General features: G+C 45.1%; 3 protein-coding genes across 4 annotated transcripts in view; 2 read left to right on the forward strand and 1 right to left on the reverse strand.

Annotated features, from left to right (window-relative positions):
* The window catches only part of LOC137534444 (gastrula zinc finger protein XlCGF48.2-like), a 14,802-nt gene extending 7,557 nt beyond the window's left edge, over positions 1-7,245 (reverse strand). The window contains exons 1-7 of one of the 2 annotated variants that reach the window (XM_068255934.1): positions 7,168-7,245; positions 5,775-5,894; positions 5,535-5,642; positions 5,296-5,407; positions 1,662-1,759; positions 1,440-1,554; positions 955-1,070 (exon numbers count right to left, since the gene is read on the reverse strand). In XM_068255934.1, the coding sequence (XP_068112035.1) occupies positions 955-1,070; positions 1,440-1,554; positions 1,662-1,759; positions 5,296-5,407; positions 5,535-5,642; positions 5,775-5,894; positions 7,168-7,215 (717 nt within the window). In that variant the 5' untranslated portion in view covers positions 7,216-7,245. The remainder of the gene's footprint in view (positions 1-954; positions 1,071-1,439; positions 1,555-1,661; positions 1,760-5,295; positions 5,408-5,534; positions 5,643-5,774; positions 5,895-7,167) is intronic. The other variant, XM_068255935.1, reaches the window with a different exon arrangement.
* An 8,232-nt stretch (positions 7,246-15,477) lies between these two features.
* On the forward strand, positions 15,478-50,354 carry LOC137534454 (oocyte zinc finger protein XlCOF8.4-like). The gene is made up of 9 exons (XM_068255952.1): positions 15,478-15,513; positions 18,149-18,249; positions 22,995-23,159; positions 23,244-23,367; positions 24,747-24,844; positions 24,962-25,073; positions 32,032-32,129; positions 39,944-40,052; positions 42,938-50,354. The coding sequence occupies exons 2-9, from the start codon at positions 18,166-18,168 to the stop codon at positions 43,471-43,473; spliced, it is 1,326 nt and encodes a 441-aa protein (XP_068112053.1). The 5' UTR covers positions 15,478-15,513; positions 18,149-18,165; the 3' UTR covers positions 43,474-50,354.
* Positions 50,355-57,196: 6,842 nt separating this feature from the next.
* LOC137534451 (uncharacterized) overlaps positions 57,197-72,089 on the forward strand; it is a 21,363-nt gene continuing 6,470 nt past the window's right edge. Inside the window, exons 1-10 of the mRNA XM_068255945.1 lie at positions 57,197-57,219; positions 58,564-58,681; positions 58,888-59,049; positions 59,164-59,266; positions 65,458-65,555; positions 65,660-65,765; positions 65,875-65,972; positions 66,060-66,174; positions 67,688-67,785; positions 67,875-67,986. Of these exons, the coding sequence (XP_068112046.1) occupies positions 58,586-58,681; positions 58,888-59,049; positions 59,164-59,266; positions 65,458-65,555; positions 65,660-65,765; positions 65,875-65,972; positions 66,060-66,174; positions 67,688-67,785; positions 67,875-67,986 (988 nt within the window). The 5' untranslated portion in view covers positions 57,197-57,219; positions 58,564-58,585. The remainder of the gene's footprint in view (positions 57,220-58,563; positions 58,682-58,887; positions 59,050-59,163; positions 59,267-65,457; positions 65,556-65,659; positions 65,766-65,874; positions 65,973-66,059; positions 66,175-67,687; positions 67,786-67,874; positions 67,987-72,089) is intronic.

Consider the following 72,089-nt stretch of genomic DNA (forward strand, 5'->3'; position numbering starts at 1 on the left):
AAACGTTATTCAGATCAATGAACCCGGAACGAACGTCATTGTTAATGGCCAGTAGGAAAGAGGAAGTTGCGTACAGATCTATCTATCTATCTATCTATCTATCTATCTATCTATCTACATACATACATACACACACACACACACACACACACACACACACACACACACACACACACACATCTATGTACATCTATAGATACATATATATATATATATATATATATACACACATCTCTCTGTCTCTCTCTCTCTGTCTGCGCATGTACGGTACTTAAAGTGAACCTTAACCGGCGGGGGAAAAAAAATTCACTTACCTGGGGGCTTTCCCAAGCCTCCTGCAGCCGTCCGGTGCCCGCGCCGGTCCTTCGGTGCCCTCCGGTCTCCCTCCGCCGCTAAGTTTCGTTTTCGGACGACTGCCAGTCGTCCTCGGGCCTCTTCCGCATACCTCGTCGTAAACTGCAGTAAAGCGCGTCCGCATGACGCCAAACGTGTCATGTGCATGACGCCAAACGCGTCATGCGGACGCGCTTTACTGCAGTTTACGACTAGGAATGCGGAAGTGGCCCGAGGACGACTGCCAGTCGTCCGAAAACGAAACTTAGCGGCGGAGGGAGACCGGAGGGCACCGAAGGACCGGCGCGGGCACCGGACGGCTGCAGGAGGCTTGGGAAAGCCCCCAGGTAAGTGAATTTTTTTTTCCCCGCCGGTTAAGGTTCACTTTAACGAACGATCGTTTTTGTAACGATCAGCATACACACGTACTTTTGCTAACGATCGTCGTTACAAAAAATCCGCCAGGACGGATTTCTAGTTTGCAACGACTTCAGTCGCTGATCGTTACCCTTAACGATCGTTAGCGGTTATTTTGTAACGATCGTTGTTATAAACGATCGTTAGTCGTTCGTTACCAACGACTTTAGTCGCATGTCTGTATGCCCCTTTAGTTCCACGTACCTGATAATGGTGGGGGATGGTGTGATCTTCCTGTGGACAATTCTGGGAATAAAGAGGACCTGTCCATCTGTCTGGTGGGTTTCTGTTACAGGATCCATCTGTAGGAAACACACTGACTGTGAGGGAGGGGGAGGAGATTGTTTTAGAAACTGAGGCTAGGAACACACTAGGCTGTGCATGAAAGGTTGCGTTTTTTACTGCATATGCATTTGTGGTTTTAAGTGCATTTTGCATACGTTTTCAATGCATTTGCATTTGGCATGCAAAACGTGTACAAAACTTGAATAATATGCAGCACAACCAGTGTTTTTAAAACTGCACATTGCAAAATACAAATATATGCATTTTTTTCATGCGGCCCATTGACTTGCATTATGTGTGTTTTCGCTGCGGTTTCCGCAACAGTAGCGTTTCTGCCTTGTGTGTTTTCAGCCTCAATGAGGAGAATTTGTTAACTTTTTCTGTATTTAGTGTTTATTACTGACCTGTGCTGATCTGTGCAGGAATTTCCTCCCCCTCCTCACATGACTCATCATCCACTACATATGTGTCTTCTGGCTCTTCTTTAATTTCTGTTTTAATTATAATCACATCTTCATCCTAAATAAGACCACAATTGCAAGAAAATGTGTTCACAAGTTCCACACAGCTTCCCTGCAAATGACACCACACAGAGACGCTTCAGAGCTGTAGAGTCTCTCACCTACCTGATAATGGTGGGGGGTGGGGGGATCCTCCTGTGGACAATCCTGGGAATAAAGAGGACCTGTACATCTCTCTGGTGGGTTTCTGCTACTGGATCCATCTGCAGGGAACACAAACTGACTATGAATGGCGAACATCACAGTGTGAACATGCCAGTTGATCATTCATTTCCAAATCGTACGCGTCCCAAGCAGCGTTCTGGTGCAGCCCCCAATAATTCTGTTGGAGCAATGGAAATTGGCTTATATGCAACTAATTTACTTGATCTACCAGGATGGATAGTATTCTCAGAATCGATTTTTGCTTTCACAGCTTGGAGGCACAACACTGACCATAGACTACTAGACAGAGGACAGATGCATGGAGCAAGGTTACAGCATACTGCTGACTAGAGATGGCCCAGCCTTGGAGAACTCATGGAGAAGCACATGAACAGTTTGATCAGCTGATAGATTTGTAAGGCTCTGATTTGCTGGTCATAATCATGTGTTAAACCAGGAAGTCATCACAGTAAATCAGAGGCTTACAAATCTATCAGCTGATCAAACTGATCATGTGCTTCTCCATGAGTTCTCCAAGGCTGGGCCATCTCTACTGCTGACTGCATGCCCTGGGGGTGATACACAATAGTCATTATTTATAAATGGTGCTGTATGTATTTTTCATTATATTTATGATTACTATTTTATTTATGAATTAGACGTTGGCACACTGATGCTGTGGTGAAGTGTTTGGAGGAGTTTTTCTTTTATTAATAGTAGTGAACAGGGGCATAACCACACATCTCCCCCCCCCCCCCCCCCCAATGTGCACACCCCTTCCCTTGCCTCCCCCTGGTGACCCTCACAGCCTGGGGGCCCATCTTCAAAGGATCATAAAATGAGTGTGGACATCATAATCTTCACATACATAACGAGTGCAACCACAAAACACCTGATCTGAAGGATGGACCCCTGTATCTGAGGGAGGGAAGATGTAGATGGGACTCTCTTACAGCTCTGGGCCCCTCTGCAGTTTCAGGGGCTGTAGTTATGTCCCTGGTGGAGAGTGGCTGGATAGTGTACTGGTGAGGGGCTCAGCCTTGGAATTGGAAACAAGAGTTTGAATCCTGGTTAGGGTCAGTACCTATTCAGTAAGAAGTCCTTGTTCAAGACGTCCTAAGGCTCTGTTCACATCTAAAAACCAAATCGCTGATGGCAGTGATTTCCGATTTTTGGCACGTTCTTTTCTCTCCTCCTGACACTCCACTGCGCGCTACGATTTTTGTACAGCGCTTTTCTAAGTGTTTTGCAGAGCAATTCCGTTTTTTTCACTTCCTGACGTTAGTCAGGAAGTGAACTCTTTGTCCCGGAAAAGAATAAATACAATGTATTTATTCTTAAAATCGTAAGTGCAATCACTGCACAAAGCGATTTTGTGAGCATTTAGCGCTCTTCCTATTCCTTCCATTAGGACGAAAATCGCCCCAAAAATAGTACAGGCAGCGCTTCGCAGAGCGCAAATTGGACAAAACGCGCTGATATGAACCTTCTTGTAGAGATTCATTACACAAGCGTTTTGTGGGCAATTTTGAAAATCGCCTGCGCTTGAAAAAAGGCCGAAAACGCCCTAGATGTGAATGAGCCCTAACACTGCAGGGTGACCCCTTGAGCATACCCTTAGTGGCTGCAGATATATATATATATATATATATATATATATATATATATATATATATATATATATATATATACTGTGTGCAATGGTGTTGCTTGTTGTTTTTGTTCTTATGCCGTGGCTGCAGTGGTGTGTATGTCTGAGAGCCTTCTGTCTCTACATTTTCTATGTACAGTAGTTTACTAAAGGTACGATACAATTGTGCAGAGTTCAAACTCCACATATTTCGTTCATTATGTGTGTGGGCATGGCTACATTGGCTTCAATTCACTAAGACGAGTTTGGTAAAAAAATAAAGGGTCAGTAAAATACAACGTTCGGAGATCTTGATTTTTTTTCCGAATTCACTTAGATTTTCACACATTCGGTTATAGTTTGGTAGTTTACCAAAAAACTCCATGACAATTCACTAACATTTTTACCTCATGCAGCATTTTATCCAGTATTTTAAAGAATCATTTGCAATAATTCATCAGATAGAGAATAAAATACCGCAGTATGGAAATGGATGAAAGATGTGATACAGACGGCTTTTTTTTATTATATTTACAAGTAAACTAATAGGCCAAAGTGCATAAAATTATCAAATCTCAAATCCATTAGTATCCTATTAACCATTTTTAATTACTATGTAATTATATTGTGAAATTAAGGTAATATGTTTTTATTATTAAAGAGAACCCGAGGTGGGCAGATGGAGTGCGGATGGGACACAGAGGCATGTTCTCATGCCTCTGCTGTGTCCCAACGCCATAGTCCTACCCCCCCTCCCCCCATCGCTATCTGAGGTAAACACCAGGAGAGGGATTCCCTGTTCGAAATGCCCACCAGAGTCATTCCTACAGGGTCTCCAGAGCTGCCACTGGGCAGCGCTCTCTCCCTAGCCACACCTTCTGCTGCTCCCCCGCCTCCCTGCACTCTGGATGAGAGACGCACAGTCTCTCCGTGCAACATCGTGACCCAGAGGTCACAAAATTGAAAGTGGGCCGTTGCGGCCCACGGGAGCGGCAATTTTGGAGCTACCTGATCCACTCAGCCCCACGGCTCAGGTAGCCTACTTTTTTTTTTTTTGAGCCCACCTTGGGCTTTCTTTAACTTTCTTATTTTCCTGAATAGTTTAATTAGTTGTCCCCTTTTTTCTGCTCTGTTTCTTCCCTTCTATTACAAGGAAGGCACAAGGAATAGCTGTAGGGGAGCAGACAAGTGGAGACTGTTGCTCATTAGTGATATTTGGGGTTGGGGGGATGTGGAACCCAGGGGGCAGATTGTGGGGCGATTGATGTGATGTCCTGAGTTGCCAAGTCATAGATGATCAGTACAGTCGCAGACACTTTGTGCACATGCATTTACTCTGTGTCTGCAGCTTTCTCATTTAGGGACTGCTTTAAGAAATGCTATTACTATTATTAATTTCTAAAGCGCTAACAAACTCCGTGGCGCTGTACAAAGTAAGAAACAAACATGGGGTAATTAATGATACAGACAATGATATACACCAAATATAGACAATGGTAAAAAAAATACTGAATTGGTAGACATAGGAATGACAGCAACAAAAGTAACATGATGAATAAAATGTATAACAATTTGCAAGACACAAAATGAACATAAAATTCCGAGACACAAAAGGGTGAGGGAGCCCTGACCTTGCAAGCTTACAATATAAAGAAATGCGGTGGGGGGGGGGGCGCACACAAAGGGTGGGGTAGTATACTATACTCATACCTAGAGGCAGTGTATTTTAAGCTTATCTTATGAGGAGTATAACTTGGCCAGAGGTCGAGGGGGGAATGGCTTAAGTTAGTGCGTATGCTTGCCGGAAAATGTGAGTTTAGAGGGTGTAAAGGTTGGAGAGTGGCGGATGTGTTGTAAGGGGATTCCAAAGGAGTTGTGAGGCACATGAGAAATCTTGTATACATGAATGTTGTGATATGTCAGATATGCAGAGCTTGCATAATGTCATCAACATATATTAAATACCTGTGCTGATCTTTAAAGGACTTTTCTTCTCCTTACACGGCTCTTCACCGCTTACATACGTCTCCTCTGGTTCCTGTTTAGCAACTGCTCTAACAGTAATCACATCTTCACCCTAAAATAAGACCATAAAATATAATAATGTAATATTATAAGATTCACAATGCTTCCATTCTTGTCATACAACAAGGATTTACTCTGACATGTGGTGAGTCCCTCAGGCCCACTGACCTGATACTTACCTGATTACATCTCTCTGGTGGATTTCTATTACTGGGTCCATCTGTAGGATAAAAAAGGCTTCTGGACGTCAGCAGCTCCCCAGTTATCTTCTTCACTACCTCACAGTCCTACGTAATAAAGCAGAGTAACAGGAATCACCACGTACCTTCCCAGAATCCTCCTCACCTCTCCAGTCAGGTCTGTGGTTTATTACTACAGAGGAAAATGTTATCATGTAACCCTTCCAGAATCCTCCTCACCTCTCCAGTCAGCAGGTAGATGATCTCTAGTGTGAGGCCTAATATCCTCTCAGTCATGTGATTCTGGACCTCCTTCATCCTCATTGGCATGGTCATGTGATCTATACAGGAAACTCCTTTCTGTAAAAGGAAAATAAATTAAGAATTATTAGGGCTGTAGGATCCTCTGACTTATAGTGTTTATGCTTCCCCCCGTGTGTGGTCTCCTCCAGCTTAAAGTGGACCCAAATTAAAAATACAAGATTTCAGAAATAAAATCTATTTTCTATATTATAATAATAAATAGCAGCCTTTTTTCAGCTGCATGATGACAAATATAAAATATTTTACATTTATTGGAGGAACCTCTCCCTTCCGTTCAAATTGCCGGGACAAAATCCGGCAAACTGGTGAAGTAGGTGGTGTTTCCGGCAATGGAAAAATTGCTAATGGCTGCCCCCAGTATAACCCTTGTTATGAAAAGCATGCACTGAAATGCTCATATGCTTGAAGGAGTGTTTATTTATCTTTGTATGTATCAGAGTGGTGCAACTAAATATTTTCAATTAAAAAAAATTTATGGTTTGGGTCCGCTTTAACGTGCATTTCCCCCCCCCCCCCCATGTTTTGTGTGGTCTCCTCTAATTTATAGTGTGCATCCCCCTTGTTTGTGTGGTCTGCTTCAGCTTAAATTGTGTATGTTACCCCCATGTTTGTGTGGCCTCCTCCAGATTATAGTGTATATGTTTGCTTTGTGTTTGGGGTTTTATTTTACAGCTTATAGTGTGTATGCCCCCCCCCACCCACCCCCCACCCCCCATGTTTGTGTGGGATCCTATTAGGATCCCCTGTTAGGGGGGGTCTTCGCAAGCTTATAGTGCAAACATTACCCTAGTGTTTGAGTGGTCTCCTCTAACTTACTGTGTATATGTTCCCCTGAGTTTGAGTGGGAGGGAGACTGGTCTTGTTTAGGGGACCCAGCAGGAGACCTCACAGGGTACAGTTCTCCAATCACAGCACCCTCTACAGCACAAGCGTTGTGATTGGCCGAATAGTGTAGACATTGTTTACTACAATCTGAAGCCTAGCTAGACCCAATCACGTTAGCATAGTTTCCCAATGAAGTTTCCTGCTGTGCCCCCTAAAGTAGATTAGCGCCTTTGTAGCTGTATATATGTTTCCTCCACTCTCCTCCCAAATTATACAGGTAGCTGAATAATCTTCTGGCCACATTGTCCCCAGTCTGCAAGTGAAGGAAGGGCAGCATCAGAGCATAAGATCCTCTACTGCAGAGATCTATGGGAATGGTGTAGATATCTTATCAGCACTGCACAATATTCTTTACTATACACATAAGATAACTACATACATTTACAAGTTATTAATAGTATATTTATTAAATTACAATATTTACCTTTTCTTCTTCCAGTCCCAACAACGTCTCTGCTCTGTTTCCTCTCATCCACGACTTCCTGTCTGTGTCCCACCTTCCTCTCCGAGTCATATGGTGTTCGTAAAATCGCCATCTAGTGGAAGATATAAGAACTGCAGTCATCAGTCCAAGAACTGTCACTTCTTGGATGATGGACAAAAATTACGTTGCATGCATATTTCCATTAGAGAAAGATGCAGAGACTAACCAAAAACCCCAAACTTCCGGTTATCCACTCAGCCAAATGCCTGTCAGCAGGGCCGGATTTGTACTTTCCAGCGCCCTAGGCCGGCTGTCACCAACCCCCCTCCCCCCCCCCCCCCCATTCTGTCCAACTCTGACTAGTTTGAACGGGCCCCCCTCTGTTTTGCTGCTTTGCCCCGTTCAACAAAGAAGCAGTGCATGCTCTGTCCACTCCATGTAATTTTGCACTCCTGTCTGCATGCACAGCAGGCGATAGTGTTCTGGGCTTGCATACTTCAGAAATGATGCTCCTGTATGAGCACTCAGCAGCACTTGTCAAGTACACATAACCATAACACTCCCTCGGCTCCTGTGCACCTGCATACAGGAGTACAAAATCACAAGGAGCCCCAGTGGACAGCGCTGCTTCTTTATCCTCTGTGCTACTTGCTGCCGTCAGAGGCACAAATAGGGGACAGTGCAGCACGATGAAGAGAAGCCCATCCAAAACAGAGAACAGGTAAGTAGAAGGATCCGACACTACACACACTGGCATAGATGTAGTGTAATGCTAGGTACACATGATGCAATTTCCTGACAGATTTACTGTCAGGTCGATTATTTCCATCATGTCTGATCTAATTTCAATTTTTCGATCAATTTGCTTTTTTACTTCTATGAAAAATCATTCAGAAAATTGATTGGAAAGCAGATCGGACATGTTGGAAATAGTAAATCTGACAGTAAAGCTGTCAGAAAATTGCATTGTGTGTACCCAGCATAAGCTCAGGTGTACTTTACACAGTGACAATTTAGCACTTAAGACAGATTTTAAAATCAGTCAGCAGGAAGTTTTGTAACAGAATAACACTTTTTTATTGGCTAACCAAAAGAATAACAGTGAGCCTTTGGCTAATGAGCCGTCTTCAGACTGTGTTACTGAATACAAGGTGTTAGGGCACACGGCTATATATACAGTCAGCAGGAGATGCATTGATTGTTTTGTAAATATAAATAAATGTAACACAGTTGTCATTCTGTTTCAAAACATCCTGCTTTCACTGATGGTCAACACAGTACTTTGCTGGCAAAAAAGCCAGGAAAGAGTTAACCTGTAGAAAGAATGTTGTTGGCATTCTCTAGGAGGAAAAAAAAGCCATAAATTCAACAGATCTCAGGTCTTTAACAGCACTGACCTACTAGTAATAAACTATCATCAGTCAGGGAGGGGGAGAGCTGCTAATTCCTGCCCGTGAATGCATGCTGCATGAGAAAAACTAATCGGAACTCAAGAGTTCTGCTACTTGAGGCCATATATTTTTCTTCTCACAGCAGATTGTTTGTCCCCTCTCATCATACAGGTGACAGCAGATGCTGACTGCCATAACACACACTTTGCACAAGTAAGAGAGATGCAGGGATCTCTGGAATTCATGCAGACCAGAGCAAAGCAGGAGTGGTGATTTACTTTGACATGTGACCTCTTATCTCTCCAAGTCTTGTGCCCTGCTAATTTTATCGCCCTAGGCCATGGCCTCTGTGACCTTGCCAGAAATCCGGGCCTGCCTGTCAGGATCATCTCTACCAGGACATCCAGGCACACAAACTCTTCCTTTCCCCAAGCTGTCCTTGTCCTCAACTACTGTATCCTATATAATAAAATCCCATGTGTCCCTGCGTTATCCTCGTCGTGTCCCTGTGTCCATGTGTTTTGGCTACTGCGCATGTGCAGCCATTGAGACAGGAGAAGGATGGGCCGGGGGGCGAGCATGCGGCTTACGAGCCCGTTTTTAAATGGGCCTTAGGCCCAGAGCAGTTTCTAGGCTAAATTGCACCTAGGGCGAGGCTGTAAAAATTGCGTCCCTTTCCACCACCCCTGTGGACTCTCGATCCCTTACTCTTTAGGGACAATAATACAGCCACAGGTCACAAGTAGATCTGCCTACTTATTAGTGACCAGCTGCTCATCCAGGAGGAAGCAGGGACCAGGAAAAAACACAGGCGAAGCGAGCCCGGAAAGCCGACTCCTCCATGGGTGCCACACACTGACAGCCTGCAGTACCGCTACAGACCATCAGGTGTCATCACGCGGTGGTGACGTGATGATGATTTGACGTCAGATGCAGGCAGCCCAGAAGGAGTCAAGGAAGGTGGAAGGCGCGCTGGTAATCTTCTTTATTCTTTTATTTGGCTGCACCGACCTGTCACCAGCTTCCTATCAGTTATGTCCTTCTGCATGCGCCCCCCTTCTTCTACTTGCCAGTCTGCACCCAGGGCGGTCGCCTTGCCCGCACTGCCCAAGAAACAGCCCTGCTTAGGCCTAGTATGTAATATAATATGTAATGTAAAGTGTGTAAATGTATGTAAGGCAATGTAAAGTAACTAGCAACCCACATTATGTAACGTTAAAGAGGAACTCTAGTGAGAATAATGTAACAAAAAAAGTGCTTCATTTTTACTATAATTACAGGATCTTCTCAAAAAATTTGCATATTGTGATAAAGTTCATTATTTTCTGTAATGTACTGATAAACATTAGATTTTCATATATTTTAGATTAAAATACACACAACTGAATTCATCTCCATAACTCTTTTCAGCAGATGGAAGCATGAAGTGCTCCAAAATCTCCTGATAGCTAGCTGCATTGGCCCTGCCCTTGATAAAACACAGCGGACCAACACCAGCAGCTGACATGGCTTCCCAGACCATCACTGACTGTGGGTACTTGACACTGGACTTCGGGCATTTTGGCATTTCCTCCAGACTCTGGCACCTTGATTTCCCAATGACATGTAAAAGTTGCTTTCATCCGAAAAAAGTACTTTGGACCACTGAGCAACAGTCCAGTGCTGCTTCTCTATAGCCCAGGTCAGGCGCTTCTGCTGCTGTTTCTGGTTCAAACGCGGGTTCATGCTTCCATCTGCTGAAAAGCTTTATGGAGATGAAGATTTCATTTTTCAGCAGAACCTGGCACCTGCTCACAGTGCCAAAACCATTGGTAAATGGTTTACTGACCATGGTATTACTGTGCTCAATTGGCCTGCCAACTCTCCTGACCTGAACCCCATAGAGAATCTGTGGGATATTGTGAAGAGAAAGTTGAGAGAAGCAAGACCCAACACTCTGGATGAGCTTAAGGCCGCTATCGAAGCATCCTGGGCCTCCATAACACCTGAGCAGTGCCATAGGCTGATTGCCTCCATACCACGCCGCATTGAAGCAGTCATTTCTGCAAAAGGATTCCCGACCAAGTATTGAGTGCATAACTGAACATAATTAGATAGGAAATTTGGGTTTTCATGAGCTGTATGCCAAAATCATCAATATTAAAACAATACAAGGCTTGAACTACTTCAGTTGTGTGTATTTTAATCTAAAATATATGAAAGTCTAATGTTTATCAGTACCTTGCCATCTTGTCACTCCAGGCGAGAAAACCTGTGGTGCCCCCCACCCTCCCCGTGGCGCCCCGACACGCTGCCCCATCCTCCCCCCTGTGGTGCCTCTTCATGAAAATAATCGGGATGCGGCTGCATTTCACCAGAAAATAATTGTACTACGGCTGCCTGCCCTCCCTGCCACAGACTCCGTGGGCTGCGGCCGATAAACTTGTGCTGCGTCTATCACACAGTCCCTCCTTTCTCCCTTGCACAATGCCTGTTGGATCAGGCACAAAATCTGCATGGAGTTACTATCTTCCCCCGGAATTCATTTAGGCACTTCACATTCCCCAACATCTCTAAAACATACTAATAAGTCAACTGGTTTCCCCCAAAACAATCCTATATTGAAAATACTAGACTTTAACTATGGTAGGGATTAGATTGTGAGCTCCTCTGAGAACACTCAGTGACATAACTGTGATCCGAAAAGTGCTGCAGAAGATGTTGCTACTATATAAATATATAATAATAATAATAATATGGCAGGACATTAGACCATGATAGGATTAGACTGAAAGTTCCTCTGAGGTCAGTCAATGAAATGACTATGAACTCTGTAATATGCTGCAGAAAATGTCAATGCTATATAAACACATAATAATAATAATAGTAATAATTATAATATGATAGGACATTAGACTATGACTATGGTAGGATTAGATTGTGAGATCCCCCGAGAAAAGTCAGTGACATGACTATGCACCCTATAAAGGGCTGCAGAAGATGTCAGTGCTATATAAATACATAATAATAATATGGTAGGACATTAGACTATGACTATGGTAGTATTAGATTGTGAGCTCCTCTGAGGACAGCCAGTGACATGACTATGTACTCTGTAAAGTGCTGCATGAGATGTCAGTGCTAGAGAAATACTTAATAATTATCACTTGTACATGAACAATTATCCATCATTGTACCTTTGTAAGAACCTTATAAACCAATGGGATATCTACACAAAATTACCAGCATTTCTTTGTGAAGATGAACTATAATCCCATACATGACACATACATAATCACAGTAGGACATGCTGGTACCTGTAGTTCCCCAGTGTGCAGTCTATGATTTGGTCAAGGGATAATTGACAGTTGAAGAACAATCTGTAGGCAGCCTGAGCAACACCTTACACAGCAAGTCACTCTACTCACATCCTGATGACCTGGTCAGTGGTCAGTCACCCCATGTGCTCCCCCTCCCTGAGCTGCAGCCAGAATTTAACCTTTTGTGTGTGTACTGAATCAGTGACTTCTGCTTTTAATTTAGCCAGTCCTCCTGCTATTCACACAGCACCGTATCAGAGGAGTCTGGAAGCCATCACATTCAGGAGATGATCGGGGTCTGGTGAGGAAATACAAATGTCCCTATTGCTGCAAAGGACAAACAGCATGGCAGGGGAGACGACCAGTGCTAAGTAACATGTAACTGTCTGGGGATTTATTTTCTCTAGTGTAGAGCTCTGCACTCCTGGCATGTCTTACCTCCTCCAACAGACATCCTCTTCTGCTGTGTTTTCTTTTCCTCTCTGGCACAGGGAGGGGCAGGACAGTAGAAGTGCACAGAGCAGGAGATCTCCAGATAACAATGAATAGGGACCTGGTGCAAATCTTTTCTACAAAACTCCTTATCAGTGGCTCAGTCAGCAGTTGCAGTCATCAGAACCCTTGTGCACAGAATAGAAAGTTTCTCTCCAGACCCTTTGTTTTCAGTAAAATAAACTTTTTTTTACCTGCACTGCAACCTCCCAGACTGCTCATCGCCCTAGGCAATTTGCTGTACTGTCTGGACTTAGAAGCGCCCCTGGTCAACGCCGTAATTGTTGGTGGGACTTTTGGCATGGATCCCCCTCCAGGTGTCCGACCCCTTGAAACAACTTTTTCATCAATTTTGTGGCCAGAAACAGTCTTTGTAGGTTTTAAAATTTGCCTGCCCATAGAAGTCTATGGCGGTTCACCAGATTTACCTGTTTGCGAACATTTGCGGACGTTTGCTGTTCGCAAACGGAAAATTCTGTTTGTGACATCTCTATTTATAAGTGCCATATCTGCATATTAGCCATCCTGTTTCCTTAATATGAGTAAGATGAAAATTGTGATCTTCCCAACCTCAACAACTAATACCCCCAGTCTAGAGATGATATTTGACTCTGAATTCTTATTTAAGTTACATATTACCTCATTATCTACTTCCTGCTACTACTCATATCTCAAGAAGATATCCAGGATTCTCCACTTCCTTACACAAGAGACTACTAATAATGCTTGTGCATTCCCCAAGCGTATTGACTACTGCAGCAACATCCTGCTCTGTACCCTATGAAAGAAAAGACTGGCACTCCTGCAAACCCTGCTGAGCTATGTCACTCATCTCAAACCCGTTCCTCCTTGCTCATCCTCCAGGGGTTCAGGGATTCCCGTTTCTCATTATGGTGGGTGGCTCCCCTGTCTATGGAGTAAAATAAGGTGTATGGGGTTAGGACTCTGGTGGCTGCACCTGTTATTGGGTGAAAGAAGGGGTGTATGGGCTTAGGGGTTTGGTGGCTGCACCTGTTATGGGGTGGGCGGAGGGTGTCATCATGATGTCTGTTCTTGCTGTGGCTGCTCTTGTATAACTTAGGGAACACCACAGGAGTGGGTGGTGGTACTGAAACATATGGAGGTGGCCCCATCAAATTTTCACTGGTACTCTCATGATTTGTAGGTACACTCCTGGTTTAAGGTTTCCAATTCACTTTCTGCAACCTTCAAACTCGTCATTTTTTCTTTAATCAAAGAAACAATTTTCTTCTTACCTGGACTTGGAAGAAGTTATTTCCAGTGGTATATTTCATGACACGGGAATCAGGTCTTGTGCAGGACTTTCAATACGTTCATTGTGAACACAGGAAGATACTACTGGTGGTCCCCTCCCCTAATGTTTACTTGTACCCCATGATGTTTGGCGCCCACAGCCATTTGGGTAAGCTTGGGTAAGACTGGTCTCAGTGTTTTTATCCATTAGATATGCATCCAAATGTGGATACGATCATTTTATATAAAGTAGGTAATTGTGTGCGTGTACCATTAGTATAGTCTCCCCCTAAACAAGACAGGCCTTGTTGTATCTCAGGGGCATGCTCACAAGTCTGTAGCTACGTGAGAGACCAAGAAGATCATTTTTTAGGAGTTGTTTGTGTTTCCACTGACTCCATGCGAGTCTGAACCAAGATCCTCTTAAATTTGAATCCTGAAAGAGGGACAAATGAGGAAGAAAGTGGGACAAAGCGATTTAGTTCCCAAAGAGGGACCGCCCCTCTGAAAAAGGGACTGTTGGGATGGGAGCTATGATAAAGCCATAAAACATTTCCTTGGTAACAGTTCAAGTTCCAAATCAGCCCAGATAAGCCTTACTCATGATAAAATTTGTAGACAGTTTCAAAAAATGTCTAATGGTGTTTATTATGTTGTTTAACTTATGTTGTTCCTATACGTCAATCACAGCCTGAATGATAGTATGTGTATGCAATACTTTGCCACAATTATGGTATGTGCAATTGTTGGCATGCTTAAATTTTAAGTAAACATTTATCTCATGAGTACAGCAATATAATATTTAGCATTTGTATAGTGCTGACATCTTCCAAAGCGCTGTACAGACTATATAGTTTTGTCACTTTAATGACCCTCAGAGGTGCTCACAGTCTAATCCCTATCATAGTCTAGGGATAAGAACAGTGAAGCATACAGTGAATGAAAAGTGTGCTTCACTGTCGCTGTCTAAAAGTATTAAAGGCAGAGGATCAACAAGATCTATACCCCTCTCACTTCAGATTAACTTTAAAGAGATACTTAAAGTGTACCAGAGATAATCAAAATGAAAAGATTTATCCATACCTGGGGCTTCCTCCAGCCTCCTCCGACGCGGTACAGAAGATAGAGAAGACTGAGGACGGCGGGGTGGGAGTGATCCGTGCAGATGGGGCTGGAGGAAGCCACAGGTATGTATAAATCTTTACATTTTGATTATCTCTGGTTTAAGTCTCCTGCAAAAAAAAGAGTTGCACTTACATGGAGCTTCTACCTGCCCCCTGCAGCAGCCCTGTGCACGTGACGGTCCTCAACTATCCTCCTTTCCCCTGCCGCAGCTAGTTTCATTTTCACTGAGGATATGCATTGCCAGGGGCTGTGCAGCCACTGTGGCCTGCCGATTCCAAGTCAGCGAAAACTAAACTAGCTGGCAGCGAGGGAATGGAAAATTGCTGAGGACTGGTGCAGGACAGGATGGCTGCAGGGGGGTGGTAGAAGCCCCAGGTATGTTAGGTGCAGCTCTTTTTTTTTTTTCAGGAGACTTATGTATACTTTACATTGTGCTGTTTTTATAAAACAAAAAAAACTAATTTAAAAAAAAAAACGGTTTATAGATATATATATTACATGCTTTCTGTTACTCATGTAATTTATGGTTTGGGTTTCACATTGTCTTGTACTCTGCAGATTTTCTCAAAATGCAATAAAAACATTGTTGAGATTGTACAAAAATGTTTATAAAGCAGGCATGAATAACATAACAGGCAGCTATAAGCACAAGGCTGTTATTTTTAAGACTGAAGTTCTGCTAGTCTCCACAAGATGGCGATATCGCTCACGCCAGATGGGAAGTTGTAGTTTGGGAAGAAGGATAGAGAAGAAGCATAGAGAAGACATTGCTGGAGGCAGTGAAGGTAATACGCTGTTTTGTTTATAATATAATCATTATACACACATAAATCCCCGTATCATTATACACACATAAATCCCCGTATCATTATACACACATAAATCCCCGTGTGTTATTTGCCCCGCCACCAGCAGCTGCATGTAATACACAAACACACACATACATACCAGCAAACACACATACACATACATACAAACACACATACACATACATACAAACACACATACACATACATACAAACACACATACACACTATATACTGTATTTATATACGGTAGGACTAGACTAGAATCGAATACTCGAATCTTTCCCAAGTCTACACAGTACAAGGAAGTCTGATCCATTTACATATGTTTCTGCAGCACAGGAACTTACACTCTTCACCACCATATTGACAAACGTGATTGAAACCAAGGAGTAATGTTCAGTGATTTTCATCCACACACTTACAATACATTTTTATGGCCTTACTGTACACTGGTCTCACCCATGTAAAATAATAAAGAGTTTGATGATTCTAAGGACTATTTGGGGGGGTCTGGCTGCCTGCCTGCCTGCGTCGAGTGCAAGCAAGCTTTCAACCAGTGCGTGGGAGTAGCTGACAGGCTGCTTGTGGAAAAGAGGCCTTTGGAGTTATCCACTCTGCTGCCTGTGCTGGGCAGTGAGTTACATGCTATTCAGACAGTCTGTCCACCCGATTCAGCAGCTAATCACTAAACACGGGTTGAGGAAAGGAACCATAGACACTGACTGATGTGTCTGTACAGAACTTGGCCCTGAACTGCTGCCTGAGGGATCCAATCCCAATGCTTGTGGGCACCAGTCCTCATACATGTGTATAATGCATGTACTCAGCATAGAAGAGGGAAACCTCTGGGTAATCCCAAGGCTTCCCACATCCTCAAGCACGCTGTTTCAGCTCTTGGACCCCATAGAATGTCTTCAACAAATGAATGTCGAAAGGTTCGGGCAGCTGCACTTTTGTCTGTGTATGAGCGCATGCGCAGGTGCAAGGCCGCCCGCACCTTCGCAGTAGCATAGGGCTGCTTGTGCATGGCTGTTTGCTCTTCGATGCTGCAGGCCATCAGTGTGCCTGCCCGGTCTGGAGGAGGACAACACCTGAAGCCTCCTATACCAAGGTAGGTATTTAATCTCTCCCCGCACCCCTTTCTAAAGTCACAGGTTTGCTTTACTTTGTTTAGTTGTAGATTTACACAGAGTGCTAGGTTCATTAGGTATGGTCTTTTAATGATTAGCACTACATTGTTTAGTTTTGAGGTTGTTCATGCCTCTGTGCCACATAACATATATATCTCTCCTAACAAAAATCGACCCACACATTTCTTAGCTTAGGTCCAGTGCACAGCAAAAATTTCTAGCAGATCTTCAAAACGCTAGAGGTTTTTTGAAGCAGATTTCAGAACGATTCTAGGCATGTTTAGAGACGTTTTCTAAACATGCCTAGCGTTTTTGGGAGCGTTTTTGTGTAGCACATTACAAATATTGTTACAATTAGGCTAGTTACACACCGGGACGTTGCGTTATAGTGGACGTTATGGTCGCATAACGTCCCCTAACGCAACGCCTGCCGGTGTTGGTAGAGGACGTTGAGTGAGCCGCGTTAAGCGGCTCTTTCCGCATTAGGGCAGTGAGAGTGGCGCTGATTGGCTGGCGGGACCACGTGATGCGGAGTGAAACACTCCGCATCACGTGGTACCGCCAGCCAATCAGCGGCCACCAGTGCAGTGCATATTGAGTAGCCATGTGCGCGGCTACGTTGCGGCCTCTCCCCGCCTCCTCTCCATCCCAACACTGAGCATGTGCAAACAGTCTAACGCGGCTTAAGCCGCTGGAACGCTATAGTATGCTGCACGTTCTGAAGAACGTGCAGCGTTACATGTAACGCAACGGGCCTGATTCACAAAGCGGTGCTAACTGTTAGCACGCCTGCGAAAACCCCCTTAGCACGTCTAAACAAGCTTTTCGCACATAAAACTTTACGCGCGCAAAACTTTATGCGCGTAAAACTTTATGCGCGTACTGCACAGAGCGCAGGGCGCTCCGCGCGAAGTGCCCATTAAAGTCTATGGGACTTAGCAAAGTTAGCGCGCGATCTGATTGAGAAATCTGGTGCTAACCTACTTAGCACTCTGGTTAGCGCGTCTAAAGACTTTAGACGTGCTAAGTAGGTTAGCACCGCTTTGTGAATCAAGCCCAACGTGGGCAGTGTGAACAGCCCCATTGACTTTGTATTGCTGTGAGTTGGGGAGCGTTACAACGTGCACCTGTAACGTTACTAACGTGCACCTGTAACGTCCCTGTGTGGAAGCAGCCTAAAGCTGTTACTAAACAGCTTCTGTAACAAAAAACGCCTCAAACCGCTCTGATCTAGCATTTTCCAGAGTGGTTTGAGCTTTTCCCATACTTTACATTGAGCAGAAACGCTTCTGCAAACCGCAAAAGTGCTGCAGGACCCACGTTTGCGGTTTGCTAAAAACCTCATACCGCTGGTGTGCACCATCCCATTGAAATACATTAGCCAAGCGTTTTCACAGGCGGAAGCGGTTTGGAAAATGCTACAAAAAAACGCTCGGTGTGCACCAGGCCTTATTGACATTTTACAAAATCTACCTGTATAGATCACTGGACCACACCTATGAGGATGGAGGAGGATCAAAGTCACATGACGGAAAGGATACTAAACCTCACCCTGGAGATCATCTACCTGCTGACTGGAGAGGTGAGGAGGATTCTGCGCGTGTCATATTTCTACTTACAAATTTTATGCTAATTGTGTAGGTTGGGTTAAGGCAAAACATGATCATTGGGATACGGGTCACGGAAAGCAGGGAAGTCTGCCCATTTCTGTAATGGTGCAGCTGAGTTCTGCGGTGCCAAAATTTCCCATCAGCCCATGGAGACAGGAAGAGCTAAAACTGTGCAAATGTATGTGATTGGGATGTATCAATTCCTAACACTGCAGTTATGTATGCGTACGTTAAAAAGGGGAGCTGGGAAAAAAGGGCGCGGGGTTTTAAACGATAAACATGGATAACGTTTAAAAATATGTTGTACTATATTTCGTTTAAAAATAATGTTTTATAATGTTATAAATCATTAAATAATGTGCATGAAATCGGCAATTGTGAAAACGTTAATCTTCCGTTTAAAAAGTTAAATGTATAATAACGTTTAAAAAAAAATAGTAAGTAACCCTCCCTGTACCTACCCCTAACCCCTAGACCCCCGTATTGGTGCCTAAACCTAAGACCCCCCTGGTGGTGCCTAAACCTAAGACCCCCCTGGTGGTGCCTAAACCTAAGACCCCCTGGTGGTGCCTAAACCTAAGACCCCCCCCCTGGTGGTGCCTAAACCTAAGACCCCCCCTGGTGGTGCCTAAACCTAAGACCTCCCCTGATGGTGCCTAAACCTAAGACCCCCCTGGTGGTGCCTAAACCTAAGACCCCCCTGGTGGTGCCTAAACCTAAGACCCCCCTGGTGGTGCCTAAACCTAAGACCCCCCTGGTGGTGCCTAAACCTAAGACCCCCCTGGTGGTGCCTAAACCTAAGACCCCCCTGGTGGTGCCTAAACCTAAGACCCCCCTGGTGGTGCCTAAACCTAAGACCCCCCCTTGGTGGTGCCTAAACCTAAGACCCCCCTTGGTGGTGCCTAAACCTAAGACCCCCCTTGGTGGTGCCTAAACCTAAGACTCCCCTTGGTGGTGCCTAAACCTAAGACCCCCCTTGGTGGTGCCTAAACCTAAGACCCCCCTTGGTGGTGCCTAAACCTAAGACCCCCCTTGGTGGTGCCTAAACCTAAGACCCCCCTTGGTGGTGCCTAAACCTAAGACCCCCCTTGGTGGTGCCTAAACCTAAGACCCCCCTTGGTGGTGCCTAAACCTAAGACCCCCCTTGGTGGTGCCTAAACCTAAGACCCCCCTTGGTGGTGCCTAAACCTAAGACCCCCCTTGGTGGTGCCTAAACCTAAGACCCCCCTTGGTGGTGCCTAAACCTAAGACCCCCCTTGGTGGTGCCTAAACCTAAGACCCCCCTTGGTGGTGCCTAAACCTAAGACCCCCCTTGGTGGTGCCTAAACCTAAGACCCCCCAGGTGGTGCCTAAACCTAAGACCCCCCTGATGGTGCCTAAACCTAAGACCCCCCCTGGTGGTGCCTAAACCTAAGACCCTCCTTAGTGATCACTGTATTGTGTGTAGAATAATGTTTTAGAAACAGTAAGGGATAAAATATATTACAATTTACGTTACGTACTGGCCGCTTTATTTTGTGAAAAATAATGTTTTACAAACAGTAAGGGATAACATTTAAAATAATGTTTTATTGAAATAGGAAACGTAAATCATCACAAGCAGTTATAAAACATTAAAAATCTTCGGGCGCCGTTGGAAAACGTTATTATTCTCGGGCGCCCTTTTTTCCTGTCCGGCGCCCAGTAAACGATATTTATAATGGGAGTGAATGGCGGCGCCCGATTTGTCCACTAGCCTCCTGCGCCCTTTTTTACTGTTTCCATTATGTATATCACATTCCCTGTGATGGAAGAATATTATTTTAGGCCCGGTTCACATTAGCGTTTTTTTGCAGAGCTGGACATATGGATCCGGCCATCAGGATCAGGTAAAAACTGTCAGTTTTTAAAGCCAGTATCCTGTAAACTGTCAGTTTTCGATTTTTGTTTCTATGCAGCTGCAAAACCTTAGGTCCTGCAGCATTTTTGTCCGTTGAACGGACAACGGATCCGTACATGCAGATGGATGTGAACGGTTCCATTGGTTAACATTGGATCTGTTAGCATACCGGACCGTTTGTACAGTATACGTTCCGCTTCCATTCCGCTCAATGCTAATGTGAACCAGGCCTATTTCTAAATCCTGTGTACACCTGCCTCTGGGGTTGCATTGCAGATTACAGCCCCAGAGCATGATCACAGACCAGTCCATGCGGTCTCTAATCATGTGACCTATGTGATTAGCCAATCAAAAGGAATGTTTGTTTTCAGAAGCGGACCTGAACTCAGAACTTCCTCTCTGCTGCAACAGCATAATAACCTTTCAAGAAAAAATGTTTCTTTGTTACAGCTGATACATATTCTGCATTAAATCTGCAGTGTTTCTACTTCTTGCTGTCGTGGAAGCAGTCATAGGATTACATAGTTATTTGGGTTGAAAAAAGACATACGTCCATCGAGTTCAACCAGAGAACAAAGTACAACACCAGCCTGCTCCCTCACATATCCCTGTTGATCCACAGGAAGTCGAAGAACCCTCACAAGGCCATGGTCCAATTAGCCCCCAAAGGGAAAAACTTCCTTCCCGACTCCAGATGGCAATCAGATAAAATCCCTGGATCAACATCATTGGGCATTACCTAGTAATTGTAGCCATGGATGTCTTTCAATGCAAGGAAAGCATCTAAGCCCCCTTTAAATGCAGGTATAGAGTTTGCCATAACTACTTCCTGTGGCAATGCATTCCACAGCTTAATCACTCTTACTGTAAAGAACCCTTTCCTAAATAAATGGCTAAAATGTTTTTCCTCCATGCGCAGATCATGTCCTCTAGTCCTTTGAGAAGGCCTAGGGACAAAAACCTCATCCGCCAAGCTTTTATATTGCCCACTGATGTATTTATACATGTTAAAGCCAATGGGTACCGGTAAAAAAAAAAGAAAAAGTCAGATACTCACCTAAGGAGAGGGAAGGCTCGGTCCTAATGAGCCTTCCCTCTCCTCTCCCGGTGCCCTCGGTGCTGCGCTGGCTCCCCCGTTCGCGTCCGCCGCCGCAGGGACTTCGGAGGTCTTCGGGAGCACTCGGGCTTCCGAAGACTGGCCGCTCCATACTACGTACGCGCGAGCGCGTCATAGAGGGTGCTCGCGCATGCGTAGTATGGAGCGGCCGCATCATCGGGAGCCCGAGTGCTCCCAAAGGCTTCCGAAAGCTCCCTTCTGCATGCGGAAGTGGCAGTATTTGACCGAACTGGTCGAATACTGCCACGAGGGATCCTGCGCGGGACCGGGCACCGGGAAAGGCGAGGGAAGGCTCATTAGGACCGAGCCTTCCCTCTCCTTAGGTGAGTATCTGACTTTTTTTTACCGGTAAACATTCACTTTAATTAGATCCCCTCTAAGGTGTCTTTTCTCTAGACTAAATAAACCCAGTTTATCTAACCTTTCTTGGTAAGTGAGACCTTCTATCCCACGTATCAATTTTGTTGCTCGTCTCTGCTCCTGCTCTAAAACTGCAATATCTTTCCTGTAATGTGGTGCCCAGAACTGAATTCCATATTTCAGATGTGGCCTTACCAGAGAGTTAAACAGGGCCGATATTATGCCAGCATCTCGAGTTTTTATTTCCCTTTTAATGCATCCCAAAATTTTGTTAGGTTTAGCTGCAGTGGCTTGGCATTGAGTATGATTGTTTAACTTGTTGTCGATGAGTACTCCTAAGTCCTTCTCTAAGTTTGATGTCCCCAACTGTATCCCATTTATTTTGTATTGTGCTAGACCATTGGTATGACCAAAATGCATGACTTTACATTTTTCAACATTGAATTTCATCTGCCATTTATGTGCCCATATAGCCATCCTATCCGGGGGTCTTGTTGCAATATGTCCCTATCTTCCTGAGAGTTGATGATTCTGCACAATTTTGTATCACCTGCAAAAATAGCAACATTGCTCACTACTGAATTTACTAGGTCATTAATAAATAAATTGAAAAACACTGGACCCAGTACAGACCCCTGTGGGACCCCACTAACAGTCTCCCATTTTGAGTATGATCCATTGACCACAACTTTTTGTTTTCTGTCCATTAGCCAGTTCCCTATCCATGCACACAGACTCTTCCCCAGTCCTTGCATCCTCAACGTTTGCACCAGACGTTAAAGCACCCTTGAAGATGAATTAAGCCCATGGTGTTCTATGTGGCCTGATTCTTACACTCCTGATGCTGCTTGTTGTTTTTAGAGTGCGTCCTGTGCCCGATCCTCTTCTCTTCCCAGTCTTCCAGAAGTTCCCCCTAGTGGTGAAGAGCAATTCTGAACTGCACGTGTGTAAGTCCTTAACAGGACGTGTACAGTGATAAAAAGCACTCGTGGTTATGTGCTTCCTTTTTGTAACTGGGGGACTCCTGGGAGGGTTGGGAGAGAAGGGTACCCGGACTAGGGAACAGGAAGTACCCCAAAGACAATGAGCAGCATCAGGAGGCTAAAGATTAGGTAATCCCGCCCATTAAGGATTTCATTCAATTGTTTTTCCCTGCTTCAGGAATGCTTTAGTACAACACATACCTGACTGGGGGTATGCTAAACAAAAGAAAGACATGGCACTCAGGAGCTGTGTGCAGCACCAAACTGTAATGAAGCAAGCGGCTACACTACATGTTTCGGGTGGAGTCCTTACTCAGGTGATGAGGAGGATGCTGGGAATGTATATGGTGATTGCTGTTATTGTACATTATTACACAGGATTATGAAGTGATGAAGAAGACCACTGGTGAGTTACTGAGACCCAGCAACCATCTCCTTGGCCCAAACTCCATCACAGTACCCCCACCTCACTCCATCACACCCGAGAAAAATGAGAAGATTCTAGGAGTCCTCAACAAGATAACTGAGCTGCTGACAGGAGAGGTGAGCAAGACTGTGAATTCTGGGACATTATCTAGTTCTACAAGGCTTGCATCTGAATGGTGACCGCATCATTATGTGTGTCAGGTTCCTGTAAGGTGGCAGGATGTCACAGTCTATTTCTCCATGGAGGAGTGGGATTATATAGAAGGACACAAGGACCTCTACAAGGATATCATGATGACTAAACAGCCACCTATCACATCACCAGGTAAGATGCAACAAAAGGGGGATCGACCTGCACCAAAAACCAAATAGTGTGCAAATAAACTTCAGTGGCGATCTGAATCTTCCTCTTCCTTGCCGCACCTGAGACCAACCTTTGGCTTTTCAGGACCGCATTGTGCAAAATTTTGCCTATAGATAAGTATCCTCCATATTGTTACTAGTGCCTTTCAGCATGCTTCCATGGGTTTTAATCCATTGTATGCTGTTCCTATCTCTATTTCCACATTCTTAGTGTGTATGAGCACAGATACTTTAACTGCACAGAGTTCTGTTTATTTTGTCTTTTTTCAATATTTTTACACATGCTTTTTGGTTTTGTTGGGCCATAGCACTCCTGCACTTTGATCTGCCTGTATACAGGCATCTCGACCACTTTTATTAGTGTGGTTAAAGGTAAACAAAGGGAAATTAGTTCCCCTTTCGGCGGAAACCGGCCTGCTAGCCACGATCGCGGCTAGCAGGCTGGTCACGGAGCTTCGCTCCGTGAACCGGCATGGAGCGATCGCGCATGCGTTCCCTGCTAAACTGCAGCTCCAGGACGTGACGCTAATCGGAGTTAGGCGGTCCTGGGGCTGCCACAGCGGTCATGCCCATCGGCGTGACACGGTTGTTGGGTAGCTAAATCCTTATCAGAAACCCGGGTTCCTATTCGTGAGTGGAATCTGAATTGAAACCACAAGAATAATATTATATTAAGGTCTCAGGTCATTATCATGGTTTAGTAAAGGTGTCATTATTATATAGAAGCTGGGGAAGTAAATTACCGTATTTTTCTGACTATAAGCCATTCCTGGCCATTAGATTCACCTTGGTTTAGAGGACAAAAACCATTGAAAAAAATACATACTAAACCTGGTGCATCCATGGTGAAGAAGGGGCATCTTGTGGATTATGCCCCCTTTGTACCTCATGCCCCCTTGTACCTCTTGTGCCTCCCTGTGTCTTCCTCTGTCCCTCATGTGTCCACCTCTGTCCTCCTTGTGTCCTCCTTTATGCCCTTTTGTGTCCCCCTGGGTCCTCCTCTGCATGGGCACAGTACAGGGAGTGCCTGGCATTGCGGCAGGTTGGAGGTTGGTATTGGCAGGCATTCACAAGTCAGGAACTCTCTGAATTTGGACTATAAGATGCAGTGACTTTTCCCCCACTTTTGGGGGAGAAATAGTGAGTCTTATAGTCCAAAAAATACGGGAAACATTTTTAAGTGTTTTTATATGTGATGTCAATTATGTACAAAAAACTCATCGGGTAACATGACGCTTTCAAGGAAATAGCAGTATGGAAAGTCCACCTAGATCCTCTATTATCTGATAAATGCTTTGAAACCATGTATTCAGTAAGTGTGTGTGGGGGTGTTTCCTACAGGTGGATCCAGTAACAGTGACTCACCAGAGAGATGTACAGATTTTCTTTCTTCCCAGGATTGCCTACAGGAAGATCCCCCCACCCCCCACCATTATCAGGTAATTGGAGATGAGGGTTCCCATAATTGCACAAAAAACCCTCCATATTTTATGATCTGTAGGGGAGCTCTTTGGAGTTACAAACTCCTATTTGTCTATGTTGCATCCTTATCTTAGGAAGAAGATGTGATTACTCTTACAGCTGAAAATAAAGAGGAAGAACAGGAGATCTATATGATTGACGCTGAGTTGTGTAAGGTGGAGGAACTTCCTATAAAGATCAGCGCAGGTGAGGAAAAGCCACCAAATACAGGAAATAGTCACAGGTTCTCCTTCAGTCTCAACTAGGTAGACAGGCAGGAGAGAACACCAGGAAGCCATTAGCTTAACTAGCTTATGAGACTCCATCACCATACTCTCCTAGCCAAACCTCTCTGTAGTGATGCACCACATAAGCCTTAAAGGAGTTATCAGGCAAAATAATAATAAAAAAAAAAGCTTTACTCACCTGGGGCTTTCTCCAGCCCCTTGCAGACGACTGTCCCACGCCGACTGCTCCGCTCTCCGCCGCCATCCCAGGCTCCCCGCACGGTGCAGAGGCCGACCCCGAGATTTACCTGAAGACTCCTTTAAAGAAATCCTGTAATAAAAAAATACCCCTCTGAGGAGTACTTACCTCGGGAGGGAGAAGCCTCTGGATCCTAACAGGGCTTTCCCCATCCTCCTCCGTTGCTCCATTAGCCTGCCCGGGTCCCCCGAAGTGTGGCAATGTAAATATTTACCTCTCCGCAATTCGGGGCAGGCGTACCAGCGGCTTTTCGTTCGGGTTAGGCAGAAATAGCCAAACCCGATCGATCCGCTGTACTGCGCAGGCGGTAATACAATACAATACAATAACATTTCTATATCGCTTTTCTCCCATAGGACTCAAAGCGCTTAGGCTCTCTCAGATTCAGTAATTGGTAGTAGGATGAAGTTTTCACACAACAAAAGTTATAATTCTGCAAATGCCAAACTGAACAGGTGGGTTTTCAGTCTGGATTTAAACACGTCCAGGGATGGAGCTGTCCTGATCTGTTGAGGTAAGGAGTTCCAAAACGTAGGGGCAGCATGACAGAAGGCTCTGGGACCAACAGTTTCCAAGTGGACTCTGGGTATGACTAGATTATTAGAGCCTGTGGATCTGAGAACGCGGGGATTGCTACGCAGCTGCAACATATCTTTCATGTATCCAGGGCCCAGATTATTCAGGGATTTAAATGTCAGTAGGCCGATCTTGAATAGGACCCTCCATTCTATAGGTAGCCAGTGAAGGGAGTGCAGGACTGGCGTTATGTGGCAGTGACGGGGTTGGTTGGTTAGCAGTCTGGCAGCAGTATTCTGTATCAGCTGTAGTCGGTACAAGACCTTTTTTGGAAGGCCAGTGTAGAGAGCATTGCAGTAGTCCAGTCGGGATGTGATGAAGGCATGGACTAAGGTTGGCAGATCTTCTGGGGGGGATGAGGTGCTTGATTTTTGCAATGTTCTTCAGATGAAAATAGGATGATTTCACCACAGCAGAGATTTGAGTTTAAATCCCCATCAATTAGAACTCCCAGGCTACGCACATGATCAGAGCTGCGTAGATCCGTGCCTCCTATTCCCAGTGGTGAAGACTGCAAGTTAAGTTGTTTTGTTATCATGCTCTGCCCTCCTATCAGAAGGACTTCAGTTTTGTCTGCATTTAGTTTCAGCCAGTTGTCATTCATCCATTGCTGTAGTTCACGTAAGCAGGCGTTTATAGTTAGAGTTGGGTCTGTCACACCAGGCTTGAAGGAAAGATATAGTTGGGTGTCGTCTGCATAGCAGTGGTATGTCAGGCCATGTTTTTGGATTAGTTTTCCCAGCGGTAACATGTAAATCGTGAAAAGCAGGGGAGAGAGGATTGAGCCCTGGGGCACCCCATACTTAAGTGATACAGGGGTGGACAGGAAGGGCCCCATAGACACTTTGTGGGTTCTGCCACTCAAGAAGGATTGGAACCACTGAAGAACTATGCCATCAATGCCGCAGTATTCCTGTAGCCTGTTTATCAAGATGTCATGGTCAACTGTATCAAAGGCTGCAGAAAGGTCTAGCAGTATGAGGATGGAGCACTCTCCTCTGTCTCTTGCCATGAGCAGGTGGTTGCATATTTGGATGAGGGCAGTTTCAGTGCTGTGGTGTTTCCTGAAGCCAGACTGGAATGAGTCATAACTGTTGTTTTGTAGGATTTTGGCTTCTAGCTGGAGGTAAACAGCTTTTTCAATTAGCTTGCCCAGAAAGGGGAGGTTAGAGACAGGTCTGTAGCTGGTCATTGCATCTGGATCCAGGGAGGGTTTTTTGAGGAGAGGCCTGATGATTGCTTCCTTCAGTAAAGCAGGAAATATCCCTGATTTTAAGGAACAGTTAACAATTTTTAGGAATACCGGTACGAACAGGTCGGGGCAGTTCAACATGAACTGTGTTGGGCCAGGATCTAGGTCACAGGTAGTTAGGCGGACGTGAAGGAGGATGCTTGATGTGACTTCTTCATCAATTTCTTTGAAGTTTGACCAAGGTGTTACATTGTCTCTGCTAATGGTCTTCGGCGCTATATTAGGCTCAGATGCTGTAAGTTGGATGGCGGACCTTATAGCGGAGACTTTGTCTGTGAAGAAATGGGCAAATTGGTCACAGAGGTCCTTTGAAGACTCGATGTTAAGTTTTTGACATGCCGGGTTGCAGAGTTTTTCCACTGTGCGGAACAGTTGGGCTGGTTTGTTAACTGCATTTGCAATCTCTTGTGATAGAAAGGATAATTTTTTTCCCGTGATTACCTTTTGGTAGCTCTTCAAGTGGAGGATTAAGGCATGTTTGTCTTCTGGGGACTGAGATTTGCGCCACAGTCTCTCAAGTTTTCGGCCTTGTCTTTTCAGCTCTTTTATAGCGTTATCAAACCACTGTGCATGATGGTGTGGAGTAAGATATTTGGTGCGCAGAGGAGCAATGGTCTCAAAGGTGGAGGACACACATTTGTTGTATTTAAACACCAGAGTCCTTTTTACGCCTGTGCAGTAGAGCGGATACGGCTATGTCTGCCTAGCCCGAAGGAAGAGCTGCTACTGCGCTTGTGCTGGATCGTGGAGAGGTAAATAAATCATCCCTTGTTAGGGGAGGATTGTGGGAGGCTTCAGGGGAGCCAGCGCTGGATTGCCTGCAGCTACAGGGAAGGGGGAAGCCTCATTGGGACCCTGAGGCTTCCCCCTTCAGAGGTAAGTAGTCGCCAGGGGAGTTTTTTTATGATACAGAGTCTCTTTTATAGTCTGAGCCTGATGCCAGGACCGCACTGCAATTTTACTGTTACTAGTGTAAGGGGAGCACCATCTGTTAAACTATTAGCGGCATGTGCGTGACCGCACTAATGCGCACACTAACCGCGGTAATGCACGTTCCACTAATGGGCCAACAGCTGGTGGTCCCCCTGTGCTAGTAACAGTAAAATTGCTGTGCGCTCCCTGCCCATGGCAACTTTACCATACTTTAGTGCATCAGGCCCAATGTCAGGAACGTTCTCCATTCCTTGTAATCACCCCATCTACAGCAAGCAAAGGTCCATTACCCAAAAGTTATTTCCTATTATTAATGAAATTCAACACGGATGCCCTCTCCCATCAAAGTGGTCTGAAACTCTGTCATAACATTCAATAAAAATGTGTTTTCCTACTTTTTATTACTCATACAGTTATCATATTTGCTTTTGTGCACACGTAATATTGTCTGCTTACAAATTACAAGTTTCCAAAGTGTAGTTTATCTTGCCCTAAAAGCTGTCATTGCATTTTATTCAAACTGCTTTTTATTATATATTAACATCTTCTAATGAGCTATTCTGAACTGTGTGTGTGTCTGAAGCACAGAGTTCCATTTAACTTGTTGCACTGTGTTTACACACATTGTTACAACATTGGAATGTAAACAAAAAATAAAATCTTCTATAAACTCACCATACTTCTAACGGAATACCTTGGGGTGGCTTCTTTCTAAAATGGGGTCACTTGTGGGGTTCCAATACTGCCCTAGCATTTTAGGGGCCCTAAAGCGTGCGGAGTAGTCTAGAAACCAAATGCTTCAAAATGACCTGTGAAATCCTAAAGGTACTCATTGGACTTTGGGCCCCTTAGCGCACCTAGGCTGCAAAAAAGTGTCACACGTGGTATCGCCATATTCAGGAGAAGTAGTATAATGTGTTTTGGGGTGTATTTTTACACATACCCATGCTGGGTGGGAGAAATATCTCTGTAAATGGACAATTATGTGTAAAAAAAAAAACAACAAAAAATTGTAATTTACAGAGATATTTCTCCCACCCAGCATAGGTATATGTAAAAATACACCACAAAACACATTATTCTACTTCTCCTGAGTATGGCGATACCACATGTGTGACACTTTTTTGCAGCCTAGATGCGCTAAGGGGCCCAAAGTCCAATGAGTACCTTTAGGATTTCACAGGTCATTTTGAAGCATTTGGTTTCTAGACTACTCCTCACGCTTTAGGGCCCCTAAAATGCCAGGACAGTATAGGAACCCCACAAATGACCCCATTTTAGAAAGAAGACACCCCAAGGTATTCAGTTAGGAGTATGGTGAGCTCATAGAAGATTTTATTTTTTGTCACAAGTTAGCGGAAAATTACACTTTGTGAAAAAAAAAAACAGTAAAAATCTATTTCCGCTAACTTGTGACAAAAAATAAAATCTTCTATGAACTCACCATACTCCTAACAGAATACCTTGGGGTGTCTTCTTTCTAAAATGGGGTCATTTGTGAGGTTCCTATACTGCCCTGGCATTTTAGGGGCCCTAAAGCGTGAGGAGTAGTCTAGAAACCAAATGCCTCAAAATGACCTGTGAAATCCTAAAGGTACTCATAGGACGTTGGGCCCCTTAGCGCACCTAGGCTACAAAAAAGTGTTACACATGTGGTATCGCCGTACTCAGGAGTAGTAGTATAATGTGTTTTGGGGTGTATTTTAACACATGCCCATGCTGGGTGGGAGAAATCTCTCTGTAAATGGACAATTGTGTGTAAAAAAAAAAATCTAAAAAATCTCATTTACAGAAATATTTCTCCCACCCAGCATGGGTACGTGTAAAAATACACCACAAAACACATTATACTACTTCTCCTGAGTACGGCAATACCACATGTGTGACCCCTTTTTACAGCCTAGGTGCACTAAGGGGCCCAACGTCCTATGAGCACCTTAAGGCTTTACAGGGGTGCTTACAATTTAGCACCCCCCAAAATGCCAGGACAGTAAACACACCCCACAAATGACCCCATTTTGGAAAGTAGACACTTCAAGGTAATCAGAGAGGGGCATGGTGAGTCCGTGGCAGATTTCTTTTTTTTTTTTGGCACAAGTTAGCAGAAATGGAAACTTTTTTTTTGTTTGTTTTATTTTTGTTTTAAAGTGTCATTTTCCGCTAACTTGTGACAAAAAATAAAATCTTCTATGAAATCACCATGCCTCTCAGTAAGTACTTTGGGATGTCTTCTTTCCAAGATGGGGTCATTTGGGGGGTATTCATACTATCCTGGAATTCTAGCAACTCATGAAACATGACAGGTGCTCAGAAAAGTCGGAGATGCTTCAAAATGTGAAAATTCAGTTTTTGCACCATAGTTTGTAAACGCTATAACGTTTACCCAAACCAATAAATATACACTGAATGGTTTTTTTTTTTAATCAGACATGTAGCACAATAAATTTGGACAAAAATGTATACAGAAATTTTACTTTATTTGACAAATTTTATCACAGAAAGTTAAAAAAAAATCATTTTTTTGACAAAATTCATGTTTTTTTTGATGAATATAATAAAAACTAAAAATTGCAGCAACAATCAAATAGCACCAAAAGAAAGCTGTATTTGTGACAAGAAAAGGAGGGAAAATTCATTTAGGTGGTAGGTTGTATGACCGAGCAATAAACCGTGAAAGCTGCAGTGGTCTGAATGGGAAAAAAATGCTCTGGTCCTTAAGGGGTAGAAAGACTGTGGTCCTCAAGTGGTTAACCATTTCAGTGATGTTCTGCTAAAAAAAAAAAAAACAACCAACAACAACAACTGGGATAGTAGCTTTCAAGCTGTGAGGAATCTTTTAGAGCAAAGTAGAAATGCTGGCTTTCAGACCACTTTAAGTATGAAACCCATGGTGAGATATATCCAACTTTACCCAGACATCACTCAGGTCAACAGAGAACACAAGATATCCTTATTTGTGGATTACATCCTGTTACATCCTGGTGTCATTGTCAGACCCCAATTTACCCCTCCCCCAGACATCCTGCCACCCTCCTCACTGCACCCTTCCTGTGGCCCCCCACAGTCTTCTCTGTTATTCCAGTGTCCCCGTGTCTGATCACTCACTTTGTCCTGGGAACAGCAGCATGTGCAGAAAGAGCTGAGCAAGCCTTCAGCACTCACTGAGTCTCAGCAAGTGCAGTGATTTGCCTCAATGACGAAGCCATGGTCCCTCCCTCGAGATCATCGGCTCCAGTAACAGTTGTTTGGGTTTTTAACACACAGTGCAGATAAGATAGTCACCTAATGGATGGGTAGCCCTAGAAAATCACAAGAAGGTTGTCATTTATTTAGTCCTAGCATTTTGAAGAAGACATCTGATAAACTATAGCCTGAACAGCCACCTAAACTAGCCATCCCACATTGTGTCTATCCCAAAGCTGCTGAAGCGAGAAGTAAGCAGTGTTAGGAGTTATCCACTCTTCTGCCTGTGCTGTGCAGTGAGTTATACACTCTCCAGCTACAGGATGTCCTCTAGATTCTGTAGCAGCTAATCACCAAACAAGGGTTGGGGGAATTAACCAACATCACTGACTGGTGCCTCCCAGCTTACAGTCTCTTCTATTCAGTAGTCTTTCCAATGCTGAGTGAGCAACAAACGGAACAATATGTATAAAACAGTAGAAATGCTTATTAAGATGTTAATTGTTTACAGCGTGGAAAATGCACTTCCTCGCTATTTTGGTTGATTCATTTGCAAGCTGCATACGATTTACCTGAATCCCAGAATTAATAACATATCATTGACCATCTCTAATTAAAAGCTAAGCATGTAAATAAGTGAGTGGTTTGTGTCTTCCGGAAAGTCCACAGAGATCCCCATTGTCTGATAACCACATACAAAACAATGTATTTACTCAGTATGTGTGTTTCCTACAGTTCGATCCATTGACAGAAACTCACCAGGGATATGGGCAGGTCATCTTTACCCGCAGGACTGTACACAGGAAGATCACAGCATCTCTCACCATTATCAGGTAAGTGGAGCTAAGGATACCCACCAAAGAAATGCTATATTTTATCAGAATCTGTTTCAATCACCAAATCACGGAATCAATGGAATTATTTGTGGTACACACAGCATTGACAGTAGTGCAATTTAATAGATGGGGATTAAACAAACATATATTGACAGACATAGAAGCAATGAGGCACGGGTTTGGTAATACAAAATATATTAGCAGAACAGATGTGAGAGGCTAGGGACTGGAGAGGGGACTTGAATTCAGAACAGAACAGGTTTGGGCGGTTAGGGACTGGAGATGGGACTCGAGTTCAGAACAGAACAGGTGTGGGAGACTAGGGACTAGAGAGTAGTGATGTGAGTAGTGATGTCGCGAACCTCCGATTTTCGGTTCACGAACCCTGTTCGCGAACTGCCGCGGAAGGTTTGGTTCGCACGAACTTCCGCGAACCGCAATAGACTTCAATAGGGAGGCGAACTTTGAAAACTAGAAACATTTATGCTGGCCAGAAAAGTGATGGAAAATATGTTTCAAGGGGCTCGATTCACAAAGCGGTGCAAAGTGTTAGCACCATGGTGAAAAGGCCCTTATCACGCCTAAAGTCACTTTAGGCATGATAAGAAGAAACTCGCGCGAAGTTGCCGCGCGTACGCGCAACACCCGACGCTTCGCGCGAAGCTCCCATTAAGCCCTATGGGACTTTGCGCGCGCTCTTACGCGCGTACGCGCGGTAACTTCGCGCGAAGAGCAGGAAAAATCGGTGATAACTCAGTGGTGAAAAGGTCATCACGCCTAAAGTCTTTTAGGCGTGATAACTGGGTTATCACCGCTTTGTGAATCGAGGCCAAGGTGTCTAACACCTGAGATCTTTCAGTGACTACAAGAGGGGATTTTTTTTTTTTCAAAAATACCTTACAGTTTTTGAGAAAATTAATTTTAAAGTAACTCCTTCTGACCGTGGAAATATTAAACGCCCACCGACTTTAGCAGTTAATAGCAAAGCCGATTTAAAAGCTAGAAACGCCAAACTTGCAGAAAATGTTAAGAAGAACAGTGGGAATAAGAGGAAATCTTTTTTTTTCAAAAAGACCTTATAGTTTTTGAGAAAATCTATTTTAAATTTTCAATGTAAATTCTCCTTCTGACCGTGGGAAAATATACCCCCGCCGACTTTAACGGTTAATAGCAAAGCCCCTTTAAAAGCTAGCAACACCAAAATTACTGGGAATGTTAAGAAGAACAGTGGGAACAAGAGGAAAACATTTTTTTCCAAAAAGACCTGATAGTTTTTGAGAAAATCTATTTTAAAGTAAAAAAAAAAAAAAAAAAAAGTTGATTCATAAAAAAAGAACAGATTCATTTAAAAGATCCGGCACATTCATGAGCCGTTAGTATAGCAGAGAATGCCTCCTCGGAAGGACGTGAAGCTGTTGGCTCCCGCTGCTGTCTCTCCCCACCTGCCTTCACCTGTCAACCCCCACCTAAGGCTGGCACCCAGTGCACCCTGCACTGGGTGCCAGCCTAGGTGGGGGTTGACAGGTGCAGGCAGGCAGGTGGGGAGAGACAGCGGGAGATAGCAGCTATGCGTCCGAAAGGACGCATTCTCTGCTATGTGGGTGGGGGGCTTCGGAGATCTTCAATCAACTTAATAGAAGATCGCAACATAAGAGGATACAGTTCGTTGGATCATTTACCGAGGATATTGGCGTGGGAATTTTTTTTAAAGGTGCAGGTAAGTATTTCTGGTTAATTAAGAAAATTAAAGGACTTTTTTCGTGGTTGTGTTTTTATTTCATTTAACCCTTTGTAGAAATGGGTAAGGGGTACTTTGTACCCCTATACTCATTTCTCCTGGGAGGGGGTGGGCATCTGGGGTTCCCTTCTTAAAGGGGACTCCCAGATGCCACCATGAACCCCCCCCCCAGGGAGTCGTCGCCCCCACCTCCGCCTGGGGCACCGGAGGTGGGGAAGAGCCCCTTGTCCATGGATTGGACAAGGGCTCGGGGGGGGGAGGGGGGGAAGGCTTGGCTACCCCTCACCCCCCCCCCGGAGCCTCCCATACCATGGACCATGCGGGCTGGTATAGCTCAGGGTGTGAAGCACCAGGAGGAGGCCCTAGAGCTGCGCAACTGCAATCGCGTCTATGCGGACTGCGCAGCCGCGGCAATCTGTGGCGGCCATATTGAGTGGGGAATGAGAACCCGACTCATTCGGAGGGGTCAGGAGTCGGGACCCGACCGGGGCCGGTATTACCGCGGGAGCCATGGGGGAATGAACGGGAGGGCGCGGATGGCGTCCTCCATGGATCTGGATTATAAAACGGTATTTCACTTTTTTCACATTTGTGGCCTCGGAAGTCCTTTAAATATTGTTTCCTGCTATCTTTTTAACATATCCTGCAAATTTGGTGTTGCTAGGATGTAAGGGGCCTTTGCTATTAACTGCTAAAGTCGGCGGGTGATGATAACCAACTAGAATTATAAGGGTGCAAAAGTGCTGAATTCTGCCATAGGCTTCCATTAGGCTCCCTATTTCACTTTCAAAAATCTCAAATCTTTTCAAAGGGCGATGGCTCAGCAGTTGCAAATTTTCTAGCATTGTAGGGACTCTTAGGGGGATCATAACTGGTGAGTTTCGGGCCCCTAGGCCAAAGAGGTCATAGCCTAGGGTCACAAAAACCTGTTTATTTGGGCAATGTCAATGGTGGGAATTTTGACGAACATAAATCGCAACCATGGCCGTTAGCAACGTCTGAATCTCATGACATGTCTCATGCAGGTAGAAGACATATTGTTATACTTGGACTCCAAAGATGGGTTCCCTACATCTCTGCAAACCAGAGTTACAGGGGTACAAAAGTAGTAAAATCCCCCATAGGCTTTGATTGGCTCCCTATTTCACTTTCCAAAATCTCACATCTTTTCAAAGGGCAATGGCTCAGCAGTAGCAAATTTTCTAGCATTGTAGGGACTCTTAGGGGGATCATGACTGGTGAGTTTCGGGCCCCTAGGCCAAAGAGGTCATAGCCTAGGGTCACAAAAACCTGTTTATTTGGGCAATGTCAATGGTGGCGATTCTGACGTACATGAATCGCAGCCATGGCCGTTAGGAACGTCTGAATCTCATGACATCTCATGCAGGTAGAAGACATATTGTTATACTTGGACTCCAAAGATGGGTTCCCTACATCTCTGCAAACCAGAGTTACAGGGGTGCAAAAGTGGTAAAATCCCCCATAGGCTTTGATTGGCTCCCTATTTCACTTTCCAAAATCTCACAATTTTTCAAAGGGCGATGGCTCAGCAGTTGCACATTTTCTACCATTGTAGAGACCCTTAGGGGGATCATGACTGGTGAGTTTTGCCACTGCTGAGCCATTGCCCTTTGAAATGGTGTGAGATTTTGGAACGTGAAATAGGAGACCCAATGAAAGCCTATGGGGGATTTTACCACTTTTGCACTCCTGTTGGCCGCTAGCCAATCGGAAGAGGCAGAGAGGAGAGGGGCAGCGCAGCGGGAATGGAGGACGCCGCAACGTCATAGCTGGGGGCGGTGCTGGGCACAATGCGTCAGCGCACGCTGCCCGCCGCCTCCTTCGCTCGCCGGAGTCTTCATCTATGCCGCGCATCTGCACTGACCCAGCGCGGCCGAAGGAGGGGAGACCAAGAGGAGCCCCAGACACCGCCGCTGGAACTGGAGGGAGGTGAGTGGCACCTACACCTAACTACTCTATACCTGGCTAACTATACTGAAGGCAACCACACCTAACTACACTATACCTGGCTAACTATACTGAAGGCTCCTACACCTAACTTCACTATACCTGGCTAACTATACTGAAGGCTCCTACACCTAACTACACTATACCTGGCTAACTATACTGAAGGCTCCTACACCTAACTACACTATACCTGGCTAACTATACTGAAGGCCCCTACACCTAACTACACTATACCTGGCTAACTATACTGAAGGCACCCACACCTAACTACACTATACTTGGCTAACTATACTGAAGGCCCCTACACCTAAGACCTAACTACACTATACCTGGCTAACTATACTGAAGGCACCCACACCTAACTACACTATACCTGGCTAACTATACTGAAGGCTCCTACACCTAAATACACTATACCTGGCTACCTATACTGAAGGCACCCACACCTAACTACACTATACCTGACTAACTATACTGAAGGCACCCACACCTAACTACACTATACCTGGCTACCTATACTGAAGGCTCCTACACCTAACTACACTATACCTGGCTAACTATACTGAAGGCACCCACACCTAACTACACTATACCTGGCTAACTATACTGAAGGCTCCTACACCTAACTGCACTATACCTGGCTAACTATATACTGAAGGCACCCACACCTAACTACACTATACCTGGCTAACTATACTGAAGGCCCCTACACCTAACTACACTATACCTGGCTAACTATACTGTAGGCCCCTATACCTATCTACACTATACCTGGCTAACTATACTGAAGGCTCCTACACCTAACTTCACTATACCTGGCTAACTATACTGAAGGCCCCTATACCTATCTACCTATACTGAAGGCACGTATACCTAGCTACCTGAATGTTTGTAGATCTCCTGGGCTTGGCAAATTTTAAAGTAACTCGCAAGCCAAAAAGCGTGGGCACCCCTGCCCTAGACTATGACCTCTTCGGCCTAGGGGCCCGAAACTCACCAGTCATGATCCCCCCCTAAGAGTCCCTACAATGCTAGAAAATTTGCCACTGCTGAGCCATCGCCCTTTGAAAAGATTTGAGATTTTTGAAAGTGAAATAGGGAGCCTAATGGAAGCCTATGGCAGAATTCAGCACTTTTGCACCCCTATAATTCTGGTTGGTTATCATCGTCACCCGACGACTTTATCAGTTAATAGCAAAGGCCCCTTACATCCTAGCAACACCAAATTTACAGGATATGTTAAAAAGATAGCGGGAAACAATATTTAACGGACTTCCTAGGCCACAAATGTGAAAAAAGTTAAATACCTTTTCATAATCCAGATCCATGGAGGACGCCATCCGCGCCCTCCCGTTCATTCCCCCATGGCTCCCGCAGTAATACCGGCCCCGGTCGGGCCCCAACCCCTCCAAAAGGGTCGGGTTCTCATTCCCTCCTCAATATGGCCGCCACAGATTGCCGCTGCTGTGCAGTCTGCATAGGCGCGATTGCGGCTGCGCTGCTCTAGGCCTTCCTCCCACTGCGTCATCATTATGCGTGCATACATCGGACGCATCGAGAGGAAGTGCTAGAGCTGCGCAGCCACAATCGCGTCTATGCGGACTGCGCAGCCGTGACAATCTGTGGCGGCCATATTGAGGGGGGGATGAGTTGAGAACCCGACCCGTTCAGAGGGGTCGGGACTCGACCAGGGCCGTTATTAGTGCTGGAGCCATGGCGGAATGAACGGGAGGATGCAGATGGCGTCCTCAATGGATATGGATTATGAAAAGGTATTTAACTTTTTTCACATTTGTGGCCTCGGAAGTCCTTTAAAAAATGTTTTTATTTTTTTTTATTTGCTGTGTGTGGGAAATCTGAAAAAAAAAATGGCGTGGGGTTCCCCCTCCCGAGCCTCTGTAACCCCTTGTCCCCCATGCAGGCTGAGATAGCCAGAATGCGGAGCCCCGGCCGACTGGGGCTTTGCACCTTGAGCTATACCAGCCCGCATGGTCCATGGTATGGGGGGGGGGAGGGGTGGCCAAGCCTTCCCCCTTTAAGAAGGGGACTCCCAGATGCCCACCCCCCTCCCAGGAGAAATGAGTATAGGGGTACAAAGTACCCCTTACCCATTTCCACAAAGGGTTAAATGAAATAAAAACACAACCACGAGAAAAGTATTTTATTATTCTAAATTAACCATAAATACTTACATGTACCTTTAAAAAAGTTTTCCCACGCCAATATCCACGGTAAATGATCCAACGAACTGTATCCTCTTATGTTGCGATCTTCAATTAAGTTGATTGAAGATCTCCGATGCCTCCCACATAGCAGAGAATGCGTCCTTTCGGACGCATAGCTGCCGGCTCCTGCTGTCTCTCCCCACCTCCTCACCTGTCACCCTCACCTAGCTTGGCACCCATGGGTGCACCGGGTGCCAGGCTAGGTGAGGGTGGCAGGTGCAGGCAGGTGGGGAGAGACAGCAGCGGAGCCGGCAGCTTCACGTCCTGCTCAGGACGCATTCTCTGCTATACTAACGGTTTTTGAATCATCCGGTTCTTTTTAATGAATCTGTTCTTTTTTTTTTATGAATCGGCTCATTTTACTTTGAAACTTTAAAATTGATTTTCTCAAAAACTATAAGGTCTTTTTAAAAAAAAAAAATTCTCTTGTTTCCACTATTCCACTTAACATTCCCAACAATTTTGGCGTTTCTACTATGTAAGGGGACTTTGCTATTAACCGTTAGTCAGCGGCCATTAAAGTCTATGGGCGAACGGAACTTTGAAAAAAAGTTCCCGGTTCTCTGCGAACGCGAACCACCAAAGTTCGCCTGGAACCATTTGCTACATCTCTACTAGAGAGGAGTTGAGTTCAGAACAAAACAGGTGTGGGAGGCTAAGGACTGGAGAAGGGAGTTGAGTTCAGTACAGAACAGGTTTGGGGGGTTAGGGACTGGAGATGGAACTTGAATTCAGAACAGAACAGGTGTGGGCGGTTAGGGACTGGAGAGGGGACTCGAGTTCAGACCAGGTGTGGGAGGCTAGGGACTGGAGAGGGGAGTTGAGTTCAGAACAGAACAGGTGTGGGAGGCTAAGGACTGGAGAAGGGAGTTGAGTTCAGAACAGGACAGGTTTGGGGGTTAGGGACTGGAGATGGGACTTGAATTCAGAACAGGTGTGGGAGGCTAGGGACTGGAGAGGGGTGTTGAATTCAGAACAGAACAGGTGTGGTAGGCTGGGGACTGAAGAGGGGAGTTGAATTCAGAACAGAACAGGTGTGGGGGGTTAGGGACTGGAGATGGGACTTGAATTCAGAACAGATGTGGGAGGCTAGGGACTGGAGAGGGGAGTTGAATTCAGAACAGAACAGGTGTGGGAGGCTAGGGACTGGAGAGGGGAGTTGAGTTTAGAAGATGGACTTCTTGGAAGAAGGTGTTCCTGTGCCTGGAGGTTCTGGTGGCAGAGCAGGTTTTATCCACCAGGCAACCTAGTCAGGTGCTTGGGGCCTAGTGGGTGTCAAGGGGCCCACCTGCCACCTTCTTTGACCACTCTCCACTTCATCTTTCCAAAAGGACCACAAGTGGGTACCGTAATCTACTACCCCTAGGGCCCCATTACATCTTAATCCATCTCTGTCTGGTGGGGATGGTTTTGTAGCGTCGCCCGATGGGGCGGATCGTTTGTTATCCTGTTGGCCCTGGTCCTCAGTCTAGAGGTGTGTAGGAGGTCCAGTAGCGGCAGGGATGACTGATGAACCTCTCCACAGCATTGATGACTCTTTGAAGTTTGTATTCAACTGTCAGCAGCTGCCTTGGAAGTTTGAACCTGTCCTTTGCGGTTGTGCCTGGGTAGCAGACGATCGGGGAGGAGCAGAGGATAGATTCAACTGTAAGAAGCTAGTTACCAGCTCATGTAGCATTCCACATTTTTTTTTCTGTTGTCGCAGGAAGAACAGCCTTTGCTGAGCCTTCTTCTGGGTTTTGGTGGTGTTCTACCCCTGAACGCTGGAACCTAGAGTGCCTTTAATAGAAACCGTGTTGAATGTAGGTGGGAGGCACTGAAGGAAAGCTCTGTTGGGTTACAAACTCTTTCTTGTCTATTTCTTTTTGACCTTATTTTAGGGTGAAGATTTGATTACTGTTAGAGCTGAAGAACAGGAAGTACAGGAGATGTATGTGATTGATGATGAGCCGTGTACACAGGAGGAAGTTCCTCCAGAGATCAGCACAGGTGAGGAATAAACACCAAATACAGAAAATATTCACACGTTCTCCTTCAGTCTTTCTCTTCAGGCTTAAAATATGACAACAACCAAGTAGGCCTCACCCAAGGTAGACAGTCCGAAAACAAGACCAGCATGCCCTCCAACCGTCCCGGATTGGTCGGGATTCTCCCGATTTGGGGGGGCTCTCCCGCTATCCCGGGAAGCCCCCCCTTAAGTCCCGGCCGGCTGGGGAGAGAAGAGATGACAGAAATGATCGAGGCGCCAGCCGCGCCAATAAGGGATGCGGGAGCCTGCTTTATTCCTTCCTCCCTTCCTCTGAATGTTCCCACCTGCTGTGAATGTGCCCCCCCCCCCCCCCCCCGTATGCAGTGTTTGCGGAGCGGTAGGTCCTCTTACCGCAATCCATGTGCACCGGCAACTAGTCTCTTGCTTCCTGTTTACCATGACGTCAAAGGAAGTAGAGACTAGTTGCCGGTGCGCATGGATTGCGGTAAGAGGACCTACCGCTCCGCATACACTGCATACGGGGGGGGGGGGGGGAGACACATTCACAGCAGGTGGGGGCATTCAGAGGAAGGGAGGGAGAAATAAAGCAGGCTCCCGCATTCCTTATTGGCGCGGCTGGCGCCTCGATCATTTCTGTCATCTCTTCTCTGCCCAGGGCAATTTCCTCCCCACACAGGGGCACTTTCCTCCTCACCCACGGGCATTCTCCCCCCCTCCACTGACAACCCCCCTAACCACTAGCACCCTCCTCCCCACCGGCACCCTCTTTGCTGACTGGCACCCTCCTCCTAACCACTGACACCCTCGTCCCCACCCACTAGCACCCTCCTCCCCACCCACTGGCACCCTCCACCCCACCCACTGGCACCCTCTTCGCTGACTGACACCCTCCTCCTACCCACTGACACCCTCCTCCCCACCCACTAGCACCCTCCTCTTTGCTGAGTGGCACCCTCCTCTTACCCACTGACACCTTCCTCCTACCCACTGGCACCTTTCTCCCCCACCCAGTGGCACACTCCTTTCCACCCACAGGTACCCTCCTCCCCACCCAGTGTCACCCTCCTCCTACCCACTGGCACCTTTCTCCCCCACCCAGTGGCACCCTCCTTTCCACCCACAGGTGCCCTCCTCCCCACCCACTGACACCCTCCTCCTACCCACTGACACCCTCCTCCCCACCCACTGGCACCCTCCTCCCCACCAACTGGCACCCTCTTCTTTGCTCACTGGCACTCTCCTCTCCACCCAGTATCACCCTCCTCCTACCCACTGGCACCCTCCTCCCCACCCAGGTTCACCCTCCTCCCTGCTCACTGGCACCCTCCTCTCTGCCCACTGACACCCTCCACTTTCCACTAACACCCTCCTCCTACCCACTGGCACCTTTCTCCCCCACCCAGTGGCACCCTCCTTTCCACCCACTGGCACCCTCCTCCCCACCCAGTGTCACCCTTCTCCTACCCACTGGCACCCTCCTCCCCACCCAGTGTCGCCCTCCTTTCCACCCACAGGTACCCTCCTCCTACCCACTGGCACCCTCCTCCCCACCCAGGTTCACCCTCCTCCCTGCTCACTTGCACCCTCCTCTCTGCCCACTGACACCCTCCACTTTCCACTAACGCCCTCCACCTACCCACTGGCACCTACCTCCCCCACCCAGTGTCACCCTCTCCCACCCACTGGCCGCAAACTCATTCCTCCCATTGTCACCCTCCTGCAAAAGCAGGGGTGTGGCTTAAGGCCGCACAGGGGCGTGGCTTAAGTGTCCCTTTTTCACATCTTCAAATGTTGGGAGGTATGAGACCAGGAATGTTTAAGTTTAAATAAGCCGATGAGAGTCAGTCAAAGGCCTTCTCCGATCCTGAATGTAGTGTGGATAAGGCCTTTGGCATAATCTCCTAGCCCCACCTTTCTGTAGTGATGGACCACATAAGCTTTACCTTCAACAAGCATGCAGATCAGGTGTTTCTGACCGAAGTGTGACTAGATTTGCTGCGTGCGTGTTTCAGGTGTGTGATTCAGACTATACTGATGCCAGAGTGATTAACAGGGCAGCCAGGTAACTGGTACTGTTTAGAAGAAAATAAATATGTAAGCCTTCATATCCCTCACGTGACATGCGGAATGCAACCCTGGCCACTAACTTGGGTGCTGAAGTGCGGTGTTCAGCATAATTCAGGTTTCCGAATGCGGGATCCTGAATTAAAATGCCAACACATCATTCACTACTAGAGCAACATATATGACTTCAGACTGCAGTCAGGAGAATGACTGTTGTGTAACTATGCCTCCATGGGAAGCAGCCACTAGCTGCGAGCGTGTAAGGCTGACCCCTGCCTCCACCTGGGTGCCGTTTCTTCGTAAGCTCTGACACTTTTGCACTATTGCGCTTTCAGATCATCTGAATTATTCTCTGTTTGCACTTTACTCCTACCTAGTCCCTTGGACCCTTGTTATTACATCTTTTGCCATCCATTTTTGGCATGGCAGCACTTTTTGTAAACATACTTTGATTTTTAGGGTTTGCACAGTGCAGTTTTTTTTCCTAGGTGTTTCTCATCAGGGGTTGATTGTTTTCTGCTTATCATAGATTGTCTACATTTCCATATATGTATCAATATTGTAACCTGCATTGGCACCTTTCTGAGGGCTGAATACATTCAGCACTGGACAAGACCTTCAATAAATGTTTAAATTTTTTCACTCATAATGAATTTGGGACTTTTTCTTTTGAATATCCAAAGTGGGGCACTCTTCTCTTTGATTGCTTTGTTTGTGTTGGTACCCACATTTGGTTTGCTAACCGCATTTAAATAGATAGGTAGCTGTACATTTTTTCTCGGATAATATGTACTGTAACTATTATCATTTCCCCCAATAGATGGACTGGATATTGTGATCATCTCAGAGGAACATCTTATTCCACCTCCAGAGTATAATGCAGAAGATAACAGTGTCACACAGTGTACTCCAGCAGGAAACCCCATTACTGGAAATGCACATCACCAACTTCACCAGGACGATAGCTCACTGCACCTCTCTGATCGGGAGGAATTACCTGATGTATCACATCCTTCGGAGTCTTCCAGTACATCATGCGTTAAACTGAATACTACTCTCGGGTTACCCAACAGAGATCATCCGGGGGAGCGTCCATTTTTATGTCCAGAGTGCGGAAAAGATTACATATGTAAAATAGCTAATCCCACATGCCAGAACACACACACTGGGAACCACCCGTATGGCTGTTCAGAGTGTAGGAAAGGTTTTTTGGAGAAGAGACATCTTATTTCACACCAGAAAACTCAAATAGCTGGTCGTCCTTTTTCATGTTCACAGTGTGGGAAATGTTTTATTCTTAAAAAAGACCTTCAGCAGTCAAAGTACACCCCTGCAGGTATCCTTTTTCGTTCTTAGACTGCAGGCTGGAAATCTCTTCATAATTGCCAGATAATTCAATCAGGCAGATGCTCTGTTTCATGTATAGAGTATGGGAAATGTTTCATCTTGAAAGTAGCTCATTTAATGGTTCAGACAATGCATTCTGTTAAAGCGAAGCTGAACGTTTGCACAGCACACAATGAAAAGTATTTGTTCCACATATAGTTGCTGAAGAAATCCACTGCTCTGTGTTTATTTAGCCAGATAAAAAAAGTCTAATTCATTCTTATCAGCAGCTGTGAATAGACTGCAGGTGCACTGCCATGGCAGTTCTCCATTATACAGTAAACACTGAGGCTTAACCCCTTCAGTGCTCCCTGCAAAATGAAACCATATTTTAAACTCCAGGTTTTTTAGGATTTTTATAAATTGTATTAACCTTTTTTGGAGAAAAAAAATATTTATCTCAATGTGGCTACGCTTTAAGTGCAGAGAGGAAATTCTGAGTATAGTTCTACTATAAGAAGGCATTCCCATATAGTAAATTGGATATGAGTACACACTGTAATTCATAACCAGAAAACGCACAGCTGCTTATGTTGGTGACATATTTATGCTACTTGTTCATAGGTGGAATAGTTCTGTCAGTACGAAAATGGTGAATGACAGAGATGAGTAGGAATCGGCTGATATTTCAGTGATGAGTGGAGTCTGGTGGATTAAAGTGAATCTTAAGCATAACAAAAAAACAAAACAGATCCTTATCTATGGAGAGGGAAGGCTATGGGTCCTATAAGCAGTGTTCTCCAACCCTGTCCTCAAGGCCTACCAACAGTTCATGTTTTGTGGAAATCCAGAGTGTTAGTTAATCAGCTCTGCTGCAACACTAATTACCTCACCTGTGCATATTTGTGGTTTTCTGCAAAACATGCACTGTTGGTGGGCCTTGAGGACAGGGTTGGGGAACTCTGCATGTATAGAGCCTTCCCGCTCCTCTCGCGGTCACCTCCGGGAGTAGTATCGGTTGGATACTGCTCTGTGCCACTGCGGGATGATTTGGAGCCTGCGTGTTTCCCAAGATGGGCGGCTCCGCATTGCTGTCTCATGCTCAGGCATGCACAGTATAGTGCCACCAGTCTTCAGGAGCACTCGGGCTCCCGAAGACTTCCAAAGCCTCCTAGGAAGGCTCTATAGCACCCAGAGCCTTACCTCTCCATAGGTGAGTTTCTGTTTTGTTTTTTTACGCTTAACATTAGCTTTAAAGTAGACCTCCAGTGAAAATAATGTAATAAAAAAAATTGCTTCATTTTTACAATAAGTATGTATAAATGATTGGTAGTGTTTGCCCATTGTAAAATCTGTCCCTTATCTGATTTACATTCTGACATTTATCACATGGTGACATTTTTACTGCTGGCAGGTGATGTCAGTGGAAGGAGGTGCTGCTTGTTTTTTTTTTTTTTTTTTGGCAGTTGGAAACAGCTGTAAACAGCTGTTATTTCCCACAATGTAACAAGGCTCCCACATCGCGTACATTTGAAATCGGCGCCGGTAGACTTGGGCGCAGGATACAGCGGTATATAGCTGATCCTGCTTCTGCACAAGTCTGGGCCGATTTAATTACTATTCCCCCTCCAGGCCGTCATGGATAGTGGGGGAATGAAATAATTCGGCTTCCAGCGATTGCTGGAGGCCGAATTATTATGTTTTTAAGCAACTTCGGCTCTGTCTTCTGACGGAGCCGACGTTACTCACTGAGCGCTTCAATAGGAATGATTCCTATTGAAGTCTATGGAGGAGCCGGCTGCGCCCAAATCTAGCAGCGCTGAAAAGCACTGCTCCGCCCACATCACACTGTGGGAGGGGTTTTACCACAATATCATCCATACAGAGCCCCCTGATGATCCGTTTGTGAAAAGGAAAAGATTTCTCATTGGAAAAGGGGTATCGGCTACTGATTGGGATGAAGTTCAATTCTTGGTTACGGTTTCTTTTTAAGTCACCTACTGGTTTCCTCTGTCTCTTTGTGACTCCATGGTGAGATCTTCCTGACAGTTACTGGTTCTGTTCCTGTTTACATTTATTTTTTTTCTACTTTTGTCTTGCATTTTCTTTAATATTGAGTCATAGCATTTCCATGCATGTTCCTGGTAAGCAGTGTTTAGTTCCTCTAGCTAATGTGGCACACATTTCTGAAATATGTAATGTCCATGAGAGCCAGGTGCTAGAACTCACAATACATTGCAATTTGCTGTACATGGAGTTCTCATGCGGACACATGCCTATAACAAGAATGTGAGGATGACTCCTGGACAATGGAGCAATGGAAGAAGATTGCATATTGTTTCGGCAATGCTCAGTTCGGCGCGGTGAGAGCCGAATGACTGCTCTCACCGCTGCCGCTAAACTCCGAGGCGGCGTTAAAAACGTTTCCCCCTCCGAGTTGTCACAACTCGGAGGGAGATGTAATTTGGCATCTGACAGCCGCCAGAGCCCCAAATTACCGCTATGCTCCTCGTGCAGCATAGCATTCCTGCTATGGGGCGCCAGTTTTGCCACTCTGATCTGTGAGCCGCGCGCCAAAATAAGCTGATCCGGAAGAAGATAGCTTGGCATGATAAATCATGTTGTCTTTGGCCTCCAAATTACCTCCGTCTGACTGAGTGTGTGGGGATGTGCTGAAAAAGAAATTCCAATCTGTAGAGACCTCCCACCTCACACGTTATAGAACTAAAGGCTGCTAATGTCCTCAATCCAAAGGACACTTTCTGAAGTTTGTTGAACACTATGACTGATGGATCACAACTGTTTTGGTGGGTGAAGGTGGACCTACACAATATTACGAGCATTGTTCTAATGTTTTGGCTAATTAGTGTTTATGGTGTACGGTTTCTATTTTTTTATTGTTTACTGTTTCTAAGTTTTACTTTTCTCCTATTATAAGGTGGTAAAACAGATTTCCATTCTTATCTGTATTTACAGTGAGGGAAAGAAGTATTTGAAGCCCGGCTGATTTTGCTCATTTGCCCTCTGACCAAGAAATTACCAGTCTATAATTGTCATTTAGGATGTAATTGTAGGTTTTGTTGTAGCTGTGAAAGATGGAACAACAACAAAAGAACCTACAAAAACTCTGTACCCCAAAGTCAGAGGTTGATGTGTATTACAATCGGTGAAATAAGCATTTGATCCCCTAATCAAAAGATGACTTAGTTACTTGGTGGTACAAAACCCTTGTTGGCATTCACAGAGGTCAGATGTTCTTGAAGTTGGCCACCAGATTTGCACATATAAATAGGATTTTGGCCCACTCCTCCTTGCAGTCAGTATGGTTTTGAGACTGAAGTTTGGCATCTCAAATTCAGCTCCCTCCAAAGATTTTCTGTTGGACTAAGGTCTGGAGACTGGCTGGGCCACTCTAAGACCTTCATGTGTTGCCTTGGATGTGTGTTTTGGGTCATTGTCATGCTGGAATACTCATCCGTGACCCATCCAAGATTTGATGGTACATGACCTCGTCCCTCATCCCTTCCATGTGGTGAAGGTTTTCTGTCCCCTTAGCAGTAAAAAAAAAAAAAAAAAAAACATTGTATGTCAACCTCCATGTCTGATGGCTGGGAAAGTGTTCTTGGACATCATGTGCAGCATTCCTCTTCCTCCAAACACAACGACTACTTGAGTTGATGACAGTTTTGGTCACAAGACCACTACACTTTCACCTAGTTCTCGTCTGGTTCATTCAGATGTGCATTGGCAAACTGCAGACGGGACTGTACATGTGCTGTCTTGAGCAGGGGGACCTTATGGGCTCTGCAAGATTTAACTCCTTCATGGCATAGTGTTACCAATTGTTTTCTTGGTGACTATGATCCCAGCTGCCCTAAGATCATTGAAAGGTTTCACCCGTGTAGTTCTGGGCTGCTCTGTCACATTTCTAATGATCATTGCATCTCCATGAGGTGAGATCTTGCATGGAGCCCCAGACTGAGAGAGACTGAGAGTTATTTTGTGTTTCTTCCATTTGCAAATGATCGCGCCAACTGTTGCCACCTTCTCACTAAGCTGCTTGGCGATAAGCCCAGTCCAGCCTTGTGCAGGTCTACAATTGTGTCCCAGACATCCTTTTGATGGTTCTTTGGTCTTGGCCATATTGGCTAGTTTGGAATCTGATTTACTGATTGCTTTTTTGGGCAGGTGTATTGTATACAGGTAACAAGCAAGCAAACCTTACAGAGGGGGCTCCTAATCTCAGCTCGCTACCTGCATACAGTGAAGATACCTGGGAGCCTGGAATCTTGCTAGTTGATAAGGGATGAAATACTTATTTCACTCATTACAGTGCACATCTGGTTCTGACTTTGATGCACTGGGTTTTTGAGGGTTCTTTTGTTGTTATTCTGTTTCTCACAGCTACAATAAACCTACCAATACAATTCTAGAATGGCCATTTCTTGGTCACAAGGCAAATCAGCAGGGGATCAAATACTTTCCCTCCCTGTGAAGTGACACACTTTGTCAGTTTCTTGAAGAGCTGGACATTGTACTACAGAACAAACTGAAAACCAACCGTATTACAGTAAAACCTTGTATTGCAAGCAACTTGTTTTAAAAGCGCTTTGAAAGACTAGCAAACATTTTTATGAATTTTTAACTTGATATACAAGCGCAGTACGTATGCGTGCGTCTCGTCATCACAACTGAGCCGATGGTTCTTTTCCCTTGACGCTGCAGGATTGTACTTAAAGAGGAACTCCAGTGAACATTTTACTGTTGGCAGGTGATGTAGCTGCTGCATGGTTTTTGGCAGTTGGAGACAGCTGTAACAGCTATTTACCACAATGCAGCAAGGTTCACAGACAGGAAACTGCCAAAAGTTTGAACTTTTCTTGTGGGAGGGGTTACTTGTGGGAGGGGTTTCACCACAATATCAGTCATACAGCGACCCCTGATCGTTTGTTTGTGAAATGGAATAGCTTTCTCATCAGCTACTGATTGGGATAAAGGTCAATTTTTGGTCGGAGTTTCTCTTTATTGTATTTTAAGGTTTTTATTACATGACATAATCTATAGTTATAGATGGACTGCGGCTGGTTTTCTAGGAATCCCCACTGGCTGGCTTTCCATCTGCAGATCATATACTTACATATTGGAAACACACACACACACCACACACCACACACCACACACCACACACACACACACCACACACCACACACCACACACACACACACCACACACCACACACCACACACCACACACCACACACCACACACCACACACCACACACCCACACACACACACACCACACACCACACACCACACACCACACACCACACACCACACACACACACCACACACACACACCACACACACACACCACACACACACACCACACACACACACCACACACCACACACACACACCACACACACACACCACACACCACACACACACACACACCACACACACACACACACTCACACTCACACTCACACTCACACTCACACACTCACACACTCACACACTCACACACACCACACACCACACACCACACACACACACACACCACACACCACACACCACACACACACACCACACACACACACACCACACACCACACACCACACACACACACACACACACACACACACTTTACAGTGCTTTGTATTGATTATTTTACTATGAATGGATTTTTTCGGATTCCATTCCATTAATCCTTATAGGGAAATTTGCTTTGATATGAGTGCTTTGGATTACAAACATGTTTTCACAACGAATTATACTCGCAAACCAAGGTTCCACTGTATATGGAAAATCAGAGTGACTGTATCTAACGATATGTAAACTCCTGGAGAATATACCATCCTCCTTTGTCATGGAATATGACTTTGTTAGTATTATTTTTCATACTCTTCCCACTTTTTGCGGCTATAATTCTAAAGGATAGCGATACGTCGTGCACACATAAGTATAAGAAACACTTGTTTACTGCCAGTGTGGATCAGGGAGGTGCTAGGCCACATTGGCCTGAAGTGAAGTCTGCATACAGACATCCAGCATAGTAGGTCCAGTTTGTTTGTTTTTTTGCTGCATTTTGGAGAACAAACGGATAACTGTGCATATGAGCTTAGAATGAACCTAAGGTGAAAATAAACTGAGATAAACAATTGTCTATCCCTCTTCTCCTAAATATATATATATATTTTTTTTTTTAGATATCCCACGGTTTTGTTTTATGTTTAAACATTTACAAAGTAGATGTAGGGCCTGATTCATAGCAGTGCAGCTTAATGTGAATAAGCACCCGCTTTCCCTGCCTTACATAGCAGCACTCACTGCTATGTAAGGAGTGTGCCTTCGCTTAGTTACACGCATTGCTTACATGAAAATGCACCTAACTTTAAATGCGGGCGGTCCTGTGAGGTATAGCGACCACGATACTTCACTCACGACTGCTACTAAGTTAATTTACATATGTATACATCACATGTATACACAGCTTGATAAATCAGGCTTCTAATGTTTTATTGTCTCTGCTCAATGGCAGTCTATAAAGTGTCCCAGAGCTAAAATAGAGGAACTATTGACCTTTATTATTTATCCCCTGCAGTCAAAAGTTGTTGTCTGCCAATTGTGGCTGTAATTTCTTATCGTTGAGGGTTACGCTATAGTCCAGCAAGGATCCATCGAGAGAAATCATCACTTGCATGCCTTAATGTTAACTCTTTCAGGCAGGAAGAGGAAAAAAAAGAAACCGCCTAGTTATTAATGTTTTACACTACACATACCCATGTTTTTCTCATGCCTGTTGTATATATTCTCTATGGGACTGTGCTTTATGACATTGTGATTTTTTTTTATACATTCCTTTAGCACCAGCGTTCTGCAAATGTCAATTTTGATGTAAGCAATTAAACCAAGCTTAAATTAATTTCATGTACTGTGATAATCAGAATTTTCTAGAATTCTGTTGTCTTTTTTGTGACCTGCAGGTTTTATAATTAATGTTTTAGATGGGCACAGGAAGTATGTCCGCTGCTTGTGACTTCCTTGGTGTAAGTGAGAACTACTGTGCCTGCGCAGTACGCTCCGGTCCATATGGTGGTGATTGACAGCGCCGCTCGCGCAGGCGCAGTACAGGCCGACCTCCAGGTCGGCCTGACGTCATCACCGCGGACCGGGAGGCAGAGGAGGTGAACGTCTGCGGGTAGAGCTGCGGTTAAGGACATGCTGGGAGCTTGGGGCTGGACAAAGTCCCGGGTAAGTAGCCCTTATTTTACTACTAAATGCCTGATAACTCCTTTAATGACATGCATTTATGGCTGCAAAAAAAAATATCTATGTATCCCCTTTTGATGTTGCATGTTTATAGCTGTCTGTTCCAACATCTTGTAAGCAAACAGGATTGAAGTCTGACGAAAGCTTGCTGACCTTTATTCTTTTAAGTTAGCCAATAAACGGTATCATCCTGATTCAAAACTTCTTAATTTGGACAAAAAACAACTCAGAATTAAGCTAGAAACTCACCAATACCCAAACGATGAGGGAGGGGACTGGGTGTTTCTAATCCCTGGCTTTACTTACTAGCAGCACAACTTTACCAATAAGTGGGATGGGACAATCTATACCTAAACGACTCAGCTATAGTGGTTTGCTCTTGAATTTGCACAGGCCCTGGAGGCACAGAGGTTTTTTCATAGTGGCGTAGCTAAGGAGCTGTGGGCCCCGATGCAAGCTTTACATTGGGGCCCCCCAAGCACTCTATACATAACAATTGATATGGCGCACCAAAACCTGCCAATGACAACTACAGTGTCAGAGGTGCAAGAAGGGAATGGGGAGAAGTTTGTTAATGATTATCATTATTCAAACTATCTATAGAAGTGATTATTATGCGCACAGGACCAATAGAGAGCTAATACTGTGGTTGAGGGAGGGCCCGTTGGGGCCACTCTGGTCCAAGGACCCTGATGTGGTTGCAACCTCTGCACCCCCTATTGCTAATCCTTTGTTTCTTCACTTACTAGCATTTAACCCTTTTGTCTATATGATGCAGAAAGCTTGGAACAAGGTCAGGTCTTTAAAAACGAGGGGGAAAACATTGAAGAGGTTGAACAAAGGGTAGGGGAGGACATACACCCATGCAGCTACATGAGGGCCCTGTGATTTGTGGGACCCAGTGCAGTTTCCAGTGCCACCAGCAACAAAGGCCCCACTCTTTTCCCTTTATGCTCCTGTGGTGTGGTTATCTGAATGTGACATAAGATTAATAATGGGTACACAATGTGCCAGTCCTACTAATAACCTGTCTGAGAGATCCTTTTAAAAAAAATATATTTTTACATTGCAGAAGTTTAAATAAATAACCCAGTGCTTTTATATATATGCATATGAGGCAGTTGACCAGCAGTCAAATTCACACCGATTTCCTGAAAAGCAACAAGAAGCCAAAACTCTTCTATCTGGTTGATTACAAGACAGTGTTGTAAAGTTCAAACAGTTACAGTATTATTTATTTTGCAGCTAAATGAAACTGATTTTAGGTCACACTGATCTGGCTCCTGTTTAGAATTCAGTCTTAGAAATGCAAACCCTAAATTGAAAATAAAAATATAAGACTACAGGAAACTTTTTCCTGTTTTTCCATTTGTACTATACATTAATTATCTAATAAGTTAATTTTTTCGGACTGGTTTGCTTTGAGCCATGGGAGCTCAGCCCGATCTGTTGCCAGATGCTGTCACTCTTTCTACCCCAGTACATAATTGCTTAACCTCCTGAGCGATAATCCCGAGCTGAGCTCGGGGTATGTCGCGCAGGAGGATTTCTCAGGCCCCGCTGGGCCGATTTGCATAATTTTTTGTTACACGCAGCTAGCACTTTGCTAGCTGCGTGTAACTTCCGCTCGCCGCCGATCCGCCGCTACCCGCCGTTCCGCGCAGCCCCCCCCCTCCCCAACCCCTTGCGCAGCCTGGCCAATCAGTGCCAGGCAGCGCTGAGGGGTGGATCGGAACTCCCTATGACGTCACGACGTCCATGACGTCATCCCGCCCCGTCGCCATGGCGACCAGGGAAGCCCAGCAGGAAATCCCGTTCTGAACGGGATTTCCTGCTTACTCTGATCGCCGAAGGCGATCGGAGTGGGTGGGGGGATGCCGCTGCGCTGCGGCTATCATGTAGCGAGCCCTGGGCTCGCTACATGATTTAAAAAATAAAATTTTTTTAAAAATAGTGCTGCGCCACCTCCTGGGCGATATAATTGTATCGCCCAGAGGGTTAAAGTGTTCCTAAGGCAGCTCAAATAAAAAAGTTAGATACTTACCTAAGTAGAGGAAAACCTCTGGATAGTCCCCCGTGTCCACCACGCCCCATTGTTGCCATGTGCAGACCCTCGGAACATAATTAACAAAAGCTTGTCAGATATGTTATCGTGGCCATGCTCCTCTTTATCATGCACGGAGAGGCTTAGTGCTACTACTACGTGACTCGGCTGCACTCGTGAAGGTGCAGTATAACCAGGAACTTCGAGGAACGCAGAACAGGAGTGCGGCTGCAAACTCCCAAAGTATCCTAGGAAGCAGTGGTGCTCTGGAGGAGGACATTGATGTCTCTGGAGGATCCCTCTTATTAGGTAAGTATCTATTTTTTAACTGCCGTGGATTCTCTTTAGAAGGTACCTGAAGTCATTTTTTAAAAAACTAGACAACTCAGTAGAGGAAAGCATTTTCAATAGTCCAGAAGCTTCCCTGATCATCTTACACCCCTCTGTTCCAGCGCTGGATGTTGAATATGTTGCTTGTGGCCGCTCTCTGTGTATGAGTTCAGCCACACTGCCCCCCTATGCGAGTCCCGCCCGTGTCAGTGCAGTACTCCGAAGCTGCTTTTGCTCAACTTTTTCCTTTATGCACGGATGGCTTTAAACCAGGACTTGTGCATGCACAAGTGGCTTTGGGTCAGAATTGGTGCAGTGTGGCTACGCTTTGACATGAAGGGGAACGTGGCCTTGAAGAAGAAGAGGGTCCAAGTCAGCAGCAGAGGAGCACCCAGAGGCTTACCTCTACTGACGTATTTATTTATGTTTGAAGGACTTCAGATTTGCTTTAAAGGGACCCTGAACAGGTAAAAAAAATACTCCAGAATTTACACTTACCTGGGGCTTCCTCCAGCCCATCGTTGGCCGTGAGATCCCGCGGCTTCCTCCTGTCCCCTTCCCTAGTCCCGGATCCGGTTACACGATGACTGAAGTCATCAGGTCTGCATCCCGCTTCGGGCGATTGCGTCATTATGCCAGCCAGTGTGAGAGTCCTGCTCATGCACGGTTCAATCTTAGAGAACTATGCATGTGCAGGACTCTCAGCGATCGTCCGCAGCGGGATGAAGACCTGACGATTTCAGTCCGAATTCATTGTGTAACCAGAGCCAGGACTAGGGAAGGAGCCAGGACGACGCCGGTGGTTCTTCGGCCTAGGGTGGCCTGGAGGAAGCCCCAGGTAAGTGTAAATTCTGTTTTTATAACCTGCTCTGGGTACCTTTATGGCTGCTGGCTAGGCAATGTGACAGGCTGGATGGAGGAGATGCAGATTGTTTTCTAGGAATCCCCACTGGCTGGCCTTCCATCTGCAGATCATATACTTACATATTAACACATACTATATTCAGTGGGTTCCAAAAGTTTGGGCAACCTTGTTAATCGTCATGATTTTCCTATATAAATCGTTGGTTGTTATGATAAAAAATGTCAGTTAAATATATAATATAGGAGACACACACAGTGATATTTGAGAAGTGAAATGAAGTTTATTGGATTTACAGAAAGTGCACAATAATTGTTTCAATAAAATTAGGCAGGTGCGTGAATTTGGGCACTGTTGTCATTTTATTGATTCCAAAAATCTTTAGAACTAATAATTGGAACTCAAATTGGCTTGGTAAGCTCAGTGACCCCTGACCTACATACACAGGTGAATCCAATAATAAGAAAGAGTATTTAAGAGGATCTATTGTGAGTTTCCCTCCTCTTTTAATTTTCTCTGAAGAGTAGCAACATGGGGGTCTGAAAACAACTCTCAAATGACCTGAAGACAAAGATTGTCCACCATTATGGTTTAGGGGAAGGATACAGAAAGCTGCCTCAGAGATTTCAGCTGTCTGTTTCCACAGTTGGAACATATTGAGTAAATGGAAGACCACAGGCTCAGTTCAAGTTAAGGCTCGAAGTGGAAGACCAAGAAAAATCTCAGATAGACAGAAACGAAGAATGGTGTGAACAGTCAGAGTCAACCCACAGACCAGCACCAAAGACCTACAACATCATCTTGCTGCAGATGGAGTCACTGTGCATCGTTTAACCATTTGGCGCACTTTACACAAGGAGATGCTGTATGCGAGACGAGAGTGATGCAGAGGAAGCCTTTTCTTTGCCCACAGCACAAACAGAGCTGCTTGAGGTACATTTGGACAAGCTAGCTTCATTTTGGAATAAGGTGCTGTGGACTGATGAAACTAAAATTGAGTTATTTGGGCATAACAAGTGGCATTATGCATGGAGGAAAAACAACACAGCACTTTAAGAAAAACACCTGCTACCTACAGTAAAATATGGTGGTGGTTCCATCATGCTGTGGGGCTGTATGGCCAGTGCAGGGTCTGGGAATCTTGTCAAAGTTGAGTGACGCATGGATTCCACTCAGTATCAGCAGATTCTGGAGACCAATTTCCAGGAATCAGTGACAAAGCTGAAGCGGTGCTGGGGCTGGATCTTTCAACAAGACAACAACCCTAAACACTGGTCAAAATCCACAAAGGCATTAATGCAGAGGAACAAGTACAATGTTCTGGAATGGCCATCTCAGTCCCCAGACCTGAATATAATTGAACATTTGTGGTGATATATTTAACTGACATTTTTTTGTTGTAACAACCATCGATGTATACAGGAAAATCATGACGATTAACAAGGTTGCCCAAACGTTCGCATTCCACTGAACATATTCACATGCACACAGTCATGCAACCACAGACACACACATCAGTGCACACACAGTACCAGCACTGCAGGCTGCAGCTCCTCCTCCCTCTCCTCACAGTGCTGCAAGGATCCTCCTCTCTCGCTAGCATCAGCCTTGCAGTGAAGGCAGGAAGGCAGCTCTCTTCTCTGCCAAGCTGCTCCTACAGTGTCTGTTTGCAGAGTGACTCAACTGTCTGTTCTCTTCTCCATCCTGCCAAAATCCTGCATGACATGCGGTTAGCTGCAACTCCATAATGAAAGGATGCCATGTGCTGCCGTGATGACCAGATGGTACTTAGAGGACATTCTTAGGTGGCCTATGCCTAGAAACGGCCCTGGCTAAAATCAGGGGCATAACTATAAATCACTGGGCCCCCCTGCAAAACGTTGGATGGGGCCCCATCACTACAGGACACAGCACTTGGGGAGGGGTAGAAAGGCTGGGGATCGAACAGTGCTGTACACAAGACCCTGCTGAACACTGAATAGGGACTGTCCACAAATCTTTGCTTGCAAAACTTTGTATGATTCCTTATCAGTGGCTGAGCAGATGCAATCATTAGAACAATTGTGCACAGATAAGAAAGGTGTTTTTTTTTTCCTCTCTCTCTCTCCTTGCCCTTAGTTGTCTATCAGGATGGGGCCCCCTGCAGCTTTTGGGCCCTCCTGCGGCTGCATCCCTTGCAGGGTCTATTGTTACGCCCCTGGCTAAAATGTTTCTTTTTGTGTGAAATCTGTGGTGGTGGCTGGTCCTGGTGTCTGGATTGCATCACTTCATCATTTGTTATCAAACTGCAAGGGGGTCAAACAGTATCAGACAGGACAGGAGCCCTCAGTCAGGCTCCTTAACCCTTCTGCTTCAGGGCTACAAAAGCTGTCTTTGTTTTTTGCGATCCATTTGGCGTGCGCCAGGGGCGTAGCAATAGGGGTTGCAGAGGTTGCGACCGCATCGGGGCCCTTGGGCCAGAGGGGCCCCGAAGGGCCCTCCCTCAACTGCAGTATTATCTCTATATTGGTCCTGTGCTCATAATAATCACTTCTATAGATGCTTTCAATAGTGGTAATCATTAACAAACTGTTCCCCATTCCATGGGGAATCAATTGCTATGTATAGAGTGCTTGGGGGGCCCCATGTAAAACTTGCATCGGGGCCCACGGCTCCTTAGCTACGCCACTGGCGTGCACTGTACTCTCTCTTCAGAAGAAGCAGAATTTCCTGTTAACCTATGCGAAGACCAACGTGAAAGATGCGTTGGAGGTTCTACAGTACAAGCAATTGTCCCACCCACTACCCATCATGTGGCAATTTGGTAAGCTGCTACTGTGAGCTGAGCTCAGATTCAAATCAACGCAGCAACAGAACTCAATGCCGCCCATGTCTCAGGCTGCAGTTCATGTGTATTCCACTAGATGGCACCATGTGATGCAGAGAGATGGAGGTGGGACATGCGGACAGGAAGCCATAGAGCAGAGCAGGAAGCGCAGAAAGGACGTTGCTAGAACTGGCAGAAGAAGAGGTAATAAGACGCTATTTTACATTACACCCTGTAATAATCTTTACCTTAGTTATCTCCTCCATGTCCAGCATCTGCAGATATATATATTGTAACGGTTTATGTTAGTCATATAATGTGAGATATTCTGCAAAGCTGTAAAGAGCTATCTGCACCAGGGGAGCTTACACTCTAATGTAGCAGCATATACTGTACATATACCATGACCAATGTGAGTGGAGGCTGACTGAGAGGAAACTGGAGTTGCCAGAGGATCCCCAGGTACATAGTTGCTCATTACTGGTCCTGACCCTGTGTGATCCTGTAGCTTTAGTTATTCATATCCATAATTATAGAGTATTTTCTGTCTTCTGTCGCTATTCCAAGCTTTTCCTATATAAGAGAGCCCAGTCTGGCCACTTACACCTGGATCACACTACAGTATTAGGTCTACAGATTCTCTGCTAAGACTGTTGGCTGAGTCTATTGGGAAATGGGAAACCATGTTCTAGTCACTTTGTTCTTTCCTGGTAACACAGTACTAGTCCTGCTTTTGCATGTGGCGTAGTGGTTAACGCTCTTGCCTTGCAACGCTGGGTCTCTGGTTCGAATCCCAGCCATGTCAACATCTGCAAGGAGTTTGTATGTTCTCCCCGTGTCTGTGTGGGTTTCCTCCAGGTTCTCCGGTTTCCTCCCCCAGTCCCAAAAACATACAGGTAAGTTAATTGGCTTCTCCCTAAAAAATTGGCCCTAGATTACGATACATACACTACACAATACATACATATACATAGGACTATGGTAGGGATTAGATTGTGAGCCCCTCAGAGGGACAGTTAAGTGACAAGACAATATACTCTGTACAGCACTGCGGACGATGTCGGTGCTATATAAATACTAAATAATAATAATAGCCTCCTAGACACCAGTTCTAAGGGATGATGGATGAAGAAAAATTTCAGGGCTGTGGAGTCTGTACAAAAATTATCCGACTCCAACTTCGAAGTTTATGAAACCACCGACTCCAACTTGGAATCCTGGTACCCAAAATTGCTCCGACTCCTCGACTCTGATTCCACAGCCCTGGAAGAAAAGAGCCAAACCAGTTATTTCTCAGTTGAGCATCATCAGCAGTTGCGGTTGATATTGGAAGTTTTTCTGAACAGTCAACAGCCTAGGAGGTTCCCTGTTGGTAGTGAAAGGATGCAGGGTGGGCAGGAGAGTGAAGGACATTGTCCCAGAGAAGAAGAATAGTCTTTTATTGTGGGAAGAGGGTTATACTGAGAATCCATTCCAGGCATTGCTAAGAGACAGAATAGTTTTTAGGTTAGCAAGGGTAGGACTTATTGTAGAGGAGGAACAGTATATTATGTCGGGGATAGGAAAGGGGCGGAGGTAGTAGTTTATTTTGGGTGGAAATATAGTTGCGTTTGCTGACAGTGTGAGGCACTGCATGTGCTGATAACTGCCAACACTGGAGCTCATGGGGCAAAGTGGTCAGAAGATGAATGCACACATATGCCAACATACACCTAGAAAATGGAGAGAGAGGAATACAAAGACTGGAGCACAGAAACAGGGTCATATAGTCCAGGTAAATTCTTAGTTTATTATCTCTCTATGTAGAAGAGCGTCCTGCATAAATCCCATGACCACGCCAGTGAGGATGGATGGGGACCAAAGTCAAGTGACTGAAAAGATATTAAATCTCACCCTGGAGATCATCTACCTGCTGACTGGACAGGTGAGGAGGATTCTGGGAGGGTCACATGATATCACACTTATCTACAGTAATAAATCAATCCTGACTGGAGAGGTGAGGAGGATTCTGGGAGGGTCACATGATATCACACTTATTTATCTACAGTAATAAAGCAGTCCTGACTGGACAGGTGAGGAGGATTCTGGGAATGTACACAGTGATTATTATTACTCTGCATTATTACACAGGATTGTGAAGTGGTGAAGAAGCTTTCTGGTGAGCTATTGGCCTCCAGCAGCCGTCTCCATCCTACAGATAAGTCCAGTAACAGAAATCCCCCAGAGGGAGGTAAATGTTCTCTTTCTCAGGATTGCACACGAGAAGATAACAGCATTCCTCTCCATTATCAGGTAGGTGGGACTGGGGGTCTCCCCAAATGGCAAAGTGAGTCCATGCTGTATGATCTATAGAAGCAGCACAGAGGCTATAGTCTCACATTCTTGTGTTTTGTGGTTTTATTGTAGGGTGAAGATGTGATTTTTGTTAGAGCTGTAGTCAGACAGGACGCAGAAGAAATGGGTGATGAGCCGTGTAAGGAGGAGGAAATCCCTTCACAGATCAGCACAGGTCAGTAATCTACACAGCTCACTGGAGAGACAGCTGCAGACACAGTGTGTATGTGCTGAAAGAATGTGCATCTACATGTGACTGTACTGATCAAGAGTGATAGTATCAGGAAATCATAGCTCACCTTCTCTCCTGCTGCTCCCCCAACCCCTAGATGCCACTCCATCCTGGCACACCTTTCCCTCCTCCTAATATTTACTTCAGGAGGGGGAAGCCTCTGGAACCTAACGAGGCTTCCCCCATCCTCCGGTGTCCCCACAATCCAGCACAGCAGCCCCCCGAATCACGGTGAGGTAAATATTTACCTACCGTGATCCTGAGCAGGCGCACTAGCGGCTCTCCATTTGGGTTAAGGTGGAAATAGCCTAACATGATCAGATCCTCTCTGCTGCGCAGACGCGAGTCCTTTGTGCCTCTGCAGCAGAGCCGATACGATCGGGTTCAGCTATTTCCGCTGAACCAAGAGCCGATAATGCGCCTGCGCAGGATCGCGGAGAGGTAAATATATTACAGCTTGTCAAGCTTGTCGGTGGGGGGTTAGGGGGGGAGCCAGCGCTGGATTCCCTGCAGCTACAGGGGACGGGGAAGACTCATTAGGACCCTGAGGTAAGTATCCCCAAAGCAGATTTTTTTTTTTAAGTACAGAATCTCTTGAATAACCTTGTTAATCAGAGGATGGCAGTATTACATAGTGCACAACGTTTCAAATTCAGCACCCTTCTTCAGATGCCTAGCCTGAAATGAGGACTGACTAGCTTTATCAACCTGTAGTCCATACAACACGCCCTAAAAGGGCGGGCACAATCTTATAGGCACATGGTACAATAAATAAATAAAAACGAACTGCGAGAGCTGCGATTCAAAGGAAGCAACGTAAATTAGATCCTTAAAGGGGAACTGAAGAGAGAGGTATATGGAGGCTGCCATGTTTATTTCCTTTTAAGCAATACCAGTTGCCTAGCAGCCCTGCTGATCCTCTGCCTCTAATACTATTATCCATAGCCCCTGAACAAGCATGCAGCAGATTAGGTGTTTCAGACTTTCAGACTTCTTTTGGGGGTCATTACTTCTTCGAGAATACACCAATGTAGTTGGCTCGCATATTATGATTTGGGCCACAATGTGAGCCTACTGCATTGGTAGATTTAAATGAAGAAGGTTATTTCCTTTGAATCGCAGCTCTCCATATTTGTTCAGCTGCTCATTGTAGCATGTGCCTTTAAGATTACGCCCGCCCTTTAAAGGTCACTCCCACACCGCCGTCCTCCGCTGTCTGCAGCTTTGGGAACCGGGTTTCCGCACTTCCGACATCACGGCCAGTCTACGTAGTAGAAGTGCGCCCTCTATCTCTCCAGCGGCTGCCCCTCCTGGAGCCAACTGACGTAAGTGTCGGGACCCGATTCCAGAAGCTGCGGGCAGCGAGGACAGTGATGTGGGAGCGATCGGAGTGGATTGGGTTCCAGGAATCCCCAGGTATGTATACATTTGTTTACTTATTTCAGCTCTGGTACACTTTAAGGGCTTTTGGGATGGCTACATTCTTTGTAAGCTACAATCACAGTGCAATGCATGAATGTTCTGCATTGAGTAGCAGCCTTGTGGTAGGGTGACCTGGATGGTGGCATGGTGATTTTGCTGGAAGCCAGTATGAATGTGGCTAACGTGGTACTGATGTAGGTCTTCCCACTACCTTCACCAGTGCCATAAAGAGTCCCATCATCCCTGCGTACAACTCGGGCCCGTTTCCACTTGTGTGGTGGGAATCGCCGCGGTAAAAATTTGCATGCGGATGCAAATTTCGCATGCGGTTATATGCGAATTTTCATGCGAATTTGCATACGATTTCGCATTGGATTACGATGTATGCGAATTTAACCATGGCAGTGTCTGTGTGCTTTTTCATTAATTCCATGCAAAATCGTATGCGAATTCGCATGAAAATTTGCATACCAATACTGCATGCGAATTCCCTATTAAATACATTGTATGCGATTTGCATAGCGGTATGCGAATTCTGATGGCTCTGCTGTGCAGATTTTTTCTGCACAGAAAAACGCAAAGGAATCCTAACAAGTGGATTGTATTGGCTATGCGAATTCGCATGCGGCAAACGCATGTGAATTCGCGATAGTGGAAACGGGCCCTAAGGGGGCTGGATTACATTACTTTTACCTTTGTCCCCATCCCTCTATACCCGTCTAATGTACTTTCCCTTTAACCTGTCAGGAGCTCCATCATCATATTATTTACATCAGGCACATATTTGCTGCTAAACACTCAGAGCTGTGGAGTCGGAGTTCAGGATTCAGAGTCGGAGCAATTTTTGGGTTTTTGAGTCGGAATCGGGAAAAAATGCACCGACTCCGGGTCCTAATGAACCTAAACTGTAATTAAAAGAGAAAATATGATAAAATGTTCTATTTCTCAGATAATAATCATCATACATAACTTGTATATACCATAGCAGTGCTTAGTCCACAAAAATGAAATAAACCAAACAAAAAGTTACTTGTGTGGCTGCAATAAAGCAGTCCCCGTATTTTTAAAGTCAGATATAAATATCTGATTGTGACTGTATATCTGATGTGTAAACGGGAATCTTTTATATATAACAACATCTCTGCTATAAGAATAAAGCCTGATGTGTAGTTTTCTCATTAGTAGGGATGGTCAATGAGGTGCAACCCTGGGCCACCCATGACGCACTCAGGGAGCATCTTGCGTCATGGTGGCATCCCACCCGCCTCCCTCCCTGACCACTGCTCATTTTTTTTTCTTCGGGGACGGGGGGCCGACATCATTTTTCCCTCACTTTGCACGGGTCCCCTTCTGTCCCCCCACAGAGCTGGCGCAGCGGGACCGGTTGTAATTAACTCGCTCTCTCCATGCGATGTGTCACTGCCTGCAGCCGTCTCCTCTCTACTTCCTATTTCCCTGTGTGACGTGTGATTACGTGCGTCATACGGAGAGGGAGGTAGGAATAATGTCACCCTCCTACCCGCAGTGGCACCTATACCTGCTACCTATACTGGGGGCACCTATACCTTCTACCTATACTGGGGTACCTTTACCATTTAACTATACTGGGGGCACCTATACCTGCTAACTATACTGGGGCACTTATACCTGCTATCTATACTGGGGGCACCTATACCTGCTACTTATACTGGGGGCACCTATACCTAGCTACCTATACTGGGGGCACCTATACCTAGCTACCTATACTGGGGGCACCTATACCTAGCTACCTATACTGGGGGAACCTATACTTGCAACCTATACTGGGGCACCTATACCTGCTACTTATACTGGGGCACTTTTACCTGCTACCTATACTGGTGGAACCTATACCTGCTTCTTATACTGGGGACACCTATACTTGGTACCTATACTGGTGGCACCTATACCAGGCTACCTATACTGGGGGCACCTATACCTGCTAACTATACTGGGGCACTTATACCTGCTATCTATACTGGGAGCACCTATACATGCTACTTATACTGGGGGATCCTATACCTAGCTACCTATACTGGGGGAACCTATACTTGCTACCTATACTGGGGCACCTATACCTGCTACCTATACTGGGGCACCTTTACCTGCTACCTATACTGGTGGAACCTATACCTGCTTATTATACTGGGGACACCTATACTTGTTACCTATACTGGTGGCACCTATACCAGGCTACCTATACTGGGGCACCTATACTGGTGACACCTATACCAGGCTACCTATACTAAGGGCACCTATACCTGACTACTTGTACTGGGGGCACCTATACCTAGCTTCCTATACTGCTGGCACCTATACCTGGCTAGCTATACTGGGGGCACCTATAACTGGCAATCTGTAGTGGTGGCACCCACACCTAGCTTCCTATACTGGTGGCACCTATACCTGGCTAGCTATACTGAGGGTACCTATATCTTGCTTCCTATACATGGAACACCTGTACCTGGCTACCTACCTACCTATACTGATGGTATTTATTTTTTTGGTTGCCCCTCAGCAAAATGTTGGGTGCTGTGTGATCATTCCTAATTGGGGGTTGGGGTGGTATCCTCACAAGTTTGCCTCAGGCAGCAAAAAGTCTAGAACCGGCCCTGATGAGATACAAATAATTATATAACTTGCTGGTGCCCGGATATCCCTTTCTTCTCAGTGTGACTGTAATTGGACTTTGTCTGGAGGCACAGCAGGGATCCACCTACTCCCATCAGGTCTGTCAGTATTGCATCTAGTGCCGATCCTATTCCTCCTCCTCTTCCCCTGGACAAATAATTCTGCATTGATGCAGGCTTATGCACATTTATGCACTCCCTTTGCTCATGAAATCAATTAATTTGCTATGTAGTTAAAATTGGGTTTGGCGACTACGAATTAAGTTACACAGAAATACATATACACTCCCCGCAGAGCTGTAGTGAATCCATGGAGAATGTTGTGCTCATTGAACGCAGAGGTATTGGGTATTACCTGTAAACCTGGTTCAGATCATGCATGAAGAATGTGTAATAGAGCAGGAATCCCCTCATTCTCCTGCTGCGTACCTGCACATCACTCTTACATGTACCCACAGTTAGATTGCCTAGGACCTGATCGATGTTCTTTGTTCCTGTTCCCTCTACAAGTACTCTTACCAAGGACTAGTTTTGATTTCTATTTAACAGCTATTCTACAGCAATATCCTAAGTTTAGTTAAAATTCATCTCTGGTGTACATAAAAACCCACAAAGGTACACTACTGCATAAACGTTAGAGTGTCCCAATTCCTTCTCTGTTTAATGAGATTCACTGGAACCCCATATCAGCTGGGTTCCAGTGCATAGATCTGCCCCCTTGCAGAAAATGACCGATCTTTTTTTATATCAGATATAGGAAAGGTAGAGGCCTTTTCCTGCAAGATGGCAAGGCTACATGCTGGAACCCGCTGATATGGGGCTCCTGTGAATCTTGTTATACAGACAACAAACTGGGCAATTCATGTTGGCAATGACCGGCCAGGATGGCTGACAGGGTGAAGTGTCAACTTCCTGGCTAGGAGCTTTTTGTTCCTAAAAGCAGATGCCATCTTAATATAGGTTTAAAAACAACTCAGGTGAGAAGAAAATGAAGGCTGCCATATGTATTTCCTTTTAAACAGTGCAAATTGCCTGGCAGACCTTTTGATCTATTTGGCTGCAGTGGTGTCTGAATAACACTGGAAACAAGCATGCAGTTAATCTTGTGAGATCTGACAATAATGCCAGAAACACCTGATCTTCATATGCTTGTTCAGGGTTTATGGTTAAAAGTATTAGAGGCAGAGGATCAGCAGGATAGCCAGGTACCTGGTATTGATTAGAGAAAACCTGTAACGAAAAAAACCACCCCTGCGGGGTACTCACCTTAGGTGGGGGAAGCCTCCGGATCCTATTGAGGCTTCCCCCATCCTCCTCGGTTCCACGGCGGCGGCGATAAAGCTCCCCAAACAGCGGGGATGTCAATATTTACCTTCCCAGGTCCAGCGCAGGCGCAGTATCGGCTCTCCGCTTGGAGATAGGCGGAAATAGCTGATCGCTGCCGGCCTGCTCTATTGCGCAGGCGCAAGTTGCCTGCGCAGTAGAGCGGACACGACAGAGAACGGCTATTTTCGCCTATCGCCGTGCGGAGAGCCACAACAGCACCCCCACTGGAGCTAGGAAAGGTAAATAAATCAGCGCTTATCAGCGCTTGTCAGGCTTGTCGAGGGAGGATTTCTGGACACTTCAGGGGAGCCAGTGCTGGACTGCCTGCAGCTACAGGGGAGGGGGAAGCCTCATTGAGACCCTGAGGCTTTTCCCTCCCGAGGTGAGTACCTCCCAGGGGAATTTTTTTTTGTTACAGGTTCTCTTTAAAATTGAATAGATAGGACAGCCTCCATTATCCATCTCCCTTCAGTTGTCCTTTAAAATTCCTAAGTGTTGGCAGTGATGAGATGCCTTTTACATTATATATTTTCAATCAAGAAGATTATAATATGCAGTTTAGAGGAGTCGAAGTCGTGGAATCTGAGTTGGAGGAAACCTAAACTGACGAGTTGGAGTCAGAGGATTTTTTTGTGCCGACTCCTGAACACCCGGTAAACACTAAATGCTGAACAGAATCCCAGGGTCTCTTTCAGTCTCCTCTTCCATTCTCTCAGTCAGTGTATGTGTTACCTACAGATGGATCCAGGAACAGAAACCCACCAGAGAGATGTACAGGTCCTCTTTATTCCAAGGATTGCCCACAGGAAGATCCCACCACCCCCCACCAATATCAGGTAGGTAGATGTGATAGATTCTACAGCTCAGAAGTGTCTCTGTGTGGTCTGATCTGCAGGAAGCTGTGAGGAACACATGTTCTTGTATTTGTGGTCTTATTTAGGATGAAGATGGGATTATTATTAAAGAAGAAGTTAAAGAGGAAGCAGAAGACACATATGTTGTGGATGATGATAAGGAGGGGGGAATTCTTGCACAGATCAGCACAGGTCAGTAATAAACACTACATACAGGAGAAAAGATATCACATTCACCTTCAGCCTCTACAACAGATAGTCGTCTCCTCCCCCCCTCTCAGTCAGTGTGTGTTTCCTACAGCTGGATCCTGTAACGGAGATCCACCGGAGAGATGTACAGGTCCTCTTTATCCCCAGGATTGTCCACAGGAAGATGCCACCAACCCCCACCATTATCAGGTAGGTAAATGTGATAGATTCTACAGCTCAGAAGTGTCTCTGTGTGGTCTGATCTGAATGAAGCTGTGTATTTGTGGTCTTATTTAGGATGAAGATGTGATTGTTATTAAAGCAGAAGTTAAAGAGGAAGCAGAAGACACATATGTAGTGGATGATGAGTCATGTGAGGAGGGTGAGGATATTCCTGCACAGATCAGCACAGGTCAGTAATAAACACTTCCAAAGGTATATAGATACTGGAGGGCGCTGCCTTAATAATCACAACATCAATTATGTTCTATTCCTGCCTCCTGCTGCAACCTTCTCAGGTGGGGTCAACCCCTTATCCCCACCTTACACCAGAAAAGTCTAAATATTAATGGAGATGCACTGGATATAAATGTTACAATAACTCTACTAGATTTTTCCAATCAATAAGTCACTTTATTAAAAGATCAAGGTAAACGAGGGCTCTAAAATATACATAAATTCACTTCCTGATCACAGGCACTCATGTACATTTACTCCAGAGCATACTGGTTCCCCTTTAAGAGAAAAATATAAAAAGCAAAAAATCCTAAAAATGATAAAAGCTTTCAAAAATTCCTCCACATTATCCACATGTAGTCCACAATAACCTCTTCCCAAGTTCTAACATTTGGACAAAGACAATTACTAAGTGTACATATCCCACCGAGGGATCGAAATAATAATTTGGACACATACACTGCAAAAGTGTTACTAGCAATCATCTCACCACCCAGAGGATTTCGGGGTAACCGCTCCTAGGATATGGTCCTGAGCTTCTCCGCTGTACTGGCGGTGTAACACCCTGGCGTTCTGATTAAATCGCCAGGGTGGCTGCGGGAGGGTTTTTTTTAAATAAAAAAAAAACTATTTCATGCAGCCAACTCCGGCGCCCAGAATAAACAAGGAAGGCCGCAATGAGCGGCCTTCCTTGTTTTGCTTATATCGTCGCCATAGCGACGAGCGGAGTGACGTCATCGACGTCAGCCGACGTCGTGACGTCAGCCGCCTCCGATCCAGCCCTTAGCGCTGGCCGGAACTTTTTGTTCCGGCTACGCTGGGCTCAGGCGGCTGGGGGGACCCTCTTTCGCCGCTGCTCGCGGCGAATCGCCGCAGAGCGGCGGCGATCAGGCAGCACACGCGGCTGGCAAAGTGCCGGCTGCGTGTGCTGCTTTTTATTTCATTAAAATCGGCCCAGCAGGGCCTGAGCGGCAGCCGCTGGCGGTGTTGGACGAGCTGAGCTCGTCCAGACCGCTCAGCTGGTTAAAGGCTACCGCTCCTGCCGGCTCAGTGTTTCGCTAATACTTTGCTGTCTTGGCTTAGATGGTCAGCTTCCGGTCTACCAGTCTCAAGTAACTAACGTCACTTCCTCCAGTGCGTTTCACTGCGCTCTTCTTGTCACTTCCTTGCGCTCCACCTGTATTTTCTGTGTATCTCTCCAGATATTGTCACTACCTCAGTGGATGGGGTGACCAGCTGCTTTGTAAATGAAATGGGGCGCCCCTCCAGTTCCACAAAGCCTCAGATTGACATGTTTCGACGGTACCCGGCCGTCTTCATCAGATTCTGAGTTATTGTAACATTTATATCTAGTGCACCTCCATTAATATTTAGACAGTAATAAACAGTACATACAGGAGATAATCTATCACAGTCTTTGCAACAGTCAGTCTCCTCTTCCCCTCTCAGTCAGTGTGTGTTTCCTACAGCTGGATCCTGTAACAGAGATCCACCGGAGAGATGTACAGGTCCTCTTTATACCCAGGATTGTACACATGAAGATCACTCAATCTCCTACCTTTATCAGGTAGGTGGTACTAAGAGTCCTTACCAAATACCAAAGTTTACAATACCAGAGTTTGTAAAATAATATTCTGTTTTGTAATCTTATATTAGAGTGAAGATGTAATTACTAATAAAGTAAAAGCTAAAGAGGAAGTAGAAGACACATATGTGATGAGTGTTGAGCTGTGTAAGGAGGAGGAAAGTCATCCACAGATCAGCACAGGTCAGTAATAAACACCAAATACAGAAAATATTCAAAGGTTCTCCTTCAGTGTCTAGGACAAGGATCTTTCCCTCTCTCTCATATGGTGGAGTGAGGGAAAGATGGTGTGTTGTAAATTTAGAAATGCTGATTTAAGGAAGTGAAGTAATATATGGTGAGATAAAGCTGTCTCTATTTCATAATTAGTTTGGGGTTGCTTATTATTATGATAAATATACAATCATGTTCTCAACAAATGAGGAGGGGGTACTGTACACTATATGAGAAGCCCATCTCCATTCCTCAGCATAACACCATGTTCCCAATACATGAGGAGGAGATACTGTACACCATATGAAAGGCCCATCTCCATTCCTCAGTATAACATCATAGTACCAACAAATGAGGAGGAGATACTGTACACTATATGAGAGGCCCATCTCCATTCCTCAGTATAACATCATAGTACCAACAAATGAGGAGGAGATGCAATACACCATATGGAAGGCCCATCTCCATTCTTCAGTATAACACCATGTTCCCAATAAATGAGGAGGAGATACTGTACACCATATGAAAGGCCCATCTCCATTCCTCAGTATAACACCATGTTCCCAATAAATGAGGAGGAGATACTGTACACCATATGAAAGGCCCATCTCCATTCCTCAGTATAACACCATGTTCCCAATAAATGAGGAGGAGATACTGTACACCATATGAGAGGCCCATCTCCATTCCTCAGTATAGCATCATGTTCCCAACAAATGAGGAGGAGATTTAATAAACAAATTGAGGGGCGCTATATAATTTTTTTTTAATTAATATTAATATAATATAAATCCCCTAATGACAGGGAAAAGGGATACAGATTTCCTCCTGCTGCTACCTTACACTGTGGGGGTACCTCCTCCCCCCACCAAAAGTAAACAAGTCTAAATATACAATAAGGAGCGCAGGATATAAAGTTAAAAAGTTTCCTCTTTTTATTGTAAAAATCTTACTATATATGCTCTCATAGAGCTAAAAAGCAAACATATGTTGCATATAAATCTTTCAGCCATACACTCACTTACTCCCACACATGCTCACTACAAGCCTGCTGGTGACCCTCTGGGGGAAAATAAAGGTATATGAAAATAAAAATAAAAAATAAAAAAAGTAAAAATATAAAGATGTATTATCAGGATAATAAGGCTTTTTACTTCTTCTAAGAGTGCTCAGACGGTTTCCACATAGAAACAGTGTCCTTTCGTCTATAGTACCACCATTTAGATGTTCAATATATGTAATAATAACACGCTGCAATCAGAGAAAAGGTCCTTCATAAGGCTGAATACCACAACTCAACCTCAGGTCTAAGGAACTCTTGGGTCATGCAATTTAGGGGCAGTGGATCTGCTCACACAATTACTCACATTGATTGAGAGGGGCACCCCTTAGATCAATTGGAATCTTACTATTGAAACTTGTATGTAACAATCTGTGGCATAGCAGCGCGTGGAAGACTGAACGCATTACACGTATTGGAATACAGCATAGCTAGCTGGAGCGCAGAGTTACAGGAAGTGGAAGCAGCTGGAACGCACGGAAGTGACGTCTAACTCCCAACCAGCCGGCATACGGAGTTTGCAGCACCGCCGTAGGCAACAGCGGGCGGCGTGTGTGAGTGAGGAGTAATCACAGCAGTGCACGAGTTCCCTCCACGAACGGTCTGGACTGTATGGATGCATAAAAACTCGGGGGCTACGTGAGTAATTGTGTGAGCAGATCCACTGCCCCTAAATTGCATGACCCAAGAGTTCCTTAGACCTGAGGTTGAGTTGTGGTATTCAGCCTTATGAAGGACCTTTTCTCTGATTGCAGCGTGTTATTATTACATATATTGAACATCTAAATGGTGGTACTATAGACGAAAGGACACTGTATCTATTTGGAAACCGTCTGAGCACTCTTAGAAGAAGTAAAAAGCCTTATTATCCTGATAATACATCTTTATATTTTTACTTTTTTTATTTTTTATTTTTATTTTCATATACCTTTCTTTTCCCCCAGAGGGTCACCAGCAGGCTTGTAGTGAGCATGTGTGGGAGTAAGTGAGTGTATGGCTGAAAGATTTATATGCAATATATGTTTGCTTTTTAGCTCTATGAGAGCATATATAGTAAGATTTTTACAATAAAAAGAGGAAACTTTTTAACTTTATATCCTGCGCTCCTTATTGTATATTTAGAAATGAGGAGGAGATACTGTACACCATATGAAAGGCCCATCTCTATTCCTCAGTATAACATCATGTTTCCAACAAATGAGGAGGAGATACTGTACACCATATGAAAGGCCCATCTCCATTCCTCAGTATAACATCATGTTCCCAACACATGAGGAGGAGATGCTGTACACCATATGAAAGGCCCATCTCCATTCCTCAGTATAGCATCATGTTCCCAGCAAATGAGGAGGAGATACTGTACGCCATATGAGAGGCCCATCTCCATTCCTCAGCATAACATCATGTTCCCAACAAATGAGGAGGAGATACTGTACACCATAGGAGAGGCCCATCTCCATTCCTCAGCATAACATCATGTTCCCAACAAATGACCGCCAGTACTGGTGCACCCCAAGGCTGTGTGCTTTCCCCACTGCTCTACTCACTGTACACCAATGACTGCATCTCCACAGATCCATCTGTTCAGGTTCTGAAGTTTGCAGATGACACAACAGTAGTTGGTCTCATACAAAACGGGGATGAATCTGCATACAGGCATGTGGTGGGATAGCTTTCCTCCTGGTGCAGCAGCAACAACTTGGAACTAAACGCTCTCAAAACCACGGAGATGATAATAGACTTTAGATCTCCCCCCAGCACCTCCCCTTAACCATAAATGGATCCACAATAACCCAGGTTGAGTCATTCAAGTTTCTTGGGTCCACGATCTCACACAACCTAAAATGGGATAACAATACGGCCACTATTGTCAAGAAAGCGCAACAGAGGATGTACCATCTACGGCAGCTGAAAAAGTTTGGCCTACCTCAAAATTTAATGGTGCAGTTCTACACTGCAATTATTGAATCCACCATAACATCATCTATGACTGTATGGTTCAGCTCCTGCGCAGCATTAGAAAAGGGGAGGCTGCAGCGCATCATCCGAACAGCGGAAAGGATAATTGGCTGTAGCTTACCTTCCCTGCAGGATCTTTACACTAGCAGGTGCAGAAAAAGAGTAACCAAAATTGCCTATGACCCCTCTCACCCAGCTCACTCCATCTTACAGCAGCGCATGCCTTCAGGAGTAAGATTCCGGTCAATCGCTACCAAAACCTCCAGACACAGGAACAGCTTTTTTCCTCAAGCGGTAGCCATACTTAATGCTGAACCACGTTAGAGCTGCTAGGACTTGATAGTAATCAGCACAGAACTGTAAATGAACAATTCTCACATTGCTTACTGCCACTATACTTATAATGTCCTTGACTTGTAATATACACACTGTTTGCCCTTGTATTGTTTTTTTTTGTGTTTGTTAAGCAACTACCAAGACAAATTCCTTGTAGGTGCAAACTTACTTGGCGAAATAAAATTGATTCTGATAAAATTGATTCTGATTCTGATGAGGAGGAGATACTGTACACCATATGAAAGGCCCATCTCCATTCCTCAGTATAACATCATGTTCCCAACAAATGAGGAGGAGATACTGTACGCCATATTAAAGGCCCATCTCCATTTCTCAGTATAATATCATAGTACCAACAAATGAGGAGGAGATGCAATACACCATATGGAAGGCCCATCTCCATTCCTCAGTATAACATCATGTTCCCAACACATGAGGATATACTGTACACCATATGAAAGGCCCATCTCCATTCCTCAGTATAATATCATAGTACCAACAAATGAGGAGGATATACTGTACACCATATGAAAGGCCCATCTCCATTCCTTAGTATAATATCATAGTACCAACAAATGAGGAGGAGATGCAATACACCATATGGAAGGCCCATCTCCATTCCTCAGTATAACATCATGTTCCCAACACATGAGGAGGAGATAATGCACACCATATGAGAGGCCCATCTCCATTCCTCAGTATAACACCATGTTCCCAA

The sequence above is a fragment of the Hyperolius riggenbachi genome, chromosome 10 (genome assembly GCF_040937935.1).
Source record: "Hyperolius riggenbachi isolate aHypRig1 chromosome 10, aHypRig1.pri, whole genome shotgun sequence".
NCBI lineage: Eukaryota > Metazoa > Chordata > Amphibia > Anura > Hyperoliidae > Hyperolius > Hyperolius riggenbachi.

What these genes read in the sequence shown, in the direction of transcription:
- LOC137534454 (XM_068255952.1), top strand. Translation starts at nt 18,166, where the DNA reads ATGAGGATGGAGGAGGATCAAAGTCACATGACGGAAAGGATACTAAAC. An exon ending in CTGAGCTGCTGACAGGAGAG is followed by an intron (nt 23,160 to 23,243) that starts GTGAGCAAGACT and finishes TATGTGTGTCAG; the next exon opens with GTTCCTGTAAGGTGGCAGGA. An exon ending in TCCTCCAGAGATCAGCACAG is followed by an intron (nt 40,053 to 42,937) that starts GTGAGGAATAAA and finishes TTCCCCCAATAG; the next exon opens with ATGGACTGGATATTGTGATC.